Raw genomic sequence first — 72089 nt, 5'->3', positions numbered from 1 at the left:
CACGCCAAGTATAATGCGAAAAAAAATTCTCGGGTAATTCGAGGTCGAACACAGGGACTTGTAGCTATATGTATGCAGTGATGTGCATGCGGGGGTTAAATAAAATAATGTTGGAGGGATTGCTAAGTTAATCCTACTCTTACTCCTATCTAACAGACAACGCAATGAGAATATGCATGAGAGGTAAAGATACGACAACACTTGACATGAAATAAATGAATGGGAAAATAGATAAAATGCGGAGAAAAAATGACACACACACAAATAAGGCGACCACATAATATCATTCCTATTCCTAGGGTGGATGCGATGCAGATTAACAAATGGAGCTTATCTCTAAGTTCCTCGTTCTTGTCTATGCATTCCAATCTACTCTCTCGAGACTTAGATTTGGGTTTTAGACTACTCTCCCAAGTATGCCTAAATGATGAATGATGCGCTCATAGGACAAGGTAACCGCATGAACTTGGTTGATGTAAGATTATTCCTATCTCTAGTGAACAATGCATACATTGCTTAATGCGACCAACCACTTACCCTCTCGGAAAATTGGTTGTTGCTGACTTTACTCATAGAAAAGCAATGTGTTAGCCTATAGACAAGCGTTACCGCAGCTTCACATTAAGAAAATAAGGTTACTCACACACTCATGCAACGCACACCTCTCGGTAGGTTGCTACATGCTTCATGTCCCTAATCCACATGGAGATGGAGTTAAGAAAAGAAATGCATGCTTGGAGATGGAGTCGAAGGAAACTGAGAAATGCATTGAAAACAAATTGTATTAAATCCTTAATCACAAAATGTCATACAATACAATATCAGAAAAGAAAGGAAATGAAATAATCGGCTAGAAGCAAAGACTTGCTTCCAGTGGATGTGCGTCAAGGTTGCCGGTGGTGCCATGGATGGGCGGAGGAGCTGACTCTCTCGAGATCTAGCTCCAGTCGAAGGCTCCGATCGTCACTCGGAATGGATGAAGGAGGTGAAGAACTCTCAAACATCTTCTCACGCAGTTTGTCTGGATCATGGGGAGAATCCCCGATTCACAAGGATCATCCCCGGATAACTTGAATTTCTTCTCATCGACTTATATTTATAGAGCTTGGGTTCGACAGCATTAATTGGACTGCTCTGAGTCTGACATTCGATGCATTAGTCCTTTTTGAACCTCTGCCACTAACGGCGTTGTAGGTGAAATGTCAACATCATCTTTTGGTTTTTCTCGAGGTAGATGCATTAATGCGTTCATTTCACCAACCTTCCGTTGATCCCATTAGTATGTGCTTCGTGTAGTTGCAATCATTCAATGATCGCATTCGCTTAATACTGCAACTCTACATGATGACCGCAATCGCTTGACGAGCACAACTCCCATGCGATGGATGTATACGGCTGATTACCACAACATCCACGCATTGATCGATGCGTTTGCCTTTGCGATGGAGAGTTTCTCCGCATGCGGTCGTCTATGCGGTGGTCCAATTTCTGCATTTACATCCATTTCCTATTTTAGGTACAAAAATATAACATTGAATGCAAAATAACGGGTTAGATGAAATTCAACATGCCGATCGACGCAAGCTCATTTTCTCGTGAATTCCTAGCACAATTGCTACATATTCTGCTTAACAACCTTCATAATTTTAAGTAAAAGGCCTAAGATGACATGCATTTCTGCATGTCATCATTGACGCATAGTAAATGCATGGAAAAATAGATAAAATGTGAGGATGACTTCATCGCAACCTTAAGCTTGACCGCAAGGGCAACCCCAGCCAATGCAAGCTATGCGATCATGCTATACACACTTGTGCCTATTTCTAGGACGCATGCAATGTATATGCGACTGAGTCGATAGGCCTTATTTCTAAGTCTCTATTCGTGCTCATGTGTCCCCATACATATACAAAGGTGCTCAACCAATTAATCAGTATTAAGGAGAACTAATCTAGCTATTAGACGCATACCAGCGTATGTGAAACTCGGATTTCCATTTTTCCTATTGAAGTAGGTGGTTAAGGAAATTATCTAAGTGAAAGTTAAAATCTACGTTGAAGTGAAGGAAATTTCTAGGTGTTGAATAGGAAATTTCTAGGTGTTGAATAGATTTTCCTAAGTGTTGAATAGATTTTACTTGAGTAGTTTTGAGTTAAGCTTAAATTGATGAAAAATGACTAAGTGTTAGACTAGGCATTGCCATGCATTGGCCATAAGATCTTGGAAAGATTACTTGGGCAAAGCGAAAATTTAAAGTGGGAGTGACGAATGACTTGGAGGTTAGACCAATGCATTAGGCTGGATGGATGCGTTGGATGCGTTGGATGTGTTGGATGCGTTGGATGATGGATGCGTTGGATACGTTGGATGGGTTGGTAAAGGAAGGAAAATAGAAGTGAGGCATTGGGATGGCACGAGGGCTAGAGGGTGGCATGCGTCAAGCAACCTAGGCCAAATGCCCAGCCATGCGTCGAGCAACCTAGGCCAAATGCCCAGCCATGCGTCGAGCAACCTCGGCCAAATGCCCAGCCATGCGTCGAGCAGCCTCGGCCAAATGCCTAGCCATGCGTCGAGCAGCCTTGGTCAGATGCCTAGCCATGCGTTGAGCAGCCTTCGCCAAACTGCCCAGGCATGCGTCGATGTATCCAACCCATGCGTCAAGCACTGCCGAACCTGCCGAGCGCCCCGTCGAATAGCCAAGCACACCCATGCGTCGGTGGCCAACACCTAAGCCATATGCTCATGCGTCGAGCGGCCAGCACCTATGCCAAGCACAATGCGCCCATGCTGAGCAAGCCATGCGGTGATAGCTAGTAAGTCATGCGTTGAGGATGAACGGCCATCCTATGCGTTGGTGATGGCTAGCTCTTGTGATGGCTAAGTTGGATTGCGATGGTTAAGTTGGGTTGCTAGGTGTTGAGTAGTGGACTATGCGTTGAACATCTAAGAGTTGGACGCATATAAAGGATAAGATCACCTAGAAAACGTCATCAAACCATGTGTCTTCTTGGGAGGAAGCCTTAAGCCTTAAGAATTTGAGGTGGTTGCATCAGATTGGAAGCTCATGGGTTGGCAACGTGGAAGGAAGACACTTAGCTTGCGTTGATGGGGTGAGAAGGAGACACTTGGACATGCAGCCAAGTAGGTGGTGTCAACTTTGGAGAAGGTTTGAAACCCTATAAATAGGGCCAAAAGACTTCATTTTTAGATCACAATTCAGAAATACCGTAAAAAGAGTGGGAGAGTTGAGCAAACCTTGTGTTGGAGCCAAATTCATGCGTTAGTCATAGAATTTCAAAGAGGACGCATTGGATGGTGAAGTCTAAAGAAGACACATCAACTTGGGACGAGAAGTTCTCCCAATTTACTCATGAATTTGAGGTGATTTCAAAGCCACCTGAAAGCTCTGGAAGTCTAGTTTTTATGGCAGGTCTGCCAGAGTAGAAGCTCCAAGGAATTAGGCTGGAGAATAAGGAAAAGGCAGAAGGGTCGAGCTGTTGGGTAAGCTGGGCCAGTCTTGATTTTTTGAAGATTTCGGCTAAAACACGAGAATTTCTGAGCTAAGATTTTATGGTAAGCTTTCTGAGACATTTTAGAACATGTTTACAGAAGAAAGTATATTAAAATAAGGTATGGAACTATGAGTAATCTGAGATTTAAGTTGAATCTGGATTTTAGGGATGAAAAGGGAGCCCGAGGTAGAAAAGGGGAGCTACTAGAGTGAAAAGCACCTAAGCAATCAAGGTGAGTGGCTAAAACGTTTTGACTAAAATATTTGCTTAAATCAATTGATTACAACATGTTATAGAAAGCATGTTTTAAAGAAGATTATTCTCATGCCAGCTAGTTTTACAAAGTAATTTCCAAGAAAACCATGAGTTATGTTTTAAACGCATGCATGTGTGAGAAATTGTTGAAAAGCGATTTATATGTGTTAAATATACTCAGCATGCGTTGGTACCTTTAAACCTATGTTTTTATATGTGTTATACTTTACATGCTTTAAAGAGAAAGTCATTTATGACTAGTTTTACTCAAAACGCGATACCGAAGGACATCTGAGAAGGTATCCGCCCAACTAGATACTAAAGGACATTTGAGAAGGTATCTATTGGTACTGAAGGACGTTTGAGAAGGTACCAAACCAACTAGATACTGAAGGACGTTTGAGAAGGTATCTGAGCAGAAGTATCTAAGGTATGACGGTACTTAGTATGGCCACGTGCACGTAGGTAGAGTCAGAGATTGAGCAAAAGGGTTCTCTCTTGACTAGTAGTTGGTGTTGGGATTGTTTTACCCACAGTAGGGTTATCCTCAACTGAGAAAGAGTTTTATTGTTTTATGATTAAAACAACTTTATATGTTTTATGCTTTTTGAAAAATGTTTATACTGCAGTACAAGTACTATAGAAGCTTATATTTCAGTTAAACTCTTTATTGAGATTTTGCATGAGAATCAATTACCTTTATTAAGTCACTCATTGGGCACAAGCTCACCCCGTTTTCAAATGTTTTCTCCCCCCCCCCCCCCCCCACAGATAGCGGTCAAATCCTCTGAAGATAGCTCTGCATCTGCTCTGCCACTAAAGGATCAAAATATTTGTAACCTGTCTATATTAGGTGGTTACTGTTAATATAGTACACATGTTACTGTTTTTCATATAGAGACTAGGGTTTGTGTGTTTTGGGACTTGTGAATCTAATGTTGGAGAATGACTCTAAATATGTTTATGTCTCTAAATTAATAAATTTTGGGCCTAAAGGGGCGAGGTGCGATAGCTTGGTATGAGAGCATAAGTTTCTGGGAAAGTTAAAAAGTTAGCTGATACCAGCTTGGTATCAAAGTAAAGGTATACAATAAACAATGGGAAAGGTTTGAGCTAGCTTAGTACTAAAGCATAAGGTTTTAGGTGAAAGAGAGAGTTCATGCATTAGACCAAGTCCCATTGGTAAGTCCCTAACATGTGTACCTAATAATTAGGCAAAGATGCTGAGGAGAAGTGGTAAGCGGAGCAAGCAGATTGAGGAGAGGAATGTTGACCCTACCAGCGGAGGTTCTGAAGTTAGACGGGACCCAGATTCGAAGGGGAAAATAGTTAAAGACTCAGTAGAGCAGGAAGCAACTTCTGCAAACGAGTCAAGTACACAAGGGTAGGTGTAGAACCCCAGATTGAGAATCGAGTATTTGATAGAATCACTCAAATATTGGCGGTGAGTGTAGGATTGATTCAAAACGATCTAGAAAAGAAATTCAGCATCGAGAGGCTGAAAGCTTTAGAAGCCACGACGTTCGATGGAGCCACAAATCCAGTAGATGCTGAGATCTGGTTGGATTTGATTGAGAAATTTTTTAAGGTTATGAGATGCCCTGAGGACCGTAAGGTCGAGTAGTGGGATTCTTGTTGCAGAAAGGGGCTGAGAAGTGGTGGAAAGTTATAGAAGCCAGAAAGAATAGTTCGGAAACTATGACTTGGTCTGAGTTCAGACAGGTATTTGAGGATAAATACTACCCTAGTTCTTTTAAAGAAGTGATAGAAGCCATGAGGAGTCATAAAGATTCTACTCTGATACCAAGTTGTCACACCCCGCCCCAGACCACCCTCTTAGCCTAGAGAAGGGCGTGACTGCAACAGTTATCAACCCTGTGGCTGACACTTACTGCCTAATAACTCTTACGAAATAACTCTGATACCAAAATATAACTTAAGTACAGCGAAATGCCCTTAGGCCCAAAATTTATTAATTTAGAAACATAACATATTTAGAGTCATTACAACATTAGATTCACAAGTCATTACAACATTAGATTCACAAGTCCCAAAACCCACAAACCCTAGTCCCTATATGAACAACAGTAACATGTGTACTATATTAATAGTAACCATCTAAATAGACGGGTTACAAATCTTTTGATCCTTTAATGGCAGAGAAGATGCAGAGCTATCTTCAGAGGATTTGACCGCTACCTGTGGGGGGGAAAAAAGAAAACATTTGAAAACAGGGTGAGCTTGCAGCCAGTGAGTTACTTATTAAAGGTAATTGATTCTCATGCAAAATCTCAATAAAGAGTTTAACTGAAATATAAGCTTCTACAGTACTTGTACTGTAGTATAAACATTTTCCAAACATAAAACATATAAAGCTATTTTAATCATAAAACAGTAAAACTCTTTCTCAGTTGAGGATAACCCTATTGTGGGTAAAACAATCCCAACACCAACTACTAGTCAAGAGAGAACCCTTTTGCTCAATCTCTGACTCTACCTACGTGCACATGGCCATACTAAGTATCGTCATACCTTAGGTACTTTTGCTCAGATACCTTCTCAAACATCCTTCAGTATCTGGTTGGTTTGGTACCTTCTCAAACGTCCTTTAGTACCAATAGATACCTTCTCAAATGTCCTTCAGTATCTAGTTGGGCGGATACCTTCTCAAATGTACTTCGGTATCACGTTTTGAGTAAAACTAGTCATAAAATGACTTTCTTTAATAAAACTTAGAAAACATTTTAAATATTTTAGTCACTCACCTTGATCGTTTAGGAACCTTTCTCTTTAGAAATTTCTTTGTCACCTCGGGCTCCCTTTTGAACCCTAAAATCTAGATTCAAATTAAGGCTCAGATTACTTGTAGTTCTAGACCTTATTTTAATATACTTCCTTCTGCAAAAATGTTCTACAATGTCTCAAAAAGCTTACCATAAGATCTTAGCTGAGAACTTCTTGTGGTTTAGCCGGAATCTTTAAAACATCAAGACTGACCCAGCTTACCCGACAGCTCGACCCTTCTGTCTTTTTCTCATTCTCCAGCCCGATTCCTTGGAGCTTCTTCTCCAGTAGCCCCACCATGAAAACTAGACTTTCAGAGCAGGTGGCTTTGGAATCACCTCAAATGCACAAGTAAATTGGGAGAACTTCTCGTCCCAAATTGATGTGTCCTCTTTAGATTTCACTGTCCAATGCATCCTCTTTGAAATTCTATGACTGACGCATGGATTTGGCTCCAACGCAAGGTTTCAACTCTCCCACTCTTTTTACGGTATTTCTAATATGTGATCTAAAAATTAAGTCTTTTCGCCCTATTTTTAGGCATTCAAACCTTCTCCAAAATTGACACCACCTACTTGGCTGCATATCCAAGTGTCTCCTTCTCACCCCACCAACGCAATGTTGTGATCAATGCAAGCTAAATGTCTTCCTCCCACGTTGCCAATGCATGAGCTTCCAATCTGATGCAACCACCTCAAATTCTTAAGGCTTAAGGCTTCCTCCAAAGAAGACACATGGTTTGATGACGTTTTCTAGGTGATCTCATCCTTTATATGCGTCCAACTCTTGGATGTTCAACGCATAGTCCACTACTCAACGCCTAGCAACCCAACTTAGCCATCACAATCCAACTTAGCCATCGCAAGAGCTAGCCATCACCAACGCATAGGATGGTTGCTTATCCTCGACGCATGGCTTACTAGATATCACCGCACGGCTTGCTCGGCATGGGCACATGGCACTTGGCATAGGTGCTGACCGCTCAACTGCATGGGTGTGTGGCTTAGGCGCTAGCCACTGACGCATGGGCATGCTTGCCCGTATGGGCGTGCTTGGCCGAATGGGCATGGTCGTTCGACAGGGCACTCGGAAGTGCTCGACACATGGTCTGGGTACATCGACGCATGCCTGGGCAGTTTGGCCGAGGCTGCTTGACGCATGGCTAGGCGTCTGCCAAGGTTGCTCAATGCATGGCTAGGCATTTGGCCAAGGTTGCTTCGACGACACATGTTGGGCATTTGGCCAAGGTTGCTCGATGCATGCAACCCTCCAGCCCTCGTGCCATCCCAATGCCTCACTTCCATTTTCCTTCCTTCACCAATGCATCCAGTGCATCCAATGCATCCATCATCCAACACATCCAACACATCTATCATCCAACGCATCCAATGCATCCATCATCCAATGCATCCAATGCATCCATCATCCAATGCATCCAACGCATCCAACACATCCAACGCATCCAATGCATCCATCATCCAACGCATCCAACACATCCAACGAATCCAATGCATCCATCATCCAACGCATCTATCATCCAACACTTCCAACGCATCAAACGCATCCATCATCCAACACATCCAACGCATCCATCCAGCCTAATGCATTGGTCTAACCTCCAAGGCATTCGTCACTCCCACTTTAAATTCTCCCTTTTCCAAGTAATCTTTCCAAGATCTTATGGCCAATGCATGGCAATGCTTAGTCCAACACTTAGTCAATTTTTCATCAATTTAAGCCTAACTTAAAACTACTCAAGAAAAATCTATTCAACACCTAGAAATTTTCTTCACTTCAACATAGATATTAACTTTCACTTAGTTAATTTCCTTAACCACCTACTTAAGTAGGAAAAATGGAAATCCGGGTTTCACATTTACTTCCCCCTTAAGAAAATTTTGTACTCGAAAGTTACTCGAACTAACTTCGGTCTAAAGTTCCACGGTAACCATTGTTGTAACCTTTTATAACCTCGTCTATTGCCACGCTTCCACTGCGCTATTCTGATATCAACTTTCTTAGTTTGTCCAATGATACCTCACCTAGCCATTTCTAAGCTAGATGTTGAACCAACTATCTACAACATAAACATTTCTATCTCAAATACTGAATGAGAATAACTTAAATTCACACTTACCTTCCTCGATAGATCTTCAGGTAGCGTTGTGAGTTCCAGCTCTGGTTGCCTACTAGATCATGCCACTTCTGCCATTCCTCTTAGTCTACCTTGACTAACTCTTAGGTTTCTCCTTAAACATTTACTCTACCACACTTCCCTTTGGTTTTACTAAACTCAACCCTCAGGTTTTCAAGAACATATACTTTGATACTAAACTAGTATCTTCAACTTTCCCAGAACTTATACTTTGATACTAAGCTGGTATAAACTAATCCCTCAATTATCCCAGAAACTTATGCTCTGATACCAAGTTGTCACACCCCGCCCTAAACCACCCTCCGTGCCTGGGAAAGGGCATGACTAAACCTTTTCGTTGACACTTACTGCTTAATAACTCTTACGGAAATAACTCTGATACCAATGTACAAATTGAACAATCAACTAATTAAGTAGGCCCATTTTATTTTACAACAATGTAACGTTTATACAATTCAAAGACTTAACAACAAAGTTTACAACAACAACCGTAAAACCCTCCGGAAGTGTAACTATGGCATGTGGTAGACCTTGACTTTAGCAGCACCCTGGAACTCCTCACCTTTCGCTACCTGGGAAGAAAAGAAAAACATTTGGAAAGCATGAGCTATAAAACCCAGTGAGTGACTAGAAAACTGATTTTTATCAAAAGAACTACCCTGGTAGAGAAAGGTGAGAAGTTCATGCTTTCCAAATGTTTTTCTTTTGATCTTTTGATAAAAATAAGTTTTCTAGTCATTTTCCCAGGCGTGAAGGGTGGTTTGGGGCGGAGGTATGACACCGTATCCTACTTTTGGATGCATGCAATATCCTATCCGTAGGGTGCATACGCTATGTAATAACAAACAGAGCTTATCTCTAAGTTTCCCATTCTTGCTTATGCATTTCAATCCACTCTCTCGAATCTTAGATTTTGTTTTTAGACTACTCTCCCAAGTATGCCTAAATGATGAATGATGTGCTCATAAGACAAGGTAATCGCATAAACCTGGCTGACATAGGATTATTCCTATCTCTAGTGAACACTTGCTTACATTACTTAATACGACCAACCACTTACCCTCCTGAGCAATTGGTTGTTGCTGACTTTACTCATAGACAAGCATTGCGTCCGCCTATAGACAAGCATTGCTATAGCTTCATACTAAGCAAATAAGGTTTTCTCACAACACTCACGCAACGCACAACTCCCAGTAGGTTGCTACATGCTTTATAATCCTATACCGCATGATTAAGTATGCAATATTCTAACAGTCTCGCTAAGTAATGCAATGAAAGTTAAGGATGCTAAGTAAATGGAGATGGAGATGGAGTCAAAGGAAAACATATAAATGTATTGATCACAAAATGTATTAATTCCTTAACTCAAGATGTAATGCAATACAATATAAGAAAAGAAGAGAAATGGAAGGACCAGTTGGAAGCAATGTCTTGCTTCTAGCAGATGTGTGTCAAGGCTGCCGGTGGTTCCATGAATGGGCGGTGGAGTAGACTCTCTCGAGCTCTAACTCCGGCGAAGGCTTCGGTCGTCACTCTGAATGGATGAAGGAGATGAAGTACTCTCAAGCTTTCTTCTCACGCTTTTGTCTGGATCACAAGGATCCACCCGAAGGTAGAAACTTGGATAAAATGAAATTCTTCTCAGCGGGTTCTATTTATAGAGCTTAATCGCTGACAGTATTAATGGACCTGTACTGATTCTGACATTCACAGCACGATGGTCCTTTTCTGAATCCCTGTTGCTAACGGCATGGTAGGTGAAATGTCAACATCATCTTTTGATTCTCCTGAGGTATGCGTTCATATTGCATTCCACCAACCTTGCGGTCATCCCTCAATTATGGTTATCATCATGTAGCCGCAACCTCCTTACGATGACCATATTTGCTCGATGACCGCAACTTCTCAGCGATGACCACATTCGCTGGACGATCGCAACTTTTATGCGATGGACGTATGCAGTTGATAGCCGCAACATCATGCGTCGAACGTATGCGTTCGCCTTTGCGATGGAGAAATTCTTCGCATGCGATCGTCTTTGCAATAGCTCGGCTTTCGCGTATGTGTCTGCTTACTGCGTTAGCTACAAAGATAGTCAATTGAACGCATAATAATGCATAATAGTAGGTTAGCTAAGATTCTTAATGTCGAACGACGCAAACTCATTTTCTCATGAATTCCTAACATATCCGCTGCATATTTCACTTAACAATCCTTATAATTCTAAATAAAAGGCCTAAGATGACGTGCATTTCTGCCCGTCATCAGGAGCAAAGAGACAAATACTCCTCTGGGAATTTCATGGCATCATATATATTGAACGATTTTACTTCTCCATCAAATTTTATCGACAAAGACCCTTCCTCTACATGAATTCTAGTTTTTGCAGTTTTCATGAAGAGTCTACCTAATAAAATATTAGAAGAAGTAGAAGTGTAAAGCTCATCCATTTTCAAATTGTAAAAATCAACTGGAAAGGTTAATTCGCCAACTCTTAACAAGACATCCTAGCTATGCCTAGCGGTTCAATGTATGACCTATCAGCTAATTGTATGCAAACATTAGTTCTTTATAGGCCATTCAATTTAAGGTCTTCATAAACATGGTAAGGCATAACATTTATTTGAGCACCTAAATCTAGCATAGCATGAGTAATAATCTTTTCTCCTATTTTACAAGGTAAATTAAACATTCCAGGGTCTCTGCATTTCTGAGGCATGCCCTTTTTTAATAAAGTCAATACGTTATTACTAACTTAACTCTCTCATCTTCTTTCCCTTTTCTTTTTTCTTTTTCTTTTTTTTTTTTTTTTTGCTTCTTGAAAGACAATTGAACTGGGTTTTCATCATGAGGGGAGGAGGAGGATGAGTGAATCTCCTTTCTATTTCTAAGAGTAATTACACTTACATTTTCATGTTTTGATTGAGTGGGGAGCTTTCTGGAGGACTTGCTCTTAAGTTTGCTTACCACAGTTGCAAGTTGAGTGATTTAAGTGCCCAAGTTTAAGAAGTCTTGTCTAGTCTCCTGTTGAAATGATTTGGTATCTTGTTGAAGAAGTTTGGTTTCTTGTTGGAGTTGGATGTTGTCTTTTTACAATTGATGGAGTTCCTGTTGAAATTTTAAAGAGTGGTTAGCAAGAGACTTCACAATGTCCTCTAGAGACATATCTGAGGAGGTTGAAGATGATGATCGGTTTCGATTCTCATATTGCCCTTGAGATTCCCATTTGAAATTGGGATGATCTCTCTATCCTTGGTTATAAGTTTGCCTGTGGGGGTCGTATTTCCTCTGAAATCCTCCTATTCCATTCACTTGAGCTTGTGGGCAAGCTTCGAAAGTATGCCCGGCTAGTCCTCAGGCCCCGCATGTTTTAACTTGAGGAAGCCTCCCTGAGCTACCTGAGCAAAAAGAGAAACGAGTTAGATACTTGTGATCTTAGTTTCACTGGATCGAGCAACAGTGTGATCATGAGTCCATGTCCCGAAATTCTGAGAGTTCTCCGCCATAGTAGATATGAGTTGACTTGCTTCAGTGGGCGTCTTATCCGCAAGAGCTCCTCTAGCGGCCACATCTATATTGCTCCTCTCAGATGGAAGCAAACCTGAATAAAAATATTTGATTGATATTGTTCAAATATTTGGTGATGTGGAAATGAAGCACATAATTGTTTGTATCTTTCCCAGTATTCGTAAAGAGACACTTTGTTTAATCTCGTATATTTCTTTTCTTATATAATGAGTTTTAGATGCTGGAAAAAATTTTCTAAAAACTTCTTTTTTAAACCGCTCCAAGTAGTAATGGAACTAGCCGGTAGGTAATATAGTCAATATTTGGCCACATCCTTCAAGGAGAAAGGAAAGGCCCTAAGATTTAGTTGCTCTTGTATTATCTCGTGTGGGCACATTCCATCACATACTAGATGGAACTCCTTCATGTGTTTATGCAGGTCTTCGCCAGTTTGCCCTCTGAATGTGGGTAAGAGATGTACAAGCCCTGGTTTGAGTTCAAACGGGACGGTCGTCTCTGGATATACGATGCACAACGGTTGTTGATTATAGTCTAGCTCCGCTAGTTCTCACAAGGTTTGTTCCCTTGCTTCTCCCATGTTGTTTGGTTGAGTTGTTTCCTCTTCTCGATCTTCAAAAGTTTGTTCTTCAAATTCTTCTTCTCTTCCTCTTGTTCTTTCCTATTGAAGTCATCTTTCCTCACGGTCAATGTCTAAAATCAACTCACAAAGTAGACTCTGAGAGGAGCGGGTCATGGGAAAGGAAATCTTAATCAGAGAAACTATTTTTAAGTTAATTGTTTCTTTTATTTTTTTATTATTATTTTTTTATTAATTTTCCTTTTCAATGAATTCAAAATCCTAATAAGCCAATTGCACGATTCCCCTACAATGATGCCTATTTGTTTGGGATAAAATCAGTGTCGTTAATTCAATTTAACCCAAGACAAATGAAATTTATAATGTTCAATCAACAACTAAAAGTAACACGTCGATCCACAAGGAATCTCTATTAATTAGCACGATTTTGATTATTGAATTCTAAAATGTAACAAATTGGGGGCTTGTTTGTTTTAAAGAAACTAAGTACAATCAAAGTAAAATCAAGTAACAAAAATTTTCTTTCTCTTTTTTTAGTAAAGAATTGATAGAAAGAGATTCTTGGAAAATCTTTATTAACTTGGTTAATTCTATCATTGATCTTGAACAAATAAATGAAAATTCAACATCTCATTATCCAATAGTGTAAAAATCCTAAAGACCCTATTAGCTAATTAACATGTACCATACCAATTAGTCTGCATCTAAGTAAAAAACACTTCAATTCAGCAAATTCATGTTCTTTTCTTAGATTGCTTTAGAAACTAGGGTTCTCATGATTATGACCATTCAAGAAACATATTAGAGTAAATTTCAAGAATTATTGTTTGAATGCTCCAAATTAAGAAGTTCAGGAATTAATTTCAGAAAGAAAGTCCTAATTAAAACAGGAAATCTTAATATTTGCAACCTATCTTACTATTATGCAACAGTATCAAATAAGATTTGCATATAAGAAATTAACAGAATTAAGGTGTCAACTATTTTCCATTAATTTCTATTCAAATTCAACTCAAGAACATTCAAGAATGTAAAAAATTCAAGAAAATACGCAAAAGATCTCAAGAAATTAAACCTAGACTAAAGATTCCCCAAGAAATTTACTTACCTAGCCATAAATTGGAGAAGTCTTGAAGGAATTCATTGAAGAATTGATGAAATACATGAAGAAATTTACAACAAAGCTCTCAAGACAAAATTAAATTTGTGGTTTCTCTCTAATTTTGATCTGAAATTTCCCTCTTTATAAAAAAAAAAATAATAAAATCTATCTCTACCTCTCTCTCTCTCTCTATATATATATATATAATTGTCTCTATCTCTTTGAAAATCTGAAAAATTGAAGCATTTATCTTATGAATGTCGCAGTGTTGCAACCTTAGGTTGACGTTGGCTTCGATGCTCAGTTGCGCAAAGGCGCACACGCGTTTTATTGTTTTTCCATCAACTTTCAAAATGTTGCAACGCTGGGTATAGCATTGCGATGTTGCCCTATTTTTATAACTACTACCTTCTAGCATTGAGGTAGCATTGGACTTACTTTTTTTGGGAGCATTGCGATGCTCCAAGTGTTGCTTGAGACATGCAGAATTGAATTAGCTTAGGGGTAGAATGAATGGCAATGCTTTACTTGTTAGTTGATTCTTTGGTCTAATTTAGCTCCATTTAGCTCCAAACTTCTCGTATTGACTCCAAAAGTATCGGAATTAGATTTTACCTAAAAAATGGATGTTTTAAGCAAACAAATAATATAGCATTGAGGGAATTAACATAGAGAACATAGCTCTTTTCGGGACCTATCATCTATCTCATTCTTTTTATCAATCTCAATATGATAACCATTGCAATGTATATCTTAAAAAATTAGAAAATTTCTCTTTGATTGACTAGTGATATTGATAGACACTGATAGAAGTCTATTAGTGTCTATCAGGATCTATCATTGATAGTTCTAAATTTTTGCTATATTTTATAAATATTTTAGTTTATTTTTCTACATTTAAAAACAGTCATTTATAATAAGTTTTTATTTTTTTATTTTTTTAATAACTCCATGATCTGAATGATTTTTTTTAAATGAAGTTGACTTTGCCTTCTATATGAAGGGATTTACCACAAAGTTCCCTTCTTCTTCTCTCAGTCGGCTAAAGCTTCATCATCGGTGGTCGATGGACGAAGATCAAGAATAGTCTCCTTTAATTTTTCTCATTAGTGTAATGCTCAGGTTTAATAAGGTATATGAATGAACCTAGATCATCTGGGTGAGAGAAATCTTGAGGATATGAAAATATGGTTAAAAAAGACTTAAAAGATTTGATGACTACTAGGTATACTAACAAGGTACATCTTTCTTTCTATGGTGACACAATCATAGGAACTTCGAAGACTTGTAAAAAATAAAAAACTTGACATGCACTATAAGATTGAACCACGTGGTTGAGACAAAAAGTTGGGTACGGGGCATCCAACTAGCACCCAAGTGTTACTCTTATTTCATTAAAAGAGAGGAAGTTACAAAGTTAAAAGATAAATATTTGGAATTTGGAATCAAATATATTACATTTTTTTTTTTTAGAAAAACATATTACATTTTATATGTTTATACTACAAGAAAATGGGTTTCTTCCGACACCAAAAATCGGGAATGTTCTAAATCTCATTAGTAAAACCCGTTGTCGACACCCAATGTCGTCGGTAATTTTCGTTGAGATAGATCTGTTGGGAAAGTCTATTGAAACAATTTTATTTTTCTATTTCAATTGTACCTAGTATAATAATATTTAATTTAAACTTTATAAATATATATAAAGGAAAATATTAAAAAAAAAACAACTCAATTTCATTTAAAATATTTATGAACAATCTTACAATTTATATTGTTTGTTGAGGAAATAAAAACAAAAGAACCTCTACACTAAACTTTTAAAATAACAAAACATGTCTAGATAAAAATAAAAACACGCTTAAAGTAACAAAATATTGATATCTTCTTGTTCGATGGCAAAATCATTGATAATGTAAAGAGAAAAAAAATTAAAACAAAATTTAGATTATAATTAACAACTAAAATTAGAATACACTGTAAACATAAAGAACTAAATAAAAAAAAAAACAAAAAAACAAAACAAAACAAAAAGAAGACTCACATTAACCGAACAACATTTCTCATCCCATTGCTCACATTCAATGCAACAATAGATCTCACTATTTCTCAACTCACATTCAAACACAACAAAAATAATAATATTATTTCCAACCAAATTATATAATTACAATAAGAAAATTTATTGATCTTTATATATTTATTTTACCTACATTCCAAAAAGATAATTATAAAATTCCTTTTGATAATTGAAAAATTTTACCTTCATTCCAAAAAGATAACTATATACTATTGATAATTGAATGAAAAATATTGAGTGAAATACTATTGATCGAAACGGTAAAGATAAAAGAAGATAAATTAATCAGGCAGAAAATTATAATTGAAACTATTTTTTTATATAAATTTAATCTTAATAATTTAGTTAATAATCTTGTATATAATAATTGTATAGTTTTGATTTTATCTGGTTATAATAAAAAATATATATATACTCAAATATGATTTTTTTATAACTATTCTAGCAATTTAATTTGAGACCTTATTTAAAATCTCAACAACAAAACTTATTATTGAATGAGAAATTTTGGACCAATCACAAGTTATCACATCATTTACTAAATTAATGACGAAATTCCAAATCATTAAATTTGGGCTCAATTAGGAGTTGACATATGTCCTGAATTGAAGTTGAAGACAAANTTTTTTGTACACAAATATTTAAAAAAAATTTGCGTATTTAGGAATTTGTTGTATGGCATTAAGTAAAGGGATATTGATTTGTATCTTTTTAAACATTTCAATAAGTTCTAAATCACTGTCTTCTCCCTTAGGCTTTGCTAGTCTACTAGGGAAGGGTACTTTAGGTACATACAATTCTACTTTAGAAGGGGAGTAATCATATTCCTCTGGAAAAATGGAAGTTTTCTTTGGTTCACTTACCTTGCTCTCTTGTTCATTTATTACCTTTTCTTGCTTCTTGAAAGACAATTGAACTGGGTTTTCATCATGAGGGGAGGAGGAGGATGAGTGAATCTCCTTTCTATTTCTAAGAGTAATTACACTTACATTTTCATGTTTTGATTGAGTGGGGAGCTTTCTGGAGGACTTGCTCTTAAGTTTGCTTACCACAGTTGCAAGTTGAGTGATTTAAGTGCCCAAGTTTAAGAAGTCTTGTCTAGTCTCCTGTTGAAATGATTTGGTATCTTGTTGAAGAAGTTTGGTTTCTTGTTGGAGTTGGATGTTGTCTTTTTACAATTGATGGAGTTCCTGTTGAAATTTTAAAGAGTGGTTAGCAAGAGACTTCACAATGTCCTCTAGAGACATATCTGAGGAGGTTGAAGATGATGATCGGTTTCGATTCTCATATTGCCCTTGAGATTCCCATTTGAAATTGGGATGATCTCTCTATCCTTGGTTATAAGTTTGCCTGTGGGGGTCGTATTTCCTCTGAAATCCTCCTATTCCATTCACTTGAGCTTGTGGGCAAGCTTCGAAAGTATGCCCGGCTAGTCCTCAGGCCCCGCATGTTTTAACTTGAGGAAGCCTCCCTGAGCTACCTGAGCAAAAAGAGAAACGAGTTAGATACTTGTGATCTTAGTTTCACTGGATCGAGCAACAGTGTGATCATGAGTCCATGTCCCGAAATTCTGAGAGTTCTCCGCCATAGTAGATATGAGTTGACTTGCTTCAGTGGGCGTCTTATCCGCAAGAGCTCCTCTAGCGGCCACATCTATATTGCTCCTCTCAGATGGAAGCAAACCTGAATAAAAATATTTGATTGATATTGTTCAAATATTTGGTGATGTGGAAATGAAGCACATAATTGTTTGTATCTTTCCCAGTATTCGTAAAGAGACACTTTGTTTAATCTCGTATATTTCTTTTCTTATATAATGAGTTTTAGATGCTGGAAAAAATTTTCTAAAAACTTCTTTTTTAAACCGCTCCAAGTAGTAATGGAACTAGCCGGTAGGTAATATAGTCAATATTTGGCCACATCCTTCAAGGAGAAAGGAAAGGCCCTAAGATTTAGTTGCTCTTGTATTATCTCGTGTGGGCACATTCCATCACATACTAGATGGAACTCCTTCATGTGTTTATGCAGGTCTTCGCCAGTTTGCCCTCTGAATGTGGGTAAGAGATGTACAAGCCCTGGTTTGAGTTCAAACGGGACGGTCGTCTCTGGATATACGATGCACAACGGTTGTTGATTATAGTCTAGCTCCGCTAGTTCTCACAAGGTTTGTTCCCTTGCTTCTCCCATGTTGTTTGGTTGAGTTGTTTCCTCTTCTCGATCTTCAAAAGTTTGTTCTTCAAATTCTTCTTCTCTTCCTCTTGTTCTTTCCTATTGAAGTCATCTTTCCTCACGGTCAATGTCTAAAATCAACTCACAAAGTAGACTCTGAGAGGAGCGGGTCATGGGAAAGGAAATCTTAATCAGAGAAACTATTTTTAAGTTAATTGTTTCTTTTATTTTTTTATTATTATTTTTTTATTAATTTTCCTTTTCAATGAATTCAAAATCCTAATAAGCCAATTGCACGATTCCCCTACAATGATGCCTATTTGTTTGGGATAAAATCAGTGTCGTTAATTCAATTTAACCCAAGACAAATGAAATTTATAATGTTCAATCAACAACTAAAAGTAACACGTCGATCCACAAGGAATCTCTATTAATTAGCACGATTTTGATTATTGAATTCTAAAATGTAACAAATTGGGGGCTTGTTTGTTTTAAAGAAACTAAGTACAATCAAAGTAAAATCAAGTAACAAAAATTTTCTTTCTCTTTTTTTAGTAAAGAATTGATAGAAAGAGATTCTTGGAAAATCTTTATTAACTTGGTTAATTCTATCATTGATCTTGAACAAATAAATGAAAATTCAACATCTCATTATCCAATAGTGTAAAAATCCTAAAGACCCTATTAGCTAATTAACATGTACCATACCAATTAGTCTGCATCTAAGTAAAAAACACTTCAATTCAGCAAATTCATGTTCTTTTCTTAGATTGCTTTAGAAACTAGGGTTCTCATGATTATGACCATTCAAGAAACATATTAGAGTAAATTTCAAGAATTATTGTTTGAATGCTCCAAATTAAGAAGTTCAGGAATTAATTTCAGAAAGAAAGTCCTAATTAAAACAGGAAATCTTAATATTTGCAACCTATCTTACTATTATGCAACAGTATCAAATAAGATTTGCATATAAGAAATTAACAGAATTAAGGTGTCAACTATTTTCCATTAATTTCTATTCAAATTCAACTCAAGAACATTCAAGAATGTAAAAAATTCAAGAAAATACGCAAAAGATCTCAAGAAATTAAACCTAGACTAAAGATTCCCCAAGAAATTTACTTACCTAGCCATAAATTGGAGAAGTCTTGAAGGAATTCATTGAAGAATTGATGAAATACATGAAGAAATTTACAACAAAGCTCTCAAGACAAAATTAAATTTGTGGTTTCTCTCTAATTTTGATCTGAAATTTCCCTCTTTATAAAAAAAAAAATAATAAAATCTATCTCTACCTCTCTCTCTCTCTCTATATATATATATATAATTGTCTCTATCTCTTTGAAAATCTGAAAAATTGAAGCATTTATCTTATGAATGTCGCAGTGTTGCAACCTTAGGTTGACGTTGGCTTCGATGCTCAGTTGCGCAAAGGCGCACACGCGTTTTATTGTTTTTCCATCAACTTTCAAAATGTTGCAACGCTGGGTATAGCATTGCGATGTTGCCCTATTTTTATAACTACTACCTTCTAGCATTGAGGTAGCATTGGACTTACTTTTTTTGGGAGCATTGCGATGCTCCAAGTGTTGCTTGAGACATGCAGAATTGAATTAGCTTAGGGGTAGAATGAATGGCAATGCTTTACTTGTTAGTTGATTCTTTGGTCTAATTTAGCTCCATTTAGCTCCAAACTTCTCGTATTGACTCCAAAAGTATCGGAATTAGATTTTACCTAAAAAATGGATGTTTTAAGCAAACAAATAATATAGCATTGAGGGAATTAACATAGAGAACATAGCTCTTTTCGGGACCTATCATCTATCTCATTCTTTTTATCAATCTCAATATGATAACCATTGCAATGTATATCTTAAAAAATTAGAAAATTTCTCTTTGATTGACTAGTGATATTGATAGACACTGATAGAAGTCTATTAGTGTCTATCAGGATCTATCATTGATAGTTCTAAATTTTTGCTATATTTTATAAATATTTTAGTTTATTTTTCTACATTTAAAAACAGTCATTTATAATAAGTTTTTATTTTTTTATTTTTTTAATAACTCCATGATCTGAATGATTTTTTTTAAATGAAGTTGACTTTGCCTTCTATATGAAGGGATTTACCACAAAGTTCCCTTCTTCTTCTCTCAGTCGGCTAAAGCTTCATCATCGGTGGTCGATGGACGAAGATCAAGAATAGTCTCCTTTAATTTTTCTCATTAGTGTAATGCTCAGGTTTAATAAGGTATATGAATGAACCTAGATCATCTGGGTGAGAGAAATCTTGAGGATATGAAAATATGGTTAAAAAAGACTTAAAAGATTTGATGACTACTAGGTATACTAACAAGGTACATCTTTCTTTCTATGGTGACACAATCATAGGAACTTCGAAGACTTGTAAAAAATAAAAAACTTGACATGCACTATAAGATTGAACCACGTGGTTGAGACAAAAAGTTGGGTACGGGGCATCCAACTAGCACCCAAGTGTTACTCTTATTTCATTAAAAGAGAGGAAGTTACAAAGTTAAAAGATAAATATTTGGAATTTGGAATCAAATATATTACATTTTTTTTTTTTAGAAAAACATATTACATTTTATATGTTTATACTACAAGAAAATGGGTTTCTTCCGACACCAAAAATCGGGAATGTTCTAAATCTCATTAGTAAAACCCGTTGTCGACACCCAATGTCGTCGGTAATTTTCGTTGAGATAGATCTGTTGGGAAAGTCTATTGAAACAATTTTATTTTTCTATTTCAATTGTACCTAGTATAATAATATTTAATTTAAACTTTATAAATATATATAAAGGAAAATATTAAAAAAAAAACAACTCAATTTCATTTAAAATATTTATGAACAATCTTACAATTTATATTGTTTGTTGAGGAAATAAAAACAAAAGAACCTCTACACTAAACTTTTAAAATAACAAAACATGTCTAGATAAAAATAAAAACACGCTTAAAGTAACAAAATATTGATATCTTCTTGTTCGATGGCAAAATCATTGATAATGTAAAGAGAAAAAAAATTAAAACAAAATTTAGATTATAATTAACAACTAAAATTAGAATACACTGTAAACATAAAGAACTAAATAAAAAAAAAAACAAAAAAACAAAACAAAACAAAAAGAAGACTCACATTAACCGAACAACATTTCTCATCCCATTGCTCACATTCAATGCAACAATAGATCTCACTATTTCTCAACTCACATTCAAACACAACAAAAATAATAATATTATTTCCAACCAAATTATATAATTACAATAAGAAAATTTATTGATCTTTATATATTTATTTTACCTACATTCCAAAAAGATAATTATAAAATTCCTTTTGATAATTGAAAAATTTTACCTTCATTCCAAAAAGATAACTATATACTATTGATAATTGAATGAAAAATATTGAGTGAAATACTATTGATCGAAACGGTAAAGATAAAAGAAGATAAATTAATCAGGCAGAAAATTATAATTGAAACTATTTTTTTATATAAATTTAATCTTAATAATTTAGTTAATAATCTTGTATATAATAATTGTATAGTTTTGATTTTATCTGGTTATAATAAAAAATATATATATACTCAAATATGATTTTTTTATAACTATTCTAGCAATTTAATTTGAGACCTTATTTAAAATCTCAACAACAAAACTTATTATTGAATGAGAAATTTTGGACCAATCACAAGTTATCACATCATTTACTAAATTAATGACGAAATTCCAAATCATTAAATTTGGGCTCAATTAGGAGTTGACATATGTCCTGAATTGAAGTTGAAGACAAATTTTGACGACGTCACGTGGTTTTATCATGACCGTTGAATCAGATAAGTTTAATTTCGCCCAATTTGATATTGTTATTTGAGTCAAAGTCCAATTAAGCCCAATAATAGGCTAAATTTGACCCAACTGTCAAATCAGGCCTAAATCTCATTAATTGGGCCCAAAGGCCAGGTCTATGGATCAACCAAGCCCAAGCCCATTTGTGAACTCTATAAATAGAGAAGCTCTCCTCATTTCGAGAGGTCAGCAATTCTACTCCATAGAGCTTATAGGGAATTCTCTACAATCAGAAGACTCCTTGACTCTTGAAGCTGACCACACCTGAAGACTGAAGTCCTTCGAAGATACAAGCATTCTGAATACTGAAGTCCTTTGAAGATGCAAGCATCCTGAAGACTGCCATCCTTCGAAGATACAAGCCTTCTGAAGACTGAAGTCCTTTGAAAATACAAGCAATTCTACATTCAGAGTGCCCAAAGAGAATTCATCAACAAGCAGAAGACTCCAAAGACTCCTAAAGTTGCACTCCTAGAAGACAGAAGATCCTTGAAGACCCAAACACTCTTCCAAGACTTCTACTTCAAGAACATTCGATGTTTTTCTTCTTCAAGTCAAGCACATCCACCCAACCGAGAGAGAATCAGAGGATCAAGTACTAGAGATCGAACCACATCGCATCAAACCGACCTCAACATCAATACCAACTCAAGTTCACCTCTACGAAACAAGTTTCTCCGGAAGCCTCGTGCGAACACTAATCCTCCAAGAAGATCAACAAACTCAAAGGTCGATCGTCCAAGAAGATCATCAAGCCCAAAAGTTGATCATCCAAGAAGATCAACAAGTCCAAAGGCCGATCATCCAAGTGAAGGAAATCGGAAACTAGATTTCCATGAGCAGTGAAACAATACTATTCCAAATTACAATCATGAATCAACAATACATTTATAGTCGTCTTCAAACAAACGGTTGTAAAATTACAATGCAGAAATTATAGAATGAAAGTCTCAAAAGGACAAAGGGAAAATTGTACAAACAATTGTAGTAGCGTCCCACACTCCGTTGCGCGACCGCTCAAACAATAGTGACCACGAACACTCAATCAACACGATCGCAACACAGCAGCAACACAACACGAACACTTCACACTCATCCTCAACAATCTTCTCAGTCACGAACTCCTCCGCAACACGAATGGCCTCCATAGCACCACAAATGGCCTCCAGAAAACCTCGACGGTGTCGAGTTGAGTCTGACACCACCAACAAGGCAACCTTGGTATTCTCGGTGTGACAATCCAGAGGGTGGGCTCTGTTCGGACTTGGTATCAAGCAGACGAACAGAGGAAACACCAATCGCATACACGACTGGGCAAGTGGGAGATGGCGGAGACCTATCGTATAGATCGATGCCCAATCGTTTAGATAAAACTATACGATCGTCTAGCAAAAGCTATGCGATCGTTTAGTCTATAGTTTAGCTCGGTCTATCGCGTACAGACTCTACATGATCGTTTACCTTGGGCCAGCGATCGTTTAGCTCGCCCAGCCGTCGTTTAATAAATCCGTATCTACTTGATGACTTACGTGAGTTTCTTTTCGTGAAGAAAAAACTTAAAATCCTTTTCAAATGTTTGTAAAACTTCATTTCAAAATAGGAAACCACTTTCCTTTTAAACTCACGGTTATCATGATCCAATAACCACCCACTACTTTTGTTATTTAAAAGAAAAAGTATTAATTATCTAATAATTAATATTATTATAAACATAAATGATAACCAATTTATCATACTATATTTATAACCTATAGTTTTAATATTTCATCTCATGAAACGTATAAACCATAGTTCTTTTTCTACTCCATGGTACTTAATGTAAATCTCATCTACTTCAATCTTCCACCAGATGTATCTCATATATCATACCGATTATATCATATATAATCAAAATACCTCTTGTCAATTTGAACATTTCAAATCAACACTAAGAACTAATCCTCAATAGAATCCAAGCTACCAAGGGAACCTCCTGGACCTATAGCTCCGAAGCTTCAACGGTACGTGAATAACTGACTAAACTCTTTATTCACGAGATCTACCATCCATTAACTGCCAGGCACTTCAGTAAAGACTGATTGTTTAACTCTTCTTACTACAGATATATTATGTGTCCATCTTACCAATCAGCAATGTGATAACCCTTCACAGATCGCTCGTAAGTACAGTTTGGCCAATAACCGTTATGCCCCTGTAGTTACATTTGTCTCCTTAAGTACCACTGATCCCTCTAATGAACATAAATCATAGTTCTACTATGACTGACTCTTCTCTTCCAAAAAGAAGTTGTGGCCACTATGTTCAATCCCCAGAATCAGCCCTTAAGGGAGTAATCTCTCTACTTATCCTTGCTTTGGGAAAGGAGTGAATTCCATATTATGGATTGAGTTCCCAGCTCCCAGATCAGATAAGTCCCTAAAAAGGTAGGCATGTTAAGTTGGCAATCTGGCCAGTCTCACCCATACTAATCAAAGGACTACCCTCAAAGGCAGGAGTTTCCAAAATACTCAGGATTGAAGTCGTGTCACCTATGGTCGTTTAGGTGAGATACAAGTCTCTAGTATCAACAGCGTTATATACCGAGTCTAGTAATCTGTTGGTTCAGGTCTTATATAAACTCTTTGTATAGGACACCCTCGCTTCACGTCTCTACATGAATAGTCAGGATCTACCATCTGTAGTAGTTTACAACACTTGCAAACCTCTACAAAGCGGGTCGTAACCGTAGTGTCACCAGGAATAGGTATCCCACCTTAATCCTTATACTACAGATCTATTTAGGTTATCACTTAAGGCATGATCCACTTGTATATCACATATACATGCTTAAGTTCACATAAGATAACCAAAGAGCTTTGTTTATTGGATATGAGTAAATGCCAGAATTAAATAACATTTATTTTATTCTTTGATACACAAACAACGAGACTCCGGGAGAATTAGGACACCAATCCCAACACCAAGAAAATCAACAAGCCCAAAGGCCGATCACCCAAGAAGATCAACAAGCCCAAAGGCCAATCACTCAAGAAGATCAACCAACTCAAAGATTATAATTTATTTTGAAAGCATCAAAATACTATGTATTAGAGATTGTACTCACTTTCCACAAAATTAATACAAATACAAAGTTCAAGTAACATGAAATAAATTTCTCTTGAAATCTCGTGTGAACAAATTGGCACACCCAGTGGAACCTCTCTATCTCTTATCTCTCTCTCATAATCCGAGTCAACAAATCTACAAGTGGCATCAAAGAAATTGCATCCAAAGTGATCGTCGCAAGCAACACTTGCATAAGATCTGTCATCACAAAAGAAATCTGGGACCACCTGATGGAATCTTCTAAAGGCAGGATCTTCATCAGAGAAAATCCCTTGTTCGTACACTATGCTTCTGCTACTGATCTATCAGAGAAAGAATCACATTTTGATGTAGTGTCTATCATAATGACTGACGTAATGATTGAATCGACCATGATAGAGATGGAGATAAAGATAAATCTCCTATTAAAGGATGTAGAAGAGTGAGATCATGAAATCGCTACTTTAAGATATCAGATACAGGCTCGAGATACTGCTAAATCAAGTCAATCTCATTGCAGGAAAGTCAGCCACCACAATCCACCTTTGTTGCCTCTCTGTCAGTTCAACAGCTCCAAAATATGATCACGAACTCCATAAGAGCTCAGTACGGAGGACTATTGCGAACTTCCTTTATGTATTCCAAGCCATACACCAAGAGAATCGACAACTTGAGAATGTCATATGGGCATCAACCTCCAAAGTTCCAACAGTTCGATGGAAAGGGCAATCCAAAACAACATGTTACACACTTTATTGAAACCTGCAAAAATGCAGGAACCAAAGGAGACCAGCTAGTCAAGCAATTCGTCCGTACCTTGAAAGGAAATGCTTTCAATTGTATACTGATTTGGAGCCAGAAGTGATTGACAATTGGGAACAGCTAGAAAGAGAGTTCCTGAACCACTTCTACAGTACAAGGCGTACTGTTAGCATGATGGAGCTGACGAACACCAAACAGTGGAAGGGAGAGACGATCATCGATTACATCAACCGATGGAGAGCTTTAAGTCTAGATTGCAAAAATAAACTCAGTATCTGCAGTGGAGATGTGCACTCAAGGCATGCACTGGGAGCTTCTCTATATCCTACAAGAGATAAAAGCTTGTACATTTGAGGAGCTGACAACACGCACTCATGATATGGAGCTGAGCATTGCCAACAGGAGAACTAAAGGATTCCTAGTCCCTAAAGGGAGAAAATACAAAAATGAAGCCAAGGGCACTAAAAAGATCGTGGATAGTGCCACAAAAGAATCTATAGTCGTTCATGTGACCCCACTGAAATTTTCCTCCAAAGGAATACAAACAAAATTTAAAATAAAGCACAATGAGGGCGAGAAGCGTCGTCCAACTTTTAAAGAAAGATAAGAGAAGGTTTATCCATTCCCTAACTCTGATGTGGTAGATATGTTGGAGCGACTACTAGAGAAGCAACTTATTCAGCTGTTGGAATGCAAGTGGCCGGAACAAGAAGGAAAAATAAGAAGAAACGTCTAAAAAATCAAAAATATTCGAAAATAAAAAAATATATTATTTTTTTATTTAAATAATACGAAGGCTAGTACCCTTCGGGAAGTGATTGGTCTGCCATATGCTATAAACGGGATTAAACTCCATTTCTGCAAATATCATCGGGTCATTAGTCACCCAGTTGAAAGGTGCTTTGTGCTGAAGGAACGAATTTTGAATTTGGCTTGTGAAAAAAAGATTGAGCTAGATTTGGATGAAGTAGCTCAGACAAATCATGTTACAGTAGCGGCGACTTCAAGTGTTCCAACACTGTCTGTGTCCCATGCTCAAAGACAAAGCCTGGTCTAGTTTGGAGCCTTCGAGCCTATAGTTGTTCGGTTTCAGCAAGAGATTCAAACAACAAATTCCAAAAAGAAAGATGAGCTCGTTGAAAATGACAACAAAGGGTGGATAGTTGTGACTCGTCAAAAAAGAAGACAGTCAAACTCCACCCAAAAAGAGTCGCATTCCTATCAAAGCTATAGAAGAAGAAACAAGACTCTTAAAAAGAAAGGCAAAAAGATGACACAAAAGCCTAAGACTGCTAAGATAGAAGACAAGGACTTCCCTCAATTCTGACGGCCAACAAATTTGGCAGAATTTTTCCCAAGAAGCTTTCTCAATAATCATCCAAAGAAAGTATCAGAAGTTATTGCATGTCACACTGTCGACATAGTGGAAGTTGACAACGACCATATAACTGTCGAAGAAGTCAACGACTTAGAAGAAATGAAGCAAAGAACTTCTATTTTTGATCGTATTAAGCCTTCAAGTGCTTGATCTTTAGTCATTCAAAGATTGAGTATGGCCACGGTAGGAGAAGAAGACCAATGTCCAACAACTACTTCTACTCGAACTTCAGCCTTCAAAAGACTAAGTATATCCACATTAAAGAAAGATCGACCCTCAACATGTGTTTTTTATTGTCTCAAAACAACAAGTGATCAACATAAAGGAAGGATGAAAATCTTGAAGGCGACGTCATTCCATGAAGAAAACAACGGCGAAAAGATTCATAGTCATGTCCCTTCACGCATGAAGAGGAAATTTTATGTTGACATAAGTACAGAAGGTTCCTTGATAGTGAAGCCAAAACTAATCATATTGATGAATCCTACAAATGAAAAGGATGATCAAAACCATGATGAAATAAGAGCTTCTGAAGTTTAAATGAAGAAGTTCCTCATCGTAAGAGCCTAAACTGCATGATGCTCCTGGCCCGCATGAGCTTAAAATGTGAATGGCCCCCTCCCCAAAAAAAAAAAAAAAAAAATATTTATACGAGTTACGTTGTGACTTGATCCCTGTCATTATAAAGGGTACGTAGGCAATTTAGAGAAATTTAAGTTCAATCGCGCATGGAAAAAAACATTCTTTTTGAACTATATTATGACTTGATCCCTATCATTATAAAGGGTATGTAGCAGCTTGAAAGAAACTTCAAGTTCGGTCCAGTTAAAAAAAAAAACTTGAACTACGTCATGATTTGATCCCTTTCTTTAAGAGTACAAAGGCAACTTAATGAAATTTAAGTTTAGTTCATCAGAAAAGGTACCACAACCACCTAAGTATGATACTACAAGATTGAGTTGATCATCCCCATAAAAGAATGACACTCTAGATTGAAGATGTTCATCCCTATTGGGGGCAACACAATGATTGAAGAAGTTCATACCTCGTAGCTAGCACAGTAAATAAAAGGCACACACTCAGAATGCACTTCGCTTCTTCTTTGAAATCAAACTTGGATGCTCTTCCATCTTCAAAATTCAGAGGTTTCATCGATGCTTCATCTTCATGCTCAAGTCTGGAGGCTTTGCAATGCCATCTTCAAGTTCAAAGTCGCGAAGTCAAGCTCAATGTGAAGATTCATTGATGCTTTGTCAAACTCAAGTGCGGAGGATTCACCGATGCTTCAAGCTCAAGTATAGAGGATTCGCTGATTCTTCGTCAAACTCAAATACAGAGGATTCGTCGATGCTTTGTCAAACTCAAACACGAAGGTCTCGTCGATGCTTCTCCGTCTTCATGTTCATAAGCTCATCGATGTTTCTCCATCTTCAAGTTCAAGATTGGCGTGCATGGTCCATTTCCATCTTCAAGTTTAAGATTGGTGTGCATGACCCCACTTCCATCTTCAAGTTCAAGGTTGGCAGGCTCCACTTCCATCTTCAAGTTCAAGATTGGTGTGCATGGCTCCGCTTCATCTTCAAGTTCATAGTCAGTGTGCATGGCTCGGCTCCATCTTCAATGAATCAGTCTACAAAATCATGACGCGACTTCGCTTCATCTTCAAAATCATGGTGCGATTGCGTTTCCTCTTCAAAATGTTGGAATGGCGTCGTTTCATCTCTAAAATCGTGGCGTGGCTTCGTTTCATCTCCAAACTGATGGCACGGTTTCACTTCATCTCCAAACTGATGACGTGACTTCACTCCATCTCCAAAGTCATGATGCGGTTTCGTTTCCTCTCCAAAATGTTGGTACAACTTCACCCCTTCTCCAAAATACTGGTGTAGCTTCACTTCCTCTCCAAAAATGTTGGTGTGGTTCCACCTCATATGCGAGATCAAGTATGGTTTGCTTAGCTCTATCACATATGCGAGGACAACTTTGGTCCATCTGGCTCTACCTCATATGTGAGGACAACTCTGATCCATTCGACTCCGTCTTATATGCGAGATCGACTCCGACCAGCCTGACTCTGGTCAAAAGCTTGATGGCATATTCTTCCTATCTTCAAAGTTTGATGGCATATCCGCCTCATCTTCCATACTCGATGGAATATTTGCCTTATCTTCAAATTTTGATCAAAGAGTAACATAATAAGGTAGACCTTTACAAGATCCTCCCTAGGGTGATCGAATGGGAGAGTTGTAAGCCTTTACGGGGCCCCTCCCATGAGGATCAAGATGTACAAACGGTGCTACAAGGTAAACCTTTCCGGGATCGCCCCTATGGTGATCAAATGAGAGGGTTGTAAGCCTTTGCAGGGCCCCTATAACGCAAATTTTAGTCTTAAATAATGCACTGATACAAATATGAATATGAATGAATGAACAAGTCCATGTCCCCGTTACCAGTTCCACGGCAACGGCGCCATAAACTTGTAATGTAAATTTTATAAATGTTTCTATCTTAGGCATACGTATAGCGATATATGATGATATACAATACTACTTCTAGATATGCATTATTAACGAATGTTCTTGTAATATGTTGTGCGTTGTCCCAAGTTTCCTTGCATTGAAACCAAGTATAATTTCACCACAAGTTTTTCGGTGTGATCCGAGGTCAAACACAGGGACTATTTTAGGTTATTGCGTTATGTTCGTGATACATGCGACCAGGGGTTTTTCAATTTATAAAAGAATTTGTGTACAAGAAATTAAATTGCGATAAAGTAAAGTAAAGCGGTAAAAATGCGATAATAGCATAAATTGCATTAAAGTAAATCTAAGCTAAGATGATACAAGATACAAGTTTCATGGTACAAGATACTGAGGTCAAGGCTGGCTGTGACAAGTCTTATGTACGAAGTAGAAACAGAAAAGATAATTAATACAAAATTCGCAAGTTTCTTAATTGCGTTAAAGATATAAGTGCAGTTCCGCTTTTTCCTTGGCGTACACCTCTCGGTGATCGGCCACGTTACCACATCTCTATGGTGAAACAGGGATAAACGTAATGAACGCAAGGTTGCTTCCATCTCTGGAAGTACTACTCATTTTAGTTAACGCATTCTTCTAACCTTCTCTCGACATATCAGAATGACATCTTCACTTCTACTCTCACAGGTGAAGATGTCGTCAACATGCTTTAGCTAAACACATTTATCACTTTATCATAGATTAAGTTACTCGTTTAATCCATATTAATTACCAAGGTTTTAAGAAAACTTCATGGAAAACCGATAAACGGAGGAACGGAAATAGATAGAAGTGGAAATAGAAACGATTGATACATTCAATAAAACTATTTAGCATCTGATACATGATTTATGAAAGAAGAGATTAAGAAGATGAAATACACTTGATGAAAATAGAGTTAGAAACAAATACAAATGAGCGCCAATGTCTTAGTGCCGATCTAGATGGAGATTTGCTTGCCGGTGTGGATAGATCGTGCGGAAGGATGAGATTCCCTCTCAGGCTTGCTCAATCGATAGCAGGGATCTAAGCATAGAGCTTCACGGCAGGGATTTGGCAGAATCACACAAAGACTCACCTCTCGGTCGTGTCTCTTCTCTTCCCGGATTTCTTCCGATCAGTACTCAGCTCAGCCTCTCTCTCAATAATTCAGCAGCAATTAGCCCTCGTATCAATTATACCCATATCCAGTATATCTTCTCTGAATTCTATGGGGGTATTTATAGGTGAAAAGCTTTGACTCTTGGCTTATGAACCTCACTTCTTGTTATGGAAATTCCGAAGATGGAGGAATAAATATTCTTTCTGTTATGCAATCAAACCATCAAATCTGCACAACGATTAGTTGTACACGTGTTGCAATCCTCTACCTTTGCGATGCTCAGCTGCATCTTTTGATCGGTTGCTCGCATGCAGTGTTGTATTTATTACTGCATGTGGTTGAAATTCAGCTCGAGATCGACTGTCACATTGCGTCATCATTACGTTAATCGTCTCTTCATTGTTGATTGACGGGCGCAATGTAACAGAGATGCGTTGTTCAGTTTCTCGTTGAGCCTTGATCGCAAGCGGTGACTTGGTTTCCTGCAAAACAGAGTAAAAATATCCTCTTCTACCATCTTGACGATGTTAGTGGGTGTAATTACATTAATTCATAGTTATTGTATTTCTGAGCTAGTTTTTATACAATCAACGCATATTCCTTCTCTTTTGGCCGCAATATCTAGATAAGGCAGCATAAATAACTTGTATTTCTACCGGTTATCAGCCCCCCATGACGATCAGGAAGCACGAACAAGGTTACAATAGATAAACCATATCAGGGTCATCGTTATGTGCATTAAAGAATCAGTCACACGGCTGGACATTTTTACAACAAAAAAATAGAAAAAAAATCTATTAAGAAACAAAGCTTATGAGAGAAGAAACCCACCCTTTAAGATTATGGATGGGTCGGTGGGGTTTTGTACTCCGTTGAGTTGCGCTTTAACTCCTATAAAAAGTGGGGGGATAATAAGGGGGAAATGTAGTAAAAAAAAAAAAAAAGAAAAATGTTGAAAAAAAACAAATAGAAAAAAAAAACTTTGAAAAAAATAGTGGAAAAAGAAAGAATAAAAGGAAAAAAAGAAGAAAAAAAAAAGAGGGAAAGGAAAGATTAGAAGAAGAGGAGGGGATGAGGATAATGGAGGGATTTAGGGTCCTATTTATAGAGGTTCCCTAGGTTCCATAACAAATTAGAAAATCCAAATCAAATAAAGATTTGATTCAAAATATCATATTTTTTATTAGATTTTCTAATTTGATTTTATCATAATTTCAAATAAAAAAATTAAATTAAACAAGTTCCCTATCTAATTTGATTTTATTATATTTTGTCCTTAGATTTATCTTCAACTAAGATTTGGACATATTCTAAATTTTATTCGAAATCAAATTTAAATTGCGAATAAAATCACAAATTAAAATTTGGCCATATTGCAAATGTTATTCAAAATCAAATTGTTCAACATTGAGATTAAATTGTAAATAAAATCTCAAATTAAAATTTGGGCATATTCCAAATTTTATCTCAAATCCAAATCATCAGACTTTTATCCTCAAGCCAAATTATTAAGGATAAAATCTCAAATTAAAATTTGGGCATATTCCGAATTTTATCCCAACTCTAAATCACCAAATCACTAGACTTTTATCCTCAAGCCAAATTATTGATAAAATCTCAAATTAAAATTTGGACATCTTCCAAATTTTATATTAAATTCATCTAAATTTAAGTTCTTATCACTATTTCCAAATCAAGTTGTGGGAAAAGATCTAAAATTCATTTTAAATTCAAATTTGGCCATATTTCAAATTAAGTATCCTATTGAGTTTTTATCTTCAATCAAAATAAGTTGCAGATAAGAAAAAAAAATCTCAATTGATCTTTTATTAAAATTTGGGCATATCCTAAATTTTATCTCAAGTCCAAATCAAATTAAATTGGGACAAGAATCAAAATTTTTCGTAAATTTGGAGATATTCCAAATTTTATCCCAAATTCAAGTTACACTTATGTACTAAATTCATAGTTTGACTGATATCAATTGAGGTCAAATTCAAGAACAAATATTTTTGGATTTTGATTCCAACTTTATATTTTTCGAGATTTATTCGCCCATATATGTGCATAAATCTCGGGGCATTTGTTGAATGAGAAATTTTGGACCATCACAAGTTGCCACGTCATTTACTAAATTAATGACGAAATTCCAAATCATTAAATTTGGGCTCAATTAAGAGTTGACATATGTCCTGAATTGAAGTTGAAGACAAATTTCGACGACACCACATGGTTTTATCATGATCGTTGAATCAGATAAGATTAATTTGGCCCAATTTGATATTGTTATTGATGGAAATCGGAAACAAGATTTCCGTGAGTAGCAGAAGTAGACTATTCCAAATTACAATCATGAATTAACATATGTTTACAGTCGACTTCAAAAAAAATGGTTATACAATTACAATGCAGAAATTACAGCATGAACAAATACCAAATGTACAGAGGGAAACAATACACACATATGCAGAAGCGTCTCCACGCTCCGATGCACACTCTGATCGAACAATAGCGACCATGAACACTCGATCTACATGACCGCAATACCGCACGAACACTTTGCGCTCGTCCTCAACGATCTCCTCGGTCACGAACTCCTCTGCAACATGAACGAATACCACACTCATCCTCGGCGACACGAACAGACTCCATAGCACCACGAACGGCCTCCAGAAAACCTCGACGATGTCGAGTTGAGTCTGGCACCACCAACAAGGCGACTTTGGTATTCTCGGTGTGAGAATCCAAGAGGAGGGCTCTGTTTGGACTTGGTGTGAGGCAGACGAACGGAGGAAACAATGATTGCATACACGATTGGGCAAGTGGGAGATGGCAGAGACCTATCACATAGTTCGATGCCCAATCATTTAGATAAAGCTATGCGATCATTTAGCTCTATCGTTTAGGTCGGTCTGTCACCTACAGACACTACACGATCGTTTACCTTGGGCCAGCGATCGTCTAGCAAAGCTATGCGATTGTTTAGTAAACACTACACGATTGTTTAGCTTGCACCTACACGATCGTTTAGCTCGCCCAACCGTTGTTATAAAATCTGTATTTACTTGACGACTTACGTGAGTTTCTTTGCAAAGAGAAAACTAAAAATCCTTTTCAAACTTTTATAAAACCTTCTTTTCAAAATAGGAAACCATTTTCCTTTTAAACTCACAGTTACCATGATCCAATAACCACCCACTACTTTGGTTATTTAAAAAAAAAAGTATTAATTATCTAATAATTATATATTATAAATAAAATTGATAAACCAACTTATCATACTATATTTATAACCTATAGTTTTAATATTTCATCTCATGAAACATATAAACCATAGTTCTTTTTCTATTCCATGGTACTTAATGTAAATCTCATTTACATCAATCCTCTACTAGATGTATCTCATACATCATATCAATTATATCATATATAATCAAAATACCTCTTGTTTGAACATTTCAAATCAACACCAAGAACTGATCCTCAACAGAATCCAAGCTACCAAGGAGACCTCATGGATGTGTAGTTGCGAAGCTCCAACGGTATGTGAATAACTGACTAAACTCTTTAGTCACGGGATCCACAATCTGTTAACTTCCAGGCACTCCACTAAAGACCGACAGCTGAACTCTCCTCACTACAGATATATTATATGTCCATCTTAATCAATCAGCAGTGCGACAACCCTTCACAGATCACTCGTAAGTACAGTTGGGCCAATAATCGTTATGCCTCTATAGTTACATCTATCTCCTTAAATATCACTGATCCCTGTAATGAATATAAGTCATAGTCCTACTATGACTGGGTCTTCTCTTCCAAAGAGAAGCTGTGGACACTATGTTCAAGCCCCGGAATCAACCCTTAAGGGAGGAATCTCTTTACTTATCCCCGCTTCAGGAAATGAGTGAATTTCATCTTGTGGATTGAGTTCCCAGCTCTCAGATCAGACAAATCCCCAAAAGGTAGGCATGTTGAGTTTGCAATCTGGCCACTCTCACCCATACTAATCAAAGGACCGCCCTCAAAGGCAAGAGTTTCCAAAACACTCGTGATTGAGGTCGTGTCACTTATGGTCGTTTAGGTGAGATGCAAGTCTCTAGTATCAACGACGTTATATATAGAGTCTAGTCAACTCGTGGTTCAAGTCTTATACAAACTCTTTGTATAGGACACCCCCGCTCCACGTCTCCACACGAATGGCCAGGATCAACCATCTGTAGTAGTTTATAACACTTGCAAACCTCTACAAAGCAGGCTATATCCATAGTGTCACCAGGATCAAGTATCCCATCTTAATCCTTATACTACAGACTAATTTAGGTTATCACTTAAGGCATGATCTACTTGTATATCACATATACATGCTTAAGTTCACATGAGATAATCAAGGAGCTTTGTTTATTAGATATGAGTAAATACCAGAATTAAATAACACTTATTTTATTCATTGAACAATGTGTATCTTTACAAAACAACGAGACTCCGGGAGAATTAGGACACCAATCCCAACAGTTATTTAGGTCAAAGTCCAACTAAGCCCAAAAATAGGCTGAATTTGACTCAACTATCAAATCAGGCCTAAATCTTATTAATTGGGCCCAAAGGCCAGGTCCATGGATCAACCAAGCCCAAGCTCACCTGTGAACTCTATAAATAGAGAAGCTCTCCTCATTTGGAGAGGTCAGCAATTCTATAATCCATAGAGCTTATAGGAAATTCTCTACCATCAGAAGACTTCTTGACTCTTGAAGCTGACCACACCTAAAGACTGAAGTCCTTCAAAGATACAAGCATTCTGAAGACTGAAGTCCTCTGAAGATGCAAGTATTCTAAAGACTAACGTCCTTTGAAGATACAAGCCTTCTTTGAAGATACAAGCAATTCTATATTCAGAGAGCCCAAAGAGAATTCATCAACAAATAGAAGACTCCAAGACTCCTGAAGCTGAACTCCTAGAAGACAGAAGACCCTTGAAAACACAAACACTCTTCCAAGACTTCTACTTCAAGAACGTTCGATACTTTTCTTCTTTAAGTCAAGAACATCCACCAAACCGAGAGAGAATTAGAGAATTAAGTACTAGAGATCGAACCACATCGCATCAAACCAACCTCAACATCAACACCAACTCAAGTTCAACTCCACAAAACAAGTTTCTCCGGAAGCCTCGTGCGAACACTAATCCTCAAAGAAGATCGACAAGCTCGAAGGCCGATCATCTAAGAAGATCAACAAGCTCAAAGGTCGATCGTCCAAGAAGATCAACAAGCTCAAAGGCCGATTGTCCAAGAAGATCATCAAACCCAAAAGTCGATCATCCAAGAAGATCAACAAGCCCAAAAGTCAATCGTTCAAGAAGATCAACCAACTCAAAGATTATAATTTATTTTGAAAGCATGAAAATACAATGTAGATTGTATTCACTTTCCACAAAATTAATACAAATACAAAGTTCAAGTTCCACGAAATAAATTTCTCTTGAAATCTCGCGGGAACACTTGCCAACACAAACTCAAATATTTAGATCCGTTTAATTACCATTTGATTTTTATTTTTTCTTTTGAAAATTAAATCTATAGATATTACTTCTACGCCAAATTTCTTCATTAATAATCTATTGTTTAACACTGGTTTAGAAAACCAAGCCAAAATTTGAAAACTAAAAGAAGTAGCTTTGAATTTTTTTTTTTTTTTTTTTTGAATTTGGTTAGGAATTCAACCGTTATACTCGAAAAAAATATAAAAAATTATAAAAAATGTGAAAATAGACTTAATTTTCAAAAAATAAAATAAAAAACGAAATGGTTATGATTTAATTTTTAGGCATTTATTGTTATTATCATTATCATTATTATTAAAAACACATACATTTATTGTCTCATACAATTAATATTCATCATGAAACAATTGATATCTCCAATGTCAAAAATGTTAACTACATAGGGTCATGTGTGTTGTATTTAGAGTGAGTTTAAGTCTATGAAGGAGTGATTTTAGAAAAAGAGATTAACTATTCCATCATATAATTGATTAGTGATAATTCAAAACAAGGCGAAAATGTAACCAATTAAAGGTAAATTAATATCTTCATACATAATAACACAGGTTGACCCTAAAAATAAATAGATCTTGTATGATCTACCATTGCACATATATATAACTATTGTTTTGTATTGAAAGGAAAATATATATGGACTTGCTCTTAGATATATTTAGACAAAATTAGATTTTGGTGGTCCTTAGATTTTTCATCTATGGGGCAATATTATTTCCTTAGATGCTTTATGGTGTACTGAATCTAATATTTTTCTAATTACAGTGTATCTACTATTGTTTTGAATTGAAAGACCTTTTTCTTTAGCCTATTTTCCATCTCTTGTTCGAAGTTGTTGCTCTATCCACCTTCCTTTCCCATTCGAATGAATTCTATTGTTATTCTTGGAGTATAATGAGAGCGTTAAAGATGTGTCGACTTAGTTGAGATATCTTAGTACAATCTTTAATACCTCTTTCTCTAGTATTTTGTTCAAAGAAAGTTTTTGGGTCTAGTTTTTACTTGATCCCTAAGTTTTAAGATGTTGTACTAGTGATCCTCACGTATTGAATTTGATTACAATTTAGTCTCTAGCTACGTTTAAAAATGAGTTTATCCTTGAGGCTTAAGTTTTGTTTCTATTTGACCCCTATGTTTCATAATTCAGACATTCGACCTCAACTTTTAATAACTACTCACTGATTTAATCTTTTTTTTTTATTAACTTTTATTAATTAATTTAAAATCATTATGAAGTGAAGTTTAGAATTAATTTTAACATGTAAAAAATATTGAAACTTAACTAATTCTTTTAAATTTATTAATAGATATTAACATTAACAATAAAAGTGGATATTTAATTACTAAAAAGATTGAGACATATTAAAAGTGTAAATTTTTTAAATAAGATCAAATTGAAACCAAACTCAAAATACAAGGGTAAAATTGAAAAATTTTAAAAATTAAGGATTAAAATGAAATTTAATAAAAACTTATAGACTAAAAAATGTAATATTTAGAGACCAAATCAAAACTAATTAAAAAAACCTAAATATTTCCCTTGAATACTATTAACTAATTGGCAAACCACAGAAAGAAAATAGGAGGAAATTAAACATGGTTCTTAAACAAAGGTCCAAGCCTACAATTTTCATAACATATATGAACAAGGGGAGATCATTCATCAGAATATCAAAATTCAAAACTCATATAAATTTTAAAAAACCCAAAATAATAATAATAATAATAACCATTGGTAGACCCAACAGAGAAGATCTGAAGGTTTTAGTTTTGTTGTTGGGATTAGCCAAAAAAAAAAAACCATACTTTCAAAATGTGAAGTTCTTTTATCTTCTTCTTCTTCTCATGGAGGAGATTTAGAGCAAAGATATTAATGGCTGAAATTGGAAAAAACGACATCGTTTCAATGTTCAAGGAGTTCTAGGCTTTTTTGGGCTTCCACCATTATGGTGTAATGGGTCAGGTCCCGACGGCACCCTGCGCAACTGCTCCCACTCCCCCGCCGGCCACCATCTCTTGTCGCCGTCAACTCCCTCCTCCATCTCCTTCTTCATCTCTTGAAGCATCTGTAAATAAAAACAATATGTTCAGGGAAAAAAAAAAAGTCAATTTTGTAACAATATCTCTCAATTCTTCATAGATAAAATATAATATTTTTTCATAGGGAAAAAAAACCAGGTATAGCCCAAGCAACACTGTCATGCTACAATTTTTTCTCAAAAAAATTGAATAATTTTTATTTTATTTTTAATGTATAAAAAAAGAAAAATATGAAACTCCACAACCATTAAATAATTACTCTTTAATTTATTTTTTTAAAAAAAGAAAAGTGTGAAGATAGTGAGTAGATAATAAAAAAAAACACTAAAAAATTTTCTCATAAAATAGAATAAACAATATTCCATGAAAAAATTAGTAAAATAGAACCGTGAGCAAAGAAACAAACTTATTTGAAAATTCAAAGATTTCAATTTTATAGATGAAGTAAGATTGACAATACTTACTCAAAACAACAGCGTATTCTTATTATTATATTTCTATTACATTTAATATTAAAAAAAACGACAATATTAATGTGCTATAAAATGAAAAGATATCCAATGTCATACTCCTCATGAAATTTCTAGCTCTGTCTCTAAGATCTTACGTACCTTCCGGCTGATTTGAAGCGCTCGAGAGACGGGCGGCTTACCGGAAACACAACGGCAACGGCAACGGGCAACTCTCCAGCAGCAATAATAATCTAAATGGAAAAAAGAAGAAGGTAGAAGGAATTAGTGTAATGAAGTAAAGAATGAAAAGTTGAAAAAAATGAAAAGGAGAGATATGAAGAAAACCAGAAGAAAAGAGGAAGAATATGAGAAGGAGAAGGGAAAAAAAGGCAAAGGAAGATATGAATTTAGAGGAAGAAGGTAGTGCCATGTTGTGGATAATGAGGAATTATAAGAAGAAAAGTAGAGAGGTTTAGGGTAATATATATATGGAAGTGTCAAATGATTGCTCATGCAGCCATTTGTGGAGAAATTATGATTATTATTAATGACTTAATATGACACAAGCAAGATGGTGACACTCCAAATGCCAATATGTATTATCATTATCATTATCTCTCACTTAAGCTATTATTATTTGTTTCTTTTTGTTTCTCTCTATGTCTTATCTCAATTAATATGTGGACATAATATATATCTTTTAAGATTGTCTACAAAATAAAAAAAAAAATAAAAAAAAAATCTATTAAAATTGTTTTTTTTTAAATTATTCAACTAAATCATATTTCTATAAGAATTTTCCTTGAACCTAAAGCTTGTCACTTCTATTTAGAAACTTGGGAACAACTTCTAGATATTGCCGTCATATATGTAGGATCTCTTTCCTTTAGTATTTGACACTTTATTGGCTATATATTATTTTATTTTATGGATGTTATATTTATAAAATTCTTATATACTTCTTTTATTGCAACTTATGAAATAAGGTAAGAAAGAAAATTTTCTCAAGTACAACAAATGTTCTAAAAAACTTGATTAATATGAATGAGCTATTCTACCCGTACTTAGACGACCGGGAAGGGAAGCCTGACATAGATATTGATTTGAAAAAAGGAACTCAAATCAAACCGGTACCAGAAACCAAACAAGAGATGGAATTCCAGATTGAACAGATGACCGACCTACAATAAGACGCAAATCGAATTCCTAATTCCATTCTCTAAGACGACGCTTCGCTAGCATCGGGATTGACGAGCTTGCCTTACTAATGTGCAAGAAGGCTACGTACCAAGGTGCAATCTTTGGATGCTTACTTATGCTAGGTTTCGAGAGGGCTATATCGATCTCGGAAACAGGGGAAGAAAGGGAGGAAGGAATGAGATTCTTTATAGCCCTTTCCAGACCTTATGTAATTTCCTTCTGTTGGGTTAGCTTTTTGGTAGGAAAGGCGGTAGTAGAGTTGCGTCAGGTCCTTCGCCTGACTCTACTGTTTGTTTTCCAGGCGGTGGGAGTCTTTGGGCATTGCTTGGGCCTAGTTAAGTAAAGACTGGCTACCTAGTGATTTACAACCACCCTCACTGCACACTTTCTATATATCTTTCTCCTCCCCCCCTCTTTCTTACAACTAGTTGCTGCATGCTATCGGATCTCGAGAGATCTCTTTTCTTACAGCCATTGTCTAAGTAGTTGCTAGGGTAAGACCTTGGTCCTAGGTCGTCTGCATCATTGGTTCAAAACCTTGATTCGGTCAACCACGTAAGACAGCCCAAATGCTCTGCTCTTGCGTTAGAAAATTGTTGATTTCTTTTATTTAAAACTTGATTAAAAAATCTTAAATTGATCGAAAATCTTAAATTCATAAGTGAATGTAGATTTAATTATATATCATCTAATACTCTTCCTCACATGTGGAGGCTTGAAATATAGAGAATGTCCAACAATTAGAAATGAATATTAATTGGGAAGGAAATAACTTTATAGGAGTTTGAATACAAGACCTCCCTAGACCACCTGCTCTTATATCAACTTAAATCATCGATTGACCCATATTTTTAAAAATTGAGCATAAAATACGCATCCATAAGTTTATTATGTTTTACAATCCACTTTTATTAATGCTTTAAAATATTAAACCAAGTTTTGTAAACTAAAAAAAAAATCAAAATTTGTCTTTCTTTTTTAAAATTGACTACATTGCAACAAATATCATATACGTTAATGTTAAAGAAATATTATCATAAACTTTTCATAGCGTTGTCGAAATACTATCATAGCTCATGTTATTAAAAGTTTTCCGTTTTCTATAACACTTTTTTAACGTAATAAAAAAAGGTATAGAAAGTCAACTTTCGATAGTGTATATTTAATGAGATGAAAAGTTCTCAAATCGTTGGCAAAAGAAGCCATAAAATGTCTTTTATAACGCTTTTTATAGCAGAAAAAAAAAAAAGATATTCTATTTTAAAGTCCCTCACCTTCCATATATTTTTTTCCAATGCTATAAAAGAAAATTATAAAGAGCCACAATGAGCCTAGAAATAGTTTCTCACTAGCTAAATTTTACCCTTTCACCAACTAGAGTATCTAGGTTGTAGTAAATATAGCCTAAATCAATGGGTGCAAGATTGAAATTTTGGGAATGTTTTTAAAATTGTAAGAAGATATTAAGAATTTTTTTTTTTTTTAATAGGTGGGGTGTTCATGGATTGGATTGAATTGGCTTGAAAGAATTTTTAGATCCAACATAATTGTTCATGTAGTAAATTTCTTCATCTCAAATAATCCTTATTAAAAAAATGAACCCAACCCAATCCAATTATGAAATATTTGGGTTGAGTTAGTTCGAGTTAATCAGGTCATTTATTTAAAATTTTGTTTTAAAAAGAAGCAAAACGTACATATGTAAAAATCTAATTTAATTATTTTCATATATTGAATTAAGATTAACAACTCAATTTCAATTTAAATAGTTGAAATTTTCTTAGTGTAAATCTACTTTTAAGAGTTGTTGAAGAATGAATTATTCAAAAAATATTAGAATTAAATAAAATTAAAATCAATATATATATAAATAATTGTATTACAAGTAACAAAAAATATAGATATTTTAAAGTTAATAATAAATTCGGATTGATTCGGGTAGGTTTGGGTTATATTAGGTAAACCTATGAACCATCCCAACCCGTAAAATTTTCATTTATTTGAACTCAATTGAACCTAAACCACACGAGTTGGGTTGGGTTGAGTTGATCGATTTTTTTTTTGTCATCAGAATTTTTGAACACCCCTAAGTATAGAGGTAGAGGATTGAACCTCCGATTTCTTGAATCAAAATATATGTTAATATCATTAAGATAAGTCAATTTGACATTAAAGATAGAGTTTAGTGGTATAAAATAGTTGTTTAATTTGGTTAATTATTAAATAGGTATTGATGAATGAACTAGGAAGGAAGAGAGAGAGAGTATGTTTAGTTTAGGAGTGGACAGCGCCGGTGAGGATATAGGTGATAGCTGTTTCCCATATTGTATTATATTTTAATTTGTCAATTTGTATTGGATGGTGTGGTGATTTGACTTTGATTTACTTAGGGAGGGGGAGAATAATGGCCGTACGATATTTCCGTTATCTGTTTTGCAAAACTGAACAATGATGGACAAAATCTCAGTTTCTAATCACTTCAGATTCCCGATAAAATTGAATTAATATTGTTACTTTTTTTAATTAATTAGTCAAATATTATAATTTCAAAACTATTTAGAGAAATATAGTAATTTTTTAATTTGACGTATATGTTTTTTTTTTAATTTTTTGTATGTCAAAACTTAACACTCGATAAAGGATGGTTTTTTTAAAAAAAAAAAAAAATGTATGTCGAGTGTTAAAGTCTCGACCAGCTTTTTTTATTAAAAAAAATCATATTGTTATTCCTTTTTCTTTCCAACACTGTTATTCTTTTACCTTGTTTAAGGTATTCTGTGTAATTATATTTCTTAATAATAAATAAAATCTACATTCTTAACTCTTAACTCTGAGAGACATCATAAAAAAAGAATAAATTCTCAATCATTTTTTCTTTCATAATTGGAAAATAATAAAACATAAATTAAGACATCATAGAAAAGATGTTCATATTAATACAGTAATTTAATATATCTCATTCATTTAAAAATAATAATAAAAAATCAATGTGTCCCACAAGATGGATGTCATCAATTTCGAGCTGATTGTCGTCATCAACTTTAAACTTGAGGTTGCGTTGGTTCCTCCTCATGTTGCTTTGGTACCTCTACAAGTGCTTCATAGTATAAATATCCATTATGCTCTCCACGGCCGTCCCCATGTCCATGCAAGTATGAAGATGATAGATCCGCCTCTAAATTATAATATCTTGAACCAAATGCAGGCAACATCATCATCGGACGAACATAACCAGTTTGACTCTACGTCTATGTCATAGGAGGCGATTCTTCCACATTGTGGGCGGCCTCATCAAACTCATCTTCTTAGGTCCCCTACATCTAGGAACTAGTAGAGGAGTAATAAGTATATCATACATATATTATATCTCCTCCATATAGCTATCGTTGTTACTACATATAGCAAGAATCTTGTTTGAATCATTTGCAACATCATGGAGGTTACTGTTGCTCAATCTCTATGAATTAAAACGATTAGACAATATTTAAATAAATTAAAATTAAAAATAATTAGACAATATTTATTTATGTACCAGATGACCCACAACTATTGAGTACCGTAGTACCTTGTAATATTATTGTACCAATAGATGTAATTTTGAGTAGCATCCTAATCAAATTACCCAGTAGAAGCCCCATTGCATAAACATTGCATGATAGTGTCATCGCACTACCAAATGTGCAACTTTTTCATACCAATCTCTAGTTCTTAGGCTGATGTCATGCAATAGGGGTTCAGTATTACAAAGCGATGGGACATTCTAGTGGAAACCAAATTGTCTCATTACCCTGTCAGGAAGATGTCACTCACCTATGTGAAAACATATGAGATGACTTATCGTCCGCCATATGTTTTAACTCTTTATACAAAATTTGAACACTTTTTAAGGCTCCCAAATAATCTAAAACATAAATAATTATATTAAAAAAATATTAAGGACAAATACATTATAAATATGAATAAAAAATTCAACTTGGTTCAGTATTAATATACCTGATTAGGTTGAAGCAGATCAAACATGTATTGACTAACTACTTGTGTAACTATCCTAGTCACACAAAATTTGTCTCCACTTATATTAATAAATTAATATTTTAGATTTTAAATTAACTAACTCAATCATATAAAAATATTTGTTAAATTAAATTGAATTAAAATAACATATCGAGAACCGTAAGCTCGTCCAACTAATTGAGCGTCATTTACTGTCAAAGTTGTGGAGTAATTGTTGGAAATTGTTCTCAAGCCCATAATTACAAAAGTATCAGAGGCCCAACAATTTCATGAACTTCAGGTTTTGGTACTTTGCATAGCTGTCTATACAGTCATGCCAAACATACTCCACCCCAAGAATATCGTCCCGCATCATAGAGGTTAGCTAACAATGGCAGGAACATCAAGTGAATGAAATGACTCGATTTGTCAGAAAATAAACTTACACCCATCATCTGTAGTATATATGCTCGCTAACGGCTTCCTCATCTATATTAGTAAACTCACGAAATTGTATCCCTAACCATGTCAAACTTAACTTTGATCCTTTAATTTTATCGACGAGTGAGGTCACACCGAGTAACAATTGATAAATATTTAGTCAGTCAGCATGCATTACCCTGTCAACAGGTAACTTGAACAACACTTCTACGTCCTATTGAGTGATAGTGCACTCTCCATTGAGCACATGAAATGTATGCGTCTCAGAACCCATAAAATTTTAGATCGCACATCTCATCATAACACTGATCAAGAGATGGATGCTTGAGACGCATACATTTCATGTGAAGTACAGTAAATCTAGCTAAATGAAATGTTCATCCAGTATTTGAACATTTTCTCCTTTAGCATTGAGGCTATGATGTCCGGTCTTCACATGAAACACACCTTCATATCGATCGTATGACTGTACTTCATGTTTATTAGATCTTGTAACCCATTTATTAATTTTTTCATGTTTGTACTTGAATATTTACTCACTTAGTATTATAAATATATTTGAAATAAATTGTTGATTACTAAAAAAAATTATTACCAGACGTATTTATCTTAACGCTCCAAAGAAACTCTAATTTCCTTTCTTCCTTTTTCAAAGTAATTTACACACTTGAAGGGGTTATTTAAACAAGATAATTTATTGGCAACATTTGAGCTCCTTTGAGGTATGCACTCTGATAAATTTTTCGTCATCTACTCGTACATGAACCCTTCATTGTGTTCTTGAGTTCATTGCTCAATACCAATGTTGTCAAAAAAAACTCAGACAATTCCAATTTATTCCTTCGATGTCTTTAATGGCTTTATTAAACTTTCATATTTTGAACTGACATTTGGCACGATAAACATAATTCTTTAATGTGTTGAATTTGTAGTTTTTGTTGAAGTTGCTAACAATATGTTATAAGCAGAATCGATAATGACATTTTGGTCCCGTCCAATCATTTGCTGGATTGATCATTGTTGAGATAATGTCAGCATGTCGATCCAAAATTAAACACATCTCTTCATATGCAACAATTTCTCTCAAATGTTTCAAAAACCACCTCATGAGTCTACAGACTCCTCATCTGCAACTGCAAATGGAAGAGAAAGAAGATGCCCATTTGAATCAATTAGTGTAGCAATTAGTAAGTTTTCTTGATATTTTTCATATAAGTGGATACCGTCTATTTGAATCACCGGCCAACATCTATTAAAAGTTTTAATATAAGGACCAAATGTCCAAAATACAAAAGTAAGGATGACATATTCTTCAATTGCAATTTCCTTCATTCTCTGCTTTACACGTGTTCCGAGGTTGGTCTATTTAATCATATGCAGTCACTTGAGTAATAATTTGTATGACTCGTCCCAATCCTCGAACACTTTAGTCAACGCCTTTCTTTGCCCTCTCATACCCTATGGTAAGGAACATGATATCCAAATTTTGTTTTTATGTCGGATTTCAGTTGTGTCACACTGATGGATAGTTTTTCTCTTATGGCATCACAAAAATCTGTGCAATCATCGATGAATCTAACTACACATGACTTTGACTAAGTTCTGAGTAAAAACATATATGTTGCTCAACATACTTAGTGATCTCAAACAAACCATGCAATTTTTTTCTTTGTTGCACGAAGTCTTCATTTGCAACCTTCTTCCCACTTCTTACAGAGAATTACCTAAATCATCGGTGTCGATTCCATAACCTCATATGGTGCATGATACTTAATAGCAAAATGTTTGACCGCATATTGTAGCATTTCTTTGTCTTGACAAATCATCCCCTTATACAATTAGGTATTGTCAACATCCACAGGGCTGCAATTGGGTTGTGTTCTCGAACGCTACCTATTATATTCATATCCAAATTATTGAATGTATCTGAAGGTGACTCATGTTCACAACTATCAAAATCCAACACCTCGAATTCATCATATGTTTCTATTCTAAAATCCATGTATTGATTATTAGCCACCATATCTTCATAGTCATAAAGTGATGCAACTATTTCAAGATTAGGGTCAATACATTGAGTCAAATCTTCAAACAGACTAACGAGTTGTGCATTCAAGTTTATATCCATTACTCGCATTAACATATAAATGCACTAAATTCGAGAGTGACACTGGGAATGAGAATATCAAGTTTATTGCTTGTTCATTAGGAATAGAGAATGACATAAACCTTACTGATGGTGTCAGGTTAGGATGTCTAAATACTATTTCTAACTGATTTGCCCTCATATCTACACTAAGTGACATCCCTACCTTGAATTGTTAAAAAAATAAGCCCACTGTTCACATTTATGCTAAATCCCCCACATGGTGGTTGATCATAATCAATTCCATCAACACCATGAATCACATTACTATTTGTCAACAACATAAATTCCAAATATTTGTCGGTCATTTTCTAAAAAAAAAGGACAAACAATACATTACTAATTATTTTACTAATCATCAAACTTAAATAAAAAAAATAAAAATATATACAAAAGATTAAAAATAATAAAAACTAATAAAAAAAATCTTTGAACATCAAACCAAAATACCAAAACAATCGAATATTATAAGAAATATATATATATATATAATCACTCAAATTAATGATTTTCTATTAAATAACAAAAAAAAAATACTACTAAACTTTTTAAAATGCAATAATATTCAAAAAGTAGAAAATTATAAAAAAACAAAGTAATACATCACTAATTATTTTACTAGTTATTAAACTTAAATAAAAACAAAAACAAACAAAAATATATTAAAAATATTAAAAGCTAATAAAAAATTTCAAACATCAAACTTAAATACTAAAACAATGGAATATTATAAGAAATATATATTAAATAACAAAAAAATTATATTAAATAACAAAAAAGCTACTAAACTTTTTAAAATGCACTAATACTAAAAAAAAAAATAACACTAGTACTAACAAAATCTAATATTATTTAAAATGCAAAAAATAACATTAACATGATAGGTCTAACATAAGATTATTAAAATATATAGAGAAAAAACTATTAACATTAATATGTAAACATTTTTTACTATTAAAAAATTAACATATTTGATCTACTAACATCAATATATAAGGAATTAAAATGGTATATCTGGAATAATATAAATATAAAAAATAATAATAAATAAAAGGTAAACTCACAAATTTAATAGCGATTTTACTTTTTTTCCTCAAAGTGACAACGATTCTTTTTTTTTTTTTTTTTTTTTTTTTTTTTACAAAAATTCCAAAAAAAAAATGAGAATATTATGAGAATATTGATCAATAAATTTCTCACTCCTTAAATTAGTAGAGTAATTTCTCACTCTTGATCTATAAATTAGTAGAGTAATTTCTCACTCCTTGATCTATAAATTAGTAGAGTAAATTAAATAGATCATAAAAAACTAGAAATTTTTGTAGAAGATTTATTGGTTCTTTGTTTCCCAAACACAACAAAAAAGGCTAATTTATATATATATATATAATAGTATGAGAATAGGAACAAAATTTATAATTATTTTTAAAAAATTAAAATTTAGTAAAGTAAATGTACAAACCTCACAATTTGATGGACGAATGTGGGGAATAAAAGGATTTAATAACAATTTTTGGAAAAAGAAGAAGGAAAAAGACGATCTAAGAGATAAAGAACCAAAAAGGGAGAGTGATTTTTGAGAAGTTTTGGAAAGAGAAGAAGAGATGGGCAGAGAGCAAAATTTTGAGAACTTTTCGGAAGAGAAGAAGACGGACGTAGAGCAATGATACAAAGAAGGCAAAGGTAAATTATGATTTGGAAAGCTCGTGGTAGGTTTAAAAAGGTGTAGGTCGAGTGTTGAAAACTAGACCCATGGATTAGAGTTGTAGGTGAGCGTTGGGAAGGAATAAAGGAGAACGGGCGGACGGTTAGAAGTGGTCTGATGGATGGGATGAGGCGCTGTGTAGTTTGTCGAATATTGTAAACTCGACCTATGTAGGTTGACTTTTCAACACTCGACTTAACCCAAATTTTGCTGCTATCATAGGTCACGTTTTGAAAACTTCTTAAATTTTTGCCTTCCTCAATCTTCTACAAAAGTTATCAAACTACAATAAATCTCTAATTACTTTTAAAACTACCATAATTCACTAAATATTTCTCCAAACTAGAATATTTCAATAAAACCTTCCTTATGTTTTCCTCTCATCTGTTTTTTTTCTTTTCCCCCCTCTTTTTCGTCACCTTCTTGATTTCTTTACCTTCTCACCTGCCACATCTTCCTTAAAGGTCATTGGCTTGGATTTTTTTTTTTTGCATAAAAATTGACACAGACATACAAATTTCAGGTTTGTTTCATAGTTTCCAATACTTTACTTGAGAATAAGTTATTCTCAAGCATCCTCATTTTTTACCTTTTCTATTCTCTTCCAAAACTGAAGGTTTTCTCTTTTTCTTTATCCACCTGGCTATCATTTTATATAGTTTCATTTTGAATATAGTTAATTATTCAATTAACTAATATTAATTTAATAAAATAATATAATATTTTTTAATAAATCAATAATAATCTATTAAAATATTTACATAACTTATTTTTATAATAAAAAATTATTAAATGAATTCAATTACTTTTTTTACATAAACAATTAATTTATTGGCTAACAATATCTTAAATATATTTAATTAGTAAACTAGGATTAGTTAAATTTAGTTAGTACAAAAAAATATTTTCAATAATAATAATTGATTACTTTTTGATTTTTTAATCAAGCAATTATTTATTGAGATTAATTTTAATTTGATCTTCATTACAAACATATAAAACTTTTTGAGTATTCTTTATTAATAATCGTTATTAACATATCATATTTTTATCTAATCTTTCACTTTTTGTAATATTTACATTTTTTAATCAAAATAAAAATTACTAATGTTGAACTTAATTTATTATAAAATATTAAGTATTAGATTATAATTAATTTAATATATTAATTGGTGAATTTTAATCATAAATTATTCAATTTTCAAATATTTATAAGTAAAATTATTATTGATTTTTAATTAATTAACTTTTATCAATATATTAAATGATATTTAATATTAATTAATTGATCTATTACAATTATATAAGATTGTCATACTTAATTTCATAAATTAAATACAAACATAATTTTTGTTCATAGAATTCTGATAACATTTCTCATGCACAATCAAAGATAATCATGTTTGATTCCCAAACATTCTATTCCCAGACACCTTTTATTCCCAGAAATCTAAAAAACTTTAAACCGATGTTTAAAATATCAATGTCAATAGAAATATCAAAGTCTTAATGTTATGAAAAATTTTATGGAAATATCAATAAAATTTCGACTTTGATAAATATTTTTGAAAAAAATTATAAAAACAAAAATTTCAAAAAATGAATTTGAATTAGTACATTGACATTTTAAAATTTTTAAACAAGTTAACATATATTGTTTATATTATATTTACATTAGTAATATTATGTTACTAATTTTTTATGCTTTGTGGATTTTCCTATGACGATATAATGGGAATATCGATTCACCTCTAATGTTGATATGAACCTGACGTAGAAATATGATAAAAATTTAATACTAGGATCTTCCCTCAATTTTACATTGAAATTAAGTAATAATAATTACTTTCCATTTGAAAAAAGTAATTGGTTTTTTACATAAGCAATTAATATATTAGCTAACAATATCTTAAATATATTTAATTAGTAAATTAGGATGAGTTAAATTTAGTTAGTACAAAAAAAATTTATTTTTCAATAATAATAATTGATTACTTTTTATTTTTTTTAATCAAATAATTATTTATTGAGATTTATTTTAATTTGATATTTTATTATAAACATATAAAACTTTTTTAGTATTCTTTGTTAATAATCGTTATTAACATATCATATTTTTATCTCATTTTTCACTTTTTGTAATATTTATATTATTTAATTAAAATTGAAATTACTACGGTTGAACTTAATTAACTATAAAACTTAGATTATAATTCATTTAATACATTAATTGGTGAATTTTAATTATAAATAATTCAATTTTATATTATTTGTAATTAAAATGATTGTTGAATCTTAATTAATTAACTTTTAACAATGTATTAAATGATATTTATTTTTAATTAATTGATCTATTACAATTATATAAGATTGTTATACTTAATTTCATAAATTAATACAAACATAATTTTTGTTCATAAAATTTTGATAACATTTGTCATGCACAATCAAACATGGTCATGTTTGATTTCCAGACATTCTATTCTCAGGCACCATTTATTTTCAGACATCTATAAAACTTTAAACTAAATGTTCTCTTAATGTTTAAAATATCAATGTCGATAGAAATATCAAAGTTTAAATTTTATGAAATTTTTTATGGAAATATCAATAAAATTTCGACTTCGATAGATACTTTCAAAAAAAATTATAAAAACAAAAAGTTCAAAAAATGAATTTAAATTATTAAATTAACATTTTAAGATTTTTAAATAAGTTAACATATAATAATATTATGTTACTAATTTTTTATGCTTGGTGTATTTTCCTACAACGATATAATGAGAATATCGATTCGTCTCTAATGTTGATATTGAACCCAAGGAAATGTGGAAATATCAATAAAAATTTAACACCAGATCTTCCCTCAATTATAAATTGAAATTAAATAATAATAATTACTTTCTATTTCCAAAAAGTAATTGGTTAAGTCAATAAATAAAGTTTCGATTGCAAACTTTAGTGGGTGTTCTGGTTAGATGATATGGTATTCAATTTTCCTTCAACTATCAACTTAATTTTTTGGGTAAATCAATAATTTTTAAGATGGTATAAGAACAGGTTTGATCAAGAAGTCATATGATCAAACCGTTCCAATGTTATTTCCTCCCTAGTAATATTGATTTATACTTATTGAGTTTTCTTCATATTTCAAGCCCACAAGTGAGAAAAAGTGTTTTTAAACTTTTCGATCAATCAATAATTTAAGATAGAGTGTCAGTGGAAGAGGATATCAAGGGAATCATTTGTGTGCTGCAATCTACTCTCGACTCTTCAATTATCTTTTTCATGAAACAGTCTTACGGTTAACTTTTTCTGTTTGGATGTATGGATTATAAGGTCTAATCGTGGACATTTTTTTTTGACGTACTCATCTATTTTATTACATGACTTAATCATCAGAACTTCATTCTCTAAATTTTCAGAAAGAAAAAACAAACAATAATAATTTTTTGTCATTGCAATTCCAATTGTTTTTCTACTTAATAATCATCCAACTCATTAAACAATCTTTCATCAACTTAATTAAATGCTGACTTTAGTATATATTTAATAACTTTAGCACGAATATAATTCAAGTAATAAAGACATATTACGAAGAAGTATTTGAATTCTTCCCTTCACTTTGTTGTTGTAAAAGAAAATTACTTTTAACACACTAATACATGTAATCCAAAGCGATGTTATAAAATATTTATAGATAATTATGACATTAATTAAGAATTAAAAGGAGTGTTATTTCAGTGTCAGTAGAAATAATGAAAATTTGAAAAAAGAAGATGACGTTCACTATTCATAATAACAGAAACACTGAGAGGGGATTGAAAGTAATAAATGAAGGTGTGATTTGTGAAAGGGTTGAAAAATGGATAATTATGGAGGATATGAATACGTATGGATAGGGATCAATTTGGGTGATGATTGACAAATGACTGACCGATGGATTTCCTTCTATTTTCTTTTTTCTTTTCTTTTCTTTTTTTAAAAATTTAATTAATTACTATTTCTTCTTTTTCCCTCTTTTTATGACGTCATAGCCCTAGATTTGCCATCTCCCCCATATCAATTATTTTCAACCATATTCTCCCTAGAAATGATAATATTATGTTATATTTTCTTAATTTGACAACTTCAAATTAAGGTTTGTTTAGTGACAATTTTGACTAACAATTACCTTCAATAAATATATGTCTAACAAACAATTTAGATTCTATTTTTAAAATTTTTTTCAGATTGTATAATCTAAATAGTACAAAGGTTGGAAACAATATTTTAAAATTATATTAGAAAAATAAAACTATTTAAATATATAGTATTTCATGTTATAAATTCAATTCATTTTTAAAATTAAATATGTATTTGTAATTTATTGTAAATTATATAATATTACAAATTAGTAACCATACCAGAAAAGTTTAACGCAAATATATACTTGGATTATAAATATAGTAGTGAAAAAAAAAAAAAAAAAGAAGGGAAATTGTCAATTTTGACTCAAAAACTTTTTTTCCATTCAAAAGTAACTCCATCTTTAAAATCTACTTTTTTTTAAACAATTTTTCCAATGTTTTAGACTTTAAGTGGGGGATCCACCACATAAAAAAGATAGGTTTACCCCTAAATAAATGATCATTCAATTGTCTTGAATATGAAATCACCAAAGTTACCTAACTCACATATCTTAGAATAGAAACTTCAATCTTCAGTTTCACATTTTGTTTTCAATAATAGAATACTTTATGTGTGGTAAGTGTCACACCCCCTCCTAGACTACTCCCTGAGTCTAGGAAAGGACATGACTACAGTAGTTATCAACCCTTTTGTTGACAGTTACTGCCTAATAACTCTAGTGGAAATAACTTTGATACCAACATGTAATCTCATACACAGCGGATGCCTCTATGGCTAAAAACATTAAGTGTTAAACACAAAATATTCACATAGATTACATTACTAGTTTCACAAGTCCCGATGTCCAAAACCTTATGTCCCTATATAAACCAAGTATAATTCCAATGTAAGTTTCTCAGAGTAATCTGAGGTCAAACACAGGGATTGTTGTCGTTAATGTGTTACATTTGTGATATATGCGACTGGTTTTTACAATTAATAAAGATTATGTGTTTGTACAGAAAAGTAAATTGCGGTAAAGTAAAATTGTGCAGATAAACTAAAGTTGCGTTAATAAAATAAAGTGCGATAAAGATAAACCTAAGCTAACGTGATGTAAGATACAATATACATGATATACATGATGCTGAGTTCGAGACTGACTGTGAAGTTTATACAAAGGATTGTGGTATGCGATGGCAAGTCTTTATGGATGAATTAGAAGGGGAAAGAATATTAGTACAAACATCGCAAGGTTGTTAATTGCGTTAAAGATATAACTAAGGTTCTGCTTTCTCTTGGCGTACACCTCTTGGTGATCGGCCGCGTTCCCATATCTTTATGGTGAAACAGGGATGAACGTAATGAACGCAAGGTTGCTTCCGTCTCTAGAAGTACTTCTCGCTTTAGTTAACGCATTCTTCCAACCCTCTCTCGATAAGCGGAATGGCATCTTCACTTCTACTCTCACAAGTGAAGATGTCGTCTAACAAGCTTTGACTAAACATAATTATTTCCTTAACCCAATTAATTACTTGCTTAATTCATGCTAATTATCCAAGGGATTAAGAAAATGTCATGGAGAAAGTGAATTATGGATGAATGAAAATAGATAGAGAAATGATAATGGAAATGATTATAACATTCAACACTACGATTAAGCATCTGATACATAGTGTGAATGATAGAATAAGAAGATGAATACAAGTGATGATGAAGAGATAAAAACAAATACAGAAGAGTGTCAATGTCTTGACATAGATCTGGACGGTGGTTTTGCTTGCTGGCGTGTGAAATGGATGAACAGAAGAGCTTCCCTCTCAAGCTTGCTCGTCTGGTAGAGGTGACCTTCGTATAGAGCTTCAACAGCGGGAATCAAAAGTATTCTTTGCCTGGAGACTCACCTCTCGACCTTGTCTCTTAATTCTTCCCAGATCTACTCTAATTAGTTACTCAACCAGTCTCTCTCTCAGATCAGTATATACACTTTTCTCTGTATTCAAGCATCCCTTTTCAGTGGAATGGCTGGAGCTATTTATGGGCTCAGCTTTGACTCTCTGCATTGTGGTCCCCACTTTATTGTTAAGGCAGTTCCGAAAATGGTGGAGTGAATATTCCTTTTGTTACTCAATCAATCCCGTCAGAAATGCAACGGTCAGCTGTACACGCGTCAGAATCCTCTGCATTTGCATTGCTCTTTACAACTTCGATCATTTGCCCGCATGCGGTGTTGTTTTTTTTATCACCGCATGCAGTTGAGATTGCGTTGATCGCTTAGCTCCTGATCAATTGTCACATGTGCCGTCATTGTGTTGATCATCTCTTCATTATTGAGTGACGGGCGCAATACGATGTAGATGCATTGTTCTTTTTATCTCGAGCCTTGAACGCATGCGATGACTTGATTTCCTACAAAACAGACTTCAAATATTCTTTTCTACCATCAAAATGGTGTCAGTGGGTGTATTTACGACAATTTATAATTCTTGCATTTCTTAGCTAATTTCTATACAATTGACGCAACTTTCCTTTCTTTTGGCCCCAATATCTAAATAAAACAGTATAAATAACTTGTATTTCTACAAGTTATTAGGTACTTAAGTCGATAGAAACGTCGCACCCCTACCTGGGAACCTACCTAGAAAGGTGAATTAGATAGATTTGTTACATGCATGCAAATTTGTTATATGCATGCAAAACAGACTTCAAATATTCTTTTCTACCATAAAGTGTTTAATAAGACTTGAATCAAACTTGTTTAATCATTAAAAAAAAGTGTTATTTTTTAGCAAATTATACAAATCACTTAGTTAAAATCAGTAGCCAGATTTTCTAAATTAATGAATCCCTAGGTAGAACATTCAGTGGGAGGTAATTAGAGTATATGATACTTCACTTTACCTCTACACATTTCTCCCTAAAAGTTCACATTGTGAGACCTATCCTCGACCTCGAGGCACCATGGGAGTGTCCCCCTACAGGTGGCATTTGAGTAGATCAATAACAAGGTGAATGGAGAGAATGTTCATAGTAAGTGGGAGCGAGACGTGTGACAGCATATCTCTCGGTCTCTTTCATTAGGTTGGATAAAGTTTTAGTGCATCGCCTTGTGGCACCTTGGGAGTGTGCCTTAAAGGATGGCTGTTATGCACAACTCTTTATCTGATCTCCAGCAATGGATAGGGTTTCTTTAGTCTCTTGTCCTAGTTGGCTTTTCTCTATGGTTGGCTCATTAAGGCAACACTTTAGAGCCTAAAATGAGGGGTTACACTTACATAGAATTGTTAAGGATGTTTACAAATTCTGGACTGAACAATGGTGACTGTTAGATTCAGTTACTAGGAGTTGTTTTTGTCTAATGGTTGAGACTGTCTCATTACAGTGAAGGAGCACTTGATCACCCTACGGTCACTTTTGTCTTGTCTCACTGGGGAATCATTGGAAAATAGATACCACTTAGGGTATAATATAACTATTTTGCTAAAACTTAATTGGTGTTAAAAGTAGTTTAATGCAAGTAGACTTATTAAGTTTGTTCATTTTTTTCAGAAATTTTATTATGGCTACCGCTACTTTAGCATTACTTGCCACAAATAATCCGACTGCGAGAATTACGCTAGTTGGAAGAATATGATTAATACAATTTTAATCATCGATGACTTAAGGTTCGTCCTTATGGAGGATTGTCCTCATATTCACTACTATAAAAACAATGTTTCATGACATTTTTTAAATGTCAAGAATGACTTTTCTTAACATTTTTAAAAACATCAAGGAAGTCAGTGTCAAGAATGTCGATTTTCTTGACATTTTAAAAACGTCATTAAAAGTGACACTTGACATTTAAAAAACGTCAAGAAACACAGACACTTGACATGTTCGAAATGTCAAGAATATGCTCATTCTTGACATGGAAAAAACGTTAAGAAACTTTGTGAACTTGACATTTAAAAAACGTCAAGAAACACAGACACTTGACATTTTTGAAATGTCAACAATATGGACATTCTTGACAAGGAAAAAACGTCAAGAAATTTTGTGAAGTTGACATTTAAAAAATTTCCAGAAATTTGCTTGTGATTTTTTAAAAAAATCTACAATGTTGACATTTTTACCATTAATTGCTCCTGTATTTTGATCCAACAACCACATTTAGTATATATATGACATATATTCATCAACAAATAAACAATATAGACACACTGACAATTTTATATATCAACAAAAAACCACCAATATCTCTTTATAAAAACTTAACTTCTTTAACATTGTCAATATATTCAACCTAAGCAACATAATTCTAACAGTCAACTCATATGGACACTTCCAAAACAATATAAGGAACATAATTCTGTCAACCGAATATGAACAGTTTCAAAAAATACATTTCCAAAACTTCTATCAACAAAACCATCCATCTACCCACACATATACCAATCCAAAACTATTAGTCCCCCCTCCTCGTGCATATTATAATAATACCAAAAGATATTTACACCTATATGGATATGAAGTAAAACCAGAAATTAATCAGCCGAAACAAACACATCTAAAATGATCAACCATGATCGCATGTAGCAACCTAAAAATTCAGCCAACTCTATCCGCACCTCATCTAACTCGATTTGTGAGTACGGTTTCCTTGTATCAATCTATAAACATAAAAGCCAAATATTATAATAGATTCTATTTTTCTCTATGCTATTTGAAATGTCGAAATAACAATAACATACCAAATCTGAGATGACAATGCTTCTTTTGGTCACAGTATCCCTCATATACCTCATGACATAGATCCACATTCGGTGCTCCCAACTTGTAGAGGACACTACAGAGAAAAAAATAGTAAATAAGATTGAAGTAATCCTTATGCACTAGATGTCTACTTAATATGATGAATAAGTAGTTGTTGTTAATTTATACTTGCCTTTACTGTTCTCCATACGGTTTACTTCCGACTTTTTTTTTATATTCTTTTGAGCTTGAAACATCGTAATTGCCCTATTTGTCAAGAAATAGTCACAAATTATTCTAAAATAAAGTACACTTTAAAACAAACACTACAAAGAAGAAGGTTAACTTATGTGTCAGTTAAATATCGTATATTTATCGTGATGTTATCCTTATTGAGTCTAGGTAGTACACAATATCATCGTATGCACTTATACAAGTAGTGCCCAATGACCACTAGTTAATAAAATATAATTAGTATTTTTATTGCTAATGGAAATTGATAAAAACAAAACATGTTTTAACTCACCTAGGATTAAAAGGAGCAAGAACTAATTGGTTTGCTTCTGAGACCATCAGTCTACTACACAGGTTTCGAGTTTTAACTTCCTGAGAGTTATGCATAGAGGAAATGAGAGATGGATCTACAAAAGTGTATAGTGAACTTTCCTTTGAATCAATAAAGGATGAGTGCAAGTACCTATAAAAGATTTATAACAAAAACTTGATGCGCTATTTTATGCGGTGAATTAATGAAAGGAATTACGGTGATGGAAATGCATTGTGCAACAAGTTTTCTCGGCAGAGTCCAAGTATAAATCCTACTGAGTTTCCTGGTAAGTCTAGGGTCAAACTCAGGGATTAAGGAAAACAATATGTGGTAATAATTTTTAAGATCACTTTGCGGTAACAAATAAATTAATGGTTTGGTTGATTTATTATTTGAAGTATAAAAAGTATGCGGCAGATTTGAGAAAAGATTGATTATGCGACAGATACACTGAGTATGTGGAGGAATGGGTTGAGAAGGTCTTTAGCTAGCGTTTCCCGAGGATGCGTTCAAACTATGGGATCATGCTACACTCATGCGACAACAAATCATTTTCCAATGCAAATACAGTGGCTCCTAATTCTAGGATGCATGCGATGAATCTGATAATGTCTATAGAGCTTATTCCTAAGTCTCTACTTCTTGCCTATGCGATGATGCAAGATGAACACAAGGACAAGGTGACCGCATACAATGATTACCTATCTCTAGGATGCATGCGATGCGTTAATAGCAAACAATGCTTATTCTAAGCTACTATCTTTTGATTATGCATTTCTAATCTAACTCTCCCGAGCCTAGATTCTAACCTGACTTTTCCAAGCCTATATTCTATCCTTAGACTACCCTTTCGAGCATCTTTAATGGACGAATGACGCATACATAATACAAGAAAATTGCATAGAATGAAGATCCCCAGTTATGCTAGCTAAGTGCTTCTTAACCCATTCGACAGATTTAGCTAGTCATGCATAATGTATAGAGATTGAACAGATATAAAGACGTAAATTCCATTTCTACATATAAGTTCTGAGTACAAAATGACAATGGAAGATAAGGATAGAAAGCCTGGTAGTAATTCTTTGCTTCCCAAGGCTTTTACACTGTTATTCTGTTCAAAAGATGTTCCTGCTTTTGTAGGAGTTGGCCTTTTCTCTGATGTCGACGCTTCTGGCACTCTTCCAAGTTCACCAAAACGATCTCTTGGTACAGTCTCACTTCCCTCGCTTCTGCCTTCTAAATAAAATAAAAACTAAGAACAAGGTTTTTACACTGTTATTTGTTGTTTTGTATTGCTTATACACACTATTGATGGATGAATGTAATACAAGCTCATGTTGCCATAAACTCGTGACTATAAAAATGGAATGTTATCTTTATCTATTACGTTGATGAATGAATGAATGATGCTCTATATGCGCTCAAGTGATTTGCGATAAAGACATTTTATGCGATACTACGTTCTAAGTATATGCGTTGATAGTGATATGTTCGTAGTATCCGATGAAGTAGTGTGTGACACAAGTTTCCTTATGCTGAAACCAAGTATAATTCCAACGCAAGTTTCTCAGAATGATGCAAGGTCGAACACGGGGATTGTTGTCGTTAAATGAAATACTTATGTGATACATGTGACTGGTTATAATAATGAATAAAGAATTTTGGTTTGTACAAAAATATAAATTGTGTTAAAAGTAAAAAATGCATTGATAAAGTAAATTCCTAACTCCTATGATACATGATACAGGGGTCGAGGACTAGCTGTGATGCTGTACAAAAGAATCGATGAATGCGATGGCAAGTCTTATGAATGAAGTAGAAAGAGAAAGAGTAAAGAGTAAAAAAACATCGCAAGTTCGTCAATCCCGTTAAGGACGCAACTAATGTTCCGCTTTCCCTTGGCGTACATCTTTCAGTGATCGGCCACGTTTCCATACGTCTATGGTGAAACAGAGATGAACGTGATGAATGCAAGGTCGTTTCCATTTCTAGAAATACTTCTCGCTTTAGTTAACGCATTCCTCCAACCTTCTTTTGAGAGGCAGAATAAAATTTTCACTTCTGCTCTCACAAGTGAAGATGTCATCGAGCATGCTTTAACTAAACTTAATTGATTCCTTGACACAGATTGAATCACTCACTTAATTCTTGCTATTTACCCCGGGGATTAAGAACACATCATGGAGAAAATGGATGATAAATGTATGGAAAGAGACAGAGAGATAATAATGATGATGATGATAACATTTAATTCTAAAATTAAGCGTTTGATACATGTTTGTGAATGAGGGATTAAAGAAAATGAACATAGAAGATGAATTAGAGAATAGAAACAAATATGAAAAGAGTGTCAACGTCTTGACACAGATCCCGATCGGAGACTTATGCTTGTCGGCGTATGAATGTGGTGGAGAGGAAAGCTTCCCTCTCAGACTTTCTTTCTCGGTAGAATTGACCTTTTGCACAGAGCTTCATCTTCGGGAATCAGAAGAATTTCTTGCTCAGAGACACACTTTTCAGCCTTGTCTTGTAGTTTTCCCAGATTTACTCTGTAAAGTCTCTTCAGACCAGCTTATTTCTCCTTGTTTCAGTATATTTTTCAGCGAATTTGAGGAAGTTATTTATAGGCAAGACCTTGGCTCTTTGAATTTGTGGTCCCCACTGTCTAATTATGGTAATTACTACAATGGCGTAATGGAAAATTCCTTTCTATTCCACGATCAATCCGTCATAATTTCACAACAAAAAGCTGTAAACTTGTCAAAATCATCTGCGAATGCGTTGCTCTTCACATCTTTGATCTATCGCCGCTTGCGGTGTTGTTTTTGATTACTGCATGCGGTTGAAATGCGTTGATCGCTAAAGCTCTTGATCGATTGTCGTACGCGCCGTCATTTTGTTGATTATCTCTTCGTTCTTGATTGATGGGCACATGTGATGTAGATGCGTTGTACATTTTGTCTTCGAGCCATTAATGCATGCGGTGACCTATTTCCTGCAAAACAGAGACTGAAACATTCTATTTCGCCATCACAATGGTGTTAGTGGATGCGTTTACAACATTTCATAATTTTCTTATTTCTCAGCGAATTCTTATACTATCGACACAACTTTCCTCTCTTTTTGCCGCAATATCTAAATAAAACAGCTTAAATAACTTGTATTTCTACAAGTTATCACACCCCCAAATTTAGATATATGCTTGTTCTCAAGCATATCTTCAACTCAGGCAATTTCGCTCAATTCCTATCCTAACTTTGCGTCGATTGGTTGCTTCGAATGCTCCACCTCTACAACATCACTTAACAGCGCAATTTTCTTCCATCCTTTAACAATTCATCAACATGCTCTACTTTATTCTTTTCTAGAACAAACCTCTACTAAAAAATTCCCTTCTTGTTTTGAGAAGAATGTTTACCTCTTGTTGCAAAAACAACTAGGTGCGTCTTTATGCGATGGTTTGGTTTACGTCATTTTATTAGAGACTGTTGATCATGGTTACACCCTTCGTTTTGGCTTGCTCCCACGGGTGTCATGCGAGCATCCAACTACGATTGTGTTCCAATCTCAACTTCAAATCTTGATTTTCAGCTAAGTTTTACTTTGCTGGTAAGAGGAATTGTCTCTTGTATTCTTATTTTCTCTCTTTTTTTTCTTTTCATATTGCGTCGATCTTGGAAACCTACCTTCGTTCTGACTTGCTCCCATGGGACATGTGAACATCCAACTACGAGCAGGTTTTTTTCACGACTTAACTCTTATCAGGTTGGGATTTTCCCTTATGCTGACATTAGAGTTTTTATGAATATATATATATTTTTTTTATGATGAATGCATTTTCCTAATGATATGAATGCATTTTCCTAATGGTGATCGCATCTGCTTAGACCTTCCCCACCCCCAAATTTAGAGATGCGCAAGGTCCTCATTACGTTGTTTTAGATAGAAAAGACAAAACACTTAATCAAAATTTTGAAAAGAAGGTTTGAGCAGAGTCTTGAAATAGAAAAGGTAAAGCAGTGCTATTGCTATGAATTATCTAAGTGTTAGTAAGAAAGTGCAAAGTGTAAGAAATGTTGCTAAGGGTATGCATACTACTCATCATGGCAGTACAATTAATAATGCAAAATAAAAGACAAGGAATATCGCAATAATTGACAAAGGATGAGAAGTAAAGAGGCTAACACATATGAAAAAAATAGTTACTCAATTGTATTAAAATTAACTAAGTATACAAAGAATTACAATTATCGCAACACAAAATTTAAGCATGTACAAAAAATAAAGGTATAGGTTTTATACATAAGAATAATGCAATGAATAAAATAAAAGAATGACCGCAACGAAAAATTGCAGATTTATTGAGAAGGTGGCACACCCTCAAATTTAGAGTTGCGACGGGGGCTCTAGTGGAGGATTTTGTGGAGGAACTCGAGGAGCTTCTTCAAAATGCAGAGGTTGCTATAAATGCGGATGCACCATGGGACTATGTAAATAGGTTGTCAAAAACTTAAAGTACTCATGGGTGCGCTCTGCCATTTGTCTTTGGTTCAGGTGGATTGTGAAAATATTGCGTTGAATATTGATCAGCACCTGCCGCGACATTGCAATACTGCGTTGCACCTCTGTATGGCTCTCTTGTAACTCCGTTATTCTTTAGTAGAAGAATTCTTGTTGATAAGAGAGAAGAGAACGCATCTCTGCTAGGTCAGTAGTCAGGGTTGCAATGGTGGGATGCGCCTGCGATGTTTCACCATCAACGATTTGGGGTTGAGTAGAAGTGCCTTCACCCAAACCGTGTGGGTCGTCAACATGCGACGATGGAGGAGAAAAATGCGGTGGAGATGGAAGGGAGGAAGATGTTGCTGAGAGTGCGTTGGGTGAATTGGGAGCAAGGAGGAGATTTGTAAAATGTTTAGGAAGTGGGGAGAGGTGTTCTGTAGGTGGGCTTGGAGGGTGAATAACTAAAGGTAAGGGGTCCAAAGGTATTTGGTCTTGCGCTGATTACTCTTGGACTTTTTCCTTGCCTTTATCTTTGCGCTGCTTCTTTGGCTTTAGCTGTCGCGGCGCATTCAGATCGATAGGAACCGTTTAAGTGGAAACTCGGGGCAATGAGAAGAGTCCTTAAGAAGCATTCTCAAGATCTTTGTGTTGATGAGACCATGGACTTCTAGCATTGGCTCCTCTTCAATACCTACACCCACTGAGAGGCATAAGCTCGAAACTGTCCAAGGAAAGAAATACTGACCTTTCACACGCCCCACAAAACCTCGAATTTGCTTTGTGATCAGTTGGCCTACGTCGATCGGAATACCGCGCACTATGCAATATGTGGCCATTACTCGATCCCTTGAAACTGTTTTGTCATGCGATGTAGGGATGAGTCGCCTTTTCACCAAGTAAACCCAAAGACGCACTTCCAAAAGCAGTTTGTTGGACACAAGGGTTTTAATGCCTTTCAAAGATACCAACCACTGAGTGTTCGGTTGCGTTAATATTCTTAGCGCATCCTCCATTTGCTTTTCTTGAGGATCATCATAATTTTGTTACCCGGTGCATCTGGGATGTCCTTCATCTTATATAACTCGTTGATGTCCCTTGCGCTGAATGACACTGTACATTCTTTCATGATCACCACATCTTTGGTGCCAAGAAGCCGTCCATTGTAAAAAGCTCTCACTACCGTCGGAATTATAATGGATGGGCAGTGGCAGAATGTTTCCCACCCATGCTCTAGCACAACACTTGCAATTAAATCCGCTAGTGGCGTTGACGCAGGAAAGAACCCCATTTCCATCATCATGTCGTCATTTTCTTTCTTCTTTGATGGACACCCTTTGGTCAACGCAGGCTCATTATTTTCAACTTTCGCTTTGCCTTTATCTTGTGCCAACGCAAGGCGGGATCTTTGTCTTTGTTTGCATTCCCGTTCCTTGTGCTGATCTTCTTCTTCCCTTCTCCACTCCGCAACTTCTATTCTTTTATTCTCTCTAATGCGCTGCACATTTGCTTTGCGCCGTCTCTCCTTCTCTTTCTTCTTCTTCTTTTCTTCCTCTTCTTCTTCTTTCATTTCTCTTTCAAATTGCTCAGAGGCAAGCAATATGCATTGTTCATCCTCGAGCCTTTTTCTCTCTTCTTCTGCCGAAATTTCATTGTTACAGCGCTCCTCCTCATCGTGGAGTTTTATTTTCAAATTACCTTCTTCGATGATTTGTTGTGCTCGTAACATCTTTTCTTGTTTTTCCTCTTCTTGTCTTTTTCTCCTTTCCTTCGCTTCTACTAGACTTTGGCAAAATTGTGGGTTGCTTGTTGACCCTTGTGGCACATTCTCCTTGTGACGCTGCATTAGAGGGGTAATGTTTGGATCCTCTCAGTCTTCGGTTGCAACCGTTCTGATATGCGTTGATGCCTCTTGAGGTTGCGCTGATTCTTATTCTTGCGTTGACACCTCCTCTTCCACCTTTGTGGTGGTTGATTCTCAGTCGACATCTGGGCTTTTAGCCCTCTTCCTCTTTTCTTCCTTCTTCAGGTGCTTCTCTTCTCGCTTGCGCTCCCTCTTTTCACTCGACTTCCTTTTTTTCTTCTCATTCTATGGCCGGGCTTCTTCATCTTCTTCTGCCCATTTGCCTTTGCTTTTTCTTTTCTTCTTCCCTTCAGCCGTCTCAGGCTGCTTCTTCACTTCCACCTCCTCCAAAGCGACCTTGATGTGTCCCTCATAGGATTCTGTTTGAACAGTTTCCTTAGGATCCGAAATGGTTAGGGCGCTTCTTCGCAAAGCTTCTGCCATCTCCTCCTTCGAAGGCAAGGGTTGATTAACAACTTCGGCTTCGGGTAACCCTCTCTCCTTCTCCATGTTGCTCAGAATGTTCCCAAATACTTCTTTTTCATCTTTTCTTTTCTTCTCGCTTTCCGATGACAGTGCTAGGAGTGGGGCACTCTCCATGCTCGACCCCTCTCGAATTTGGAGTGGTTTGGCTACAAAAGGTTTTCGCTGAGGTTTTCCGACGATTCTTTGGATGGGCTTCGGATCGGTGGCGAGGCGACATCTTGCTATAAGGAATGCTGCCTCCCTTGCGGTGACTTGGGCTAGGGAAGGTGATGAAGGCAGGGAAGATGAATGTGAGGACTACTCGGCCATGGCTTTAGTGAGTGATAGAGTTGGAAAAATTCTTTGGGTTTTAGGAAGAAATTTCAAGGGTTAGGTATGAAGAGGATTTGCTTAGGGTTTTCCTTTTCACAAAAGATTCAAATAGACTTCCTCAGACGAAGGAGGAGGGAATTTATAGGTTGGGCCTTGATGAGCCCAATGCAAATTCTGTGTGGCAGGCTTTGAGGTACTAAAAAAGCCTGCCTTCCGCACTCCTTGCATTTATAAATTAGCAGAAAAGAACTTCCCTTCATCTGGTAAATCATCATTTCCTTGGAAGCCTAAACGATTGGACTACTGTCTTCGCAAAAATAATTTATCTTTTGTGTTTTATTCGGATGGGCGCAAGGTTAAAGATTAACGCAATGCATCCGTTAACGCAAATGCATATTTGCAGAGGACGGGCAACAACGCATGCATTAGCGCAACACACCCCTCAACTCAGCGCATTTTTGGAGGATGGGCGCATGGTATTTCTACTGGTGCAACACTACCTCGACATAGTGCATTTTCGCTAAGGACGGGCATAGAATACATACGGACGCAACACACCCCTCAGCGCAATGCATTTGTGTAAGATGGACACAAAGTGTAACTTGTCAGCGCAAGATGCACCCATTATCGCATGCATACTGGATGTTTATTAAAGTTTATATTTATTATTTTTATTTTTTTCATCAACAACGCAAGCGCTAAGACTTTGCGGTGTTCATTTTCTTTTAATCAGTCATTCATAGAGATTTAAGAACAACGCAACTAATGCAGAAAAGTAAGTAAATTGGACAAGGCATGGAAATAACGCAATTTGAATTAAATTGAAAGTACATTCATAAAGTAGTAAAGGCTAATTTTAGAAAGTAGTAAATAACGCAATGCAGAAAACAGTAAAGGAAAGTTGTAAATAAAAAATTAATGAAAGTAGTAAACATAGATTTTAGGGATGCTGATTGAAAGATTAATTCCATACAATTACTACAATCCGCACCGTCGCAGGTGGTCAAGCTTGCCTGCACAATGTCATCAAGGACATTGTTCCTTCCCATGAGATCCCGGGGCTTCTGAGTTACTTGGCAGCGTTCCCGATGTTCTATTGCGAAGCTCGGCTGCCAATTGCCCGGATCTCCAAGTTCCTTATTGAAGACGCCTGTAACTTCATGACCGTATCATTTTTCTCAATGTATTGTTTTAGCAGGGACTCCAATGATGACGAATTTATAGAGGTGTTCGATGAGGACGGTTGGTTATGCGGTTGCCTTTGATGACTCTAATTCTGATTCTGGTGAAAAGATGGAAGATTTCCTCGATTCCCCGAATTACTGTTCTGATGGTTACTTTGGCCCCCCTGGTTGTGATTCCCTCCCCAACTAAAGTTAGGGTGATCCTGCCAACCTGGATTGTAAGTGTTGCTAGAAAGGTTGTTTTGGATAGCCCACACTGGTTGCGGGTTCGATGGGCACATCTCTGCATCATGGCCCCCTCTGCATTGGATGCAACTTATTGCGACCACTTGTACCGGTGCATTGGCTGTCTCTTATACACATCTAGATGTGTATAAGAGACAGTATTGTTGAGAGATAGCTTCTTGATTAATTGCCATCGATTGGAGGATGGAGGTCACCGCGACCATTTGTGCGGCTAAGGTTGTCATTGTATCTACTGGTACAATGGCATTTTCATTTCTTCTTCTCTCAGGGCCTTTTCCCCCATACCCATCATCCACACAATCACTGTCTCTTATACACATCTAGATGTGTATAAGAGACAGTTCATGAACTGCTCCACCAACTGGTCCCATGACGTGATTTCATTTGGCTCCAACGAATGAGCCCACCTCTTTGCCTCATCGCTCAGTGTGTACGGGAAGAGGTAAAGTCTAATTCTTTCAGGGGTGATGCCAGGGATGGAGAAAGTGTTGCACATCTCCACAAAGCTGGTCAGATGGGCATGCCGGTCTTCACCTTGTAGACCTCCAAATTGCCTCGCATTTTGTATCATCTGAAGCATGACCGACTTTATTTAAAAATGTGCATTCTCCTCAACCATTGGTCGTGAAATCTCGGGTGAAGATTGGGCGCCGCATAGTTTCTCATGGGGATATTACGGTTAGCAGCAAGAAAGATAGGATCTTGCGCTGGCCGATTCACCCCTAAATTTCCTTCGGGCCTCTCGTTGTTGTTCGCCATGTTTACTCTTCTTTGCCTGATTCTATTCTGGTGTGCCCTCGCGCGAAAAGTATGCTCGATCTTTGGGTCAACTTCGAATTCTGGATCAGTTCTAGTACTCATAAACTGTCAGCCTGCTCTTCGCGATAAACAAATAGTACAACAGAGATCTGTCCTGCAAAATACCACAAAAGTATTCAACACTAACCATTACCAATCCCCGGAAACGGCGCCATAAACTTGTAAGGATGAAAATTAATCTTTACGCATATGGACAATGTGAATATGAATCATACAAGCTCATGTTCCCGGCAACGACACCATAAACTTGTGAGGATTTTAAAAATGAAATGTTGTGTTGTTTTGTATCGCTTATTCACACTACTGATGGATGAATGTAATACAAGCTCATGTTGCCATAAAGTTATTGACTGTAAAAATGGAATGTCATCTTTATCTATTGTGCTGATGAATGAATGAATGATGCTCTATATGCACTCAAGTGATTTGCGATAAAGACATTTTATGCGATACTACGTTCTAAGTATAAGCGTTGATAGTGATATGTTCGTAGTATGTGATGAAGTAGTGCATATCACAAGTTTCCTTGCCCTGAAACCAAGTATAATTCCAACGCAAGTTTCTCAGAATGATCCAAGGTCGAACACGGGGATTGTTGTCGTTAAATACGATACTTATGTGATACAAGTGACCGGTTATAATAATGAATAAAGAATTTTGGTTTGTACAGAAATATAAATTGCGCTAAAAATAAAAATGCGTTGATAAAGTAAATTCCTAACTCCTATGATACATGATACAGGGGTCGAGGACTGGCTGTGATGTTGTATAAAAGAATCGATGAATGCGATGGCAAGTCTTATGAATGAAGCAGAAAGAGAAAGAGTAAAGAGTAAAAAAACATCGCAAGTTCATCATTTGCGTTAAGGACGCAACTAAGATTCCACTTTTCCTTAGCGTACACCTTTCAGTGATCGGCCACGTTCCCATATGTCTATGGTGAAACAGAGATGAACGTGATGAACGCAAGGTTGTTTCCATTTCTGGAAATACTTCTCGCTTTAGTTAACGCATTCTTCCAACCTTCTCTCAATAGGCAGAAAAACATCTTCACTTCTGCTCTCACAGGTGAAGATGTCGTTGAGCATGCTTTAGCTAAACTTAATTGATTCCTCGACACATATTGACTCACTCACTTAATTTTCGCTATTTACCCCAGGGATTAAGAACACATCATAGAGAAAATGGATGATAAATGTATGGAAAGAGACAAAGAGATGATAATGATGACGATGATAACATTTAATTCTAAAATTAAGCATTTGATACATGTTTGTGAATGAGGGATTAAAGAAGATGAACACAGAAGATGAATTAGAGAATAGAAACAAATACAGAAAGAGTGTCAACGTCTTGACACAGATCCCGATCGGAGACTTGTGCTTGCCGGCGTATGAATGTGGTGGAGAGGAAAGCTTCCCTCTCAGGCTTGCTTTCCCGGTAAAATTGACCTTTTTCACAGAGCTTCAGCTTCGAGAATCAGAAGAATTCCTTGCTCGGAGATTCACTTTTCAGCCTTGTCTCATAGTTCTCCCAGATTTACTCTGTAAAGTCTCTTCAGACCAACCTCTGTCTCCCCGTTTCAGTATATTTTTCAACGAATTTGAGGAAGCTATTTATAGGCAAGACCTTGGCTTTTTGAATTTTTGGTCCCCACTGCTAATTATTGTAATTCCTACAATGGCGTAATGGAAAATTACTTTCTGTTCCACGATCAATCAGTCAGAATTGCACAACAAAAAGCTGTACACTTGTCAGAATCGTCTGCGAATGCATTGCTCTTCACATCTTCAATCTATCGCCGCATGTGGGGTTGTTTTTTATTACCACATGCGGTTGAAATGCATTGATTGCTAAAGCTCTTGATCGATTGTCGTATGCGCCATCATTGCGTTGATCATCTCTTCGTTCTTGATTGATGGGCGCATGCGAGGTAGATGCGTTGTACATTTTGTCTTCGAGCCATTAATGCATGCAGTGACCTATTTCCTGCAAAACAGAGACTGAAACATTCTATTTTTCCATTGCAATGGTGTTAGTGGATTTGTTTACGACATTTCATAATTTTCGTATTTCTCAGCCAATTCTTATACTATCGACGCAACTTTCCTCTCTTTTTTCCGCAATATTTAAATAAAACATCATAAATAACTTGTATTTCTACAAGTTATCACACACCTCCAAATTTAAACAATGCTTGTCCTCATGCATAAGCTAAAGGTTTCCTTTAGAAAGTCGACTGCCTTCCCTTTCCTAGATTTCTCAAGGATGCCTCATTCTACACCTATACACAAAAATTTCCTTAATTCTTAACCAGTTCTCTTCTTAAAATATTTCTAAACTTTAGGGACCGCAAGTTTAACCTTCAAAAAGACTTTACTAGATTTCGGGACATCGCTTGATTTTTTTCAAAAAACTTTTTCATTGGGGTGTTAAATGATTTTTTTATCCTTGCATATTTTAGACATTATTTTTTTTTCTGACCTTGCGCTGATCCAAGTGTCTTGCCTTCGTTTTGGCTTGCCCTCACGTGTCATACGGACATCCAACTACGAGCAAGACGCTCTTTCTCAGACTAAACTCATACCCATTTGGCAGCGGAGTTGCAGTCATTTTTTATGGGTTGATCACGATTCCTACCTTCGTTTTGGCTTGCCCCCACGGGTGCCATGCGGACATCCAACTAGGAGTAGGATCTGATCGCAACGTTATGATTTATTTATTTATTTTATAAGGCTAAAAATAGCAAGGTCAAAAATAAATATCGCACAACCAAATTTAAAATGCGGAAATGTCCTAATTGCCAAAAGATCGAAAGAAGTCATGCGATGTTCTTAGGAAGTTTCGTAAAGGGTCAGTTTGAAAGAAAACTAGCAAACCACTAACTTCTAGAAATATTTTATGAGGTGATTGTTCTAAAATTAAATTGACTCTAGTGTATACAAAAAAATAGAAGCATGCATTTCATCATTGAAATCATAATTGGCAAAGAGAAATCATGCGGTGACTTACTAAATTGATCAATGTTAAATGATTGCACAAACCAAAGAGGATGCGGTGATAAAATTTTCAAATTAAAATGCGATGCGATAGTGCAAAATTTGGAATAAAGTCAAGGAAAGGTACAACCCCCAAATTTACGCTGTCGCCCGCATTATTTGTTGACACATCATGCTTTGTGGTGATCTACTTTCTTTGGATTGCGGTGACGAAATTAAGTAGTTGCGTCTTTGTGTAGCACCTCTGCAGTCGTTTACCTCGATTGTTTGCAAATAAAAACATCGAGAGGGTCAAATAAAAAAACGAAGCTAATAAAATTTTTCTCTTCTTTTTTCTCTCTCTCATTTTTTTTATAAAGATGTAAAATGAAGACAGATAAACGATATTTGAAATAACATCATAGTAGTGAGAGTTCATGAATCATAAGAAAAAGGATACTCCTGAAGACTTGCACCCTAGATCATTTTCTATCGCATGCCAGCGCAGGGGCCACTTGATTTTCCTTCATTGTGGATTTCTCAGGTCTATAGAGGTCTTTTCTTGATGAAAATCACCCCCACAATATGCCTTGATTCTTTGCCTATTAACCTTGAATGTACGGGTCCCTTCCTCATTAATTAGCTCAACTGCACCATGCGGGAATATTTCTTTAATTCTAAAGGGTCCGAACTAGCGCGACTTTAATTGCCGGGAAATAGCCGTAACCGTGAATTGAAAAGTAAGACATTTTGTCCGACGTGGAGATTTTTGCCGCATAGCCAATTGTCATGCCAATGTTTTGCTCGTTCTTTGTAAATTTTGGCATTTTCATAAGCTTGCATTCTCCGCTCATCAAGCTCGACCAGTTGTAGTTTTCTTGCTTCCCCTACTTCTTTTAAGTTGAAGTTAAGCTTCTTCATCGCCCACAGTCTTTATGCTCCAGCTCCAGTTGTAAATGACTTGCTTTACCAAACACCAATGCATATGGAGACATGCCTATCGGTGCATTGTCCAACTTTGTTGCCCAATCTTTTCGTGAAGGCTTAACTACCTTCTCTAGTATCAGCTTAATTTCATGGTTGGACACTTCAGCCTGACCATTCGTCTGTGGATGGCCGTTTTGTGGAGGATACTATATTTGCGTAGCAATTTAACAGAGTGATTGACAAAATGGGTGCCTTCTTTACTTATTATGGCACGTGGGGTGCCAAAACGTGTGAAAATATTCTTCTTCAGGAATTTGGAGACTACTGCCGCATCGCTTGCGGCACATGCTACTATTCCACCCACTTGGACACGTAGTCGACGACTAATAAAATATGGTTTTTACCATTTGATGTTGGGAATGGTCCCATGAAATCAATGCCCCAGATGTCGAACAACTCCAGTTCCAAAATGATGTTCATGGGCATCACATATTTCCATGAAATAGTACCCGTGCGTTGGCACCGGTCACACTTCATCACGTAATCTCTGACATCTTTAAATAGTGTTGGCCAATAGTACCCACTTTGTAATACTTTCGCTACGATGCACTGGCCTCCAAAGTGCCCGCCATATGGGGAATCATGACATTGCGACAATATGCGTTGTTGGGCAGCATTCGGTACACATAGTCGCAGAATCTGGTCTAACCCCCTCTTATACAGATTTGGCTCATCCCAATAATAATATATGCATTCATGCCTGAGCCACCACTTTTGTTAGACAATGGAATCTTTGGGAAATTGCTTGCAAACCAGATAATTTACCACGTCTGCGTACCATGGCAATTCTTCAATCTGAAATAGCTGCTCGTCTGGGAACACTTCGCTCACCTCTGACTGATTTAGGTCAACCTCAGGATTTTTCAATCTGGATAAATGATCTGCAACTTGGTTCTCCGTCCCCTTGCGATAAATTATTTCCATA

The 72089-nt window shown here is 35.3% G+C and overlaps 1 protein-coding gene across 1 annotated transcript; it reads right to left on the bottom strand.

The window, feature by feature from the left end:
- Window positions 1-38170: 38170 nt before the first annotated feature.
- On the bottom strand, window positions 38171-39400 carry LOC120069795 (protein CLAVATA 3). The gene is made up of 3 exons (XM_039021608.1): window positions 39279-39400; window positions 39093-39184; window positions 38171-38507 (listed from the first exon to the last, which is right to left on the bottom strand). Exons 1-3 carry the CDS (start codon window positions 39361-39363, stop codon window positions 38352-38354), a joined length of 333 nt encoding a protein of 110 aa, XP_038877536.1. The 5' UTR covers window positions 39364-39400; the 3' UTR covers window positions 38171-38351.
- Between the last annotated feature and the right edge of the window lie 32689 nt (window positions 39401-72089).

This window comes from Benincasa hispida, unplaced genomic scaffold (genome assembly GCF_009727055.1).
Source record: "Benincasa hispida cultivar B227 unplaced genomic scaffold, ASM972705v1 Contig591, whole genome shotgun sequence".
In the NCBI taxonomy this organism is placed as follows: Eukaryota; Viridiplantae; Streptophyta; class Magnoliopsida; order Cucurbitales; family Cucurbitaceae; genus Benincasa; species Benincasa hispida.
Note: the sequence above shows the minus strand (reverse complement) of the source record. Positions and strands in the feature narration are given on the sequence as shown.

Excerpts from the sequence above, each read along its gene's own strand:
- LOC120069795 (XM_039021608.1), bottom strand. The coding sequence starts at position 39,363 with ATGGCACTACCTTCTTCCTCTAAATTCATATCTTCCTTTGCCTTTTTT. Across the intron at positions 39,185-39,278 it reads ATTCTTCCTCTTTTCTTCTG|ATTATTATTGCTGCTGGAGA; the intron begins GTTTTCTTCATA and ends TTTTCCATTTAG. Across the intron at positions 38,508-39,092 it reads CGCTTCAAATCAGCCGGAAG|ATGCTTCAAGAGATGAAGAA; the intron begins GTACGTAAGATC and ends TTTTATTTACAG.